Source organism: Rutidosis leptorrhynchoides, chromosome 8 (assembly GCF_046630445.1).
Source record: "Rutidosis leptorrhynchoides isolate AG116_Rl617_1_P2 chromosome 8, CSIRO_AGI_Rlap_v1, whole genome shotgun sequence".
Taxonomy (NCBI): Eukaryota; Viridiplantae; Streptophyta; class Magnoliopsida; order Asterales; family Asteraceae; genus Rutidosis; species Rutidosis leptorrhynchoides.
This window is the reverse complement of record NC_092340.1, coordinates 296,536,813-296,608,901: the sequence shown is the minus strand read 5'-3', so window position 1 is coordinate 296,608,901 and position 72,089 is coordinate 296,536,813. Positions and strand designations below refer to the sequence as shown.

The window sequence follows — 72,089 nt, the reverse complement described above, 5'->3', positions numbered from 1 at the left end:
TGCAGATTGTGGTTGTTGCATTGCTCTATCAACTGAAAAGGTAACACTCTCATCCTCTATACTTAGGGTCAGTTTCTTACCGAACACGTCTATTATTGCTTTAGCCGTGTTTAAGAATGGTCTTCCTAATATGAGAGGAACTTGAGAATCTTCTTCCATGTCCAAAACAACAAAATCTACTGGAAATACTAAAGTACCAACTTTAACTAGCATGTTCTCCATTATCCCTCTAGGATATTTTATTGATCTATCGGCTAGTTGTATGCTTATTCTGGTTAGTTTCAATTCTCCAAGGTCTAGTTTAGCGTATAGTGAATACGGCATTAGATTTATACTAGCACCTAAGTCTGCCAATGCTTCTATTGAACTAAGACTACCCAGAAAACATGGAATTGTGAAACTTCCTGGATCAGATAGTTTTTCTGGTATCTTATTCAACAGCACTGCTGAACAATTGGCATTCATAGTAACAGCCGAGAGTTCTTCCATTTTCTTTCTATTTGAGATTAGATCTTTCAAGAATTTAGCATATCTTGGCATTCCTGAAATCACATCAATGAAAGGAAGATTTACATTTATCTGTTTAAACATATCCAAGAATTTGGATTGCTCGGCTTCAAGTTTTTCTTTCTTCATTTTACTCGGATAAGGAAGTGGTGGTTGGTATGGTTTAACATAAGGTTTATCCTTAACTGTGTTATCTTCATTAACCTTTTCAACTACCGGTTCTTTTTCCTTATCTTGATCAGGTTGTGGTTCTTGTGGAGTAGGAATAGTTTCATCAGAAGTTACAGGTATTTCAGGTGATTTAAGTGTTGTACCACTTCTTGTGGTAATAGCTTTAGCTGTTTCATTCCGGGGGTTAGCATTTGTATCACTAGGTAGACTTCCCGGTTTTCTTTCACCTATTAACCTTGCTAGGTTACTCACTTCTTGTTCCAGATTTTGAATAGAAGCTTGTTGATTTCTAAATGCTTGAGCATTTTGTTCATTAGTTTGTTTTTGAGATGTGAAAAACTGTGTTTGAGTTTCAACTAGCTTTGTCATCATATCTTCTAAATTTGGCTTTTTATCATCGGTTTGTTGTGGTGAATTGTTTTGAAAATTCGGTCTTTGCTGATTGTAAGTATTGTTGGATACTTGTTGATTGCTAGGACCTTGTTGGTTGTTGTATGGAATATTTCGGTTATAATTCTGGTTTTGATTGTAAATCGGTCTTGGCGGTTGATAATTATTCTGATAATTATTTCCAGGCCTTTGGTTTATGTATGAAATATTCTCTCTTTGTTCCATTGTTAATTCAATACTGAGACAATCTTTTGTCAAATGTGGTCCTCCACACTGCTCACAACTAATTCGTATAGAGTGAATATCCTTAGTCATCTTTTCCATTCGTCTCTCGAAAGCATCTATCTTTGCGGAAATGGAATCTAAGTCATGGCTAGAATCGGCTCTAGCTGCTTTAGATGATCTAATGATGTCTTTTTCTTGGTGCCACTCATGTGAGTGGGAAGCAGTATTATCAATAATTTTGTAAGCATCAGTTTCGGTTTTCTTCATAATCGAACCACCAGCTGCTATATCTATGTCTTTTCTTGTAGTGATGTCGCATCCTCGATAGAATATTTGTACTATTTGACAGGTGTCTAAACCATGTTGCGGACATCCTCTTAATAACTTTCCATATCTTGTCCACGCCTCATATAGAGTTTCATTTGGCTTTTGTGTGAACGTAACAATTTCTGCTTGAAGTCTTACGGCTTTAGATGCAGGAAAGAATTGTTTAAGAAATTTGTCAATTAAAACGTCCCATGTATCGATCGCCCCTTCAGGTAACGATTCCAACCAATCTTTGGCTTCTCCCTTTAAAGTCCAGGGAAATAACATGAGATATATCTGTTCATCCTCCACTTCTCGGATTTTAAATAGTGTGCAGATCCTATTAAAGGTACGTAAATGTTCATTTGGATCTTCCTTCGGCGCACCACTAAATTGGCATTGATTAGTCACCATGTGTAGAATTTGTCCTTTGATTTCATAATCTGGCGCATTAATGTCTGGATGAGTAATTGCGTGACCTTGGCCAGTGCGTTTAGCTCTCATTCGGTCTTCCATACTTAAAGGTTCCAGATTCTCCATAATTGAATTTGTTGAATCGGTATCACTGAATGATTCTGATTTAATAGTTCGTTCCTCAACAATCTCTGTTTGAATGATTTGTGGTTCCGGAGGAAAGTTTAATGGTTCAGGATCTATGAACCGTTCCTGAATATTCTCTGGATTCTCAATTGTGAGGTTGGGTTCAAAAAATGGATTATCGGAAATTTGAACTGAAGTACTTGGTCGACTGGATGACGATTCTAAAGAAAAATCAACGGCGGTTATATTTGTTAAACGATGTCTTGATCGAGTTACAGGTGGTGAACGTACAAAAGGTGATGAACGTCTTGCTCGGTGCATTCACTGAATATCCTATTAGTTTTTAAAAGGAAAGAAAAATTATAATAAGTTATCCAATCAATAGACTTTTCTGATTTTGCCCACGTTTCGAATAGCCAAAAGATGCAGCAGAGGGGCAGGATTCGTTTGGTCTCAATATAATTGAGGACTGTTTGGCTCCAATAACCCGGTCCACGTACAAATCCAACTATTACTACGAACCAGAAAATTTTGATGTCTATTAATTTAACCACTTAAAATAAATTTTCGTAATTTTAAGAAATTTAGATAAGAAGTAGAAAAAAAATTCTAAGTCCTAAAAACTAGAATAGCGAGAAATAAGAGAGAAAAAAAAAGTTCGTCGAAAAAGGTTGAAAAAGAAAACAAAATGGTTGAAAAATAAAAGGTGACGGAAAAATAAAAGAAACTTATAAAAACTTAAAAATACTTAACTAACCTAACCTTATTACTACAACTAACTTAAAATTATAATCGCAAATTGAAATTACTAATTGGAATGATAATTGGTACATAGTAAAAGGTGTCTAAAAATATTAAAGCTTACAAGGAAAAACTAAATCCCAAATGGAAATAACTTAATAAGAAACTAAAACTTAAAAAGGCGTCGCAAAATTCTAAAGCACCTAAATCTTAGTCTAAAGAAAAAGCACTTAAGGAATTCTACGGCAAAGCCTAAAAATCTAGGAGTAAAAATAACTATAGCAAAAACTAAGTTTAAAATTAAATATGAGCGAAAAATATAAATATTACGCTACAACGATTAAAAAGGTACAAAATATAAAAATATACAAAAAGTTGTAAAAAGTACAATTTTTATAAAAATATTATTTTTATATTATTTATTTTATTAAACTATTAATTTTACAATTTTAATAAAACTAATTAAACAAAATACATAAATTAATAAAAAGTAAAAATAAAACTAAAACTAATAATAATAATAGTAATTAGGTTAAATAATAATTATAATTAATAATATCCCGTAATTAATGCAGTTTTAGGGTTTCTGTTCGCGTGTCAGATGGCCTCCGTGAGTTGCGGTGATTAATGAGGAAAACCCCGCGAGTCGCGGGGTTCAGAAATTCAGTTGACAGCTGATAATTTTTACGCGTTTTTCTTTATTTTTTATTTTATTTTATGTTTTCGATTTAAAAGATAAATATATATATAATTAAAATAAAACTTAATTTTAAAAACTAAAAATAAACTTAAAATACTTTATAATTTTGTAAAAATAAAAGAAAAACTTAAAAATATATTTAAAATACTTTTTTTTTTTCGGTTTTAAAAGATTTTTTAATTTTTTATATCTTTTTAAATTTTTATAATTTTTAAACAAAAATATATATAACAAAAACTAATTAAAACTTAAAAATATTTTTTTTATATTGACGTTTCGCTTCGGTGTTTCCCCGGCAGCGGCGCCAAAAATACTTGATGTCAAAGCAGAGGGGTATAAAATACTATTAAATTTTAGCAGAAAAAACTATTAAATACGATACAATTTTACACAAGATATTTATTTATTTATAGAATGGATATACTTAAACCTTGCTACAACACTTATAGGCAGTGTACCTAATCGTACAGTAGTGTAGTTTTTAGTAAGTCCGGTTCGTTCCACAGGGAAATCTTTAAACAAAGCTCAACGCTATATTAGTTTACTTTTATAAAAATACAAATATATATATAGGTAATATTATTATTATTATAAAGGGGGGTTTTTACCGTTTAATGACCGGTTGTCGATTTTAAAACTTTAGTCGCAGTTAAAACCTAATGTAAAATATAAAATAAATACAAGACTTAAATTAAAGCGTAAAGTAAATAACGATAATGAAATTGCGAATAATAAAAGTGCGATAAAATAAACTTGCGATAATTAAAGAGTACGATAATTAAAAGTGCGATAAAATAAATTAACAATAAAAATGCGATAATTAGAAGTGCAATTAAATATAAAATAAAGGAAATTAAATATGAAATAAAAGAATTATGCTTATTTAAACTTACGTAATCATGATGTTTGACGTGTTGATTTTAGTTTTATGCCCATGGGTTAATTGTCCTTTGTCCTGGATTATTTAATATGTCCGTCTGGTTTTTGTCCATAACAGTCCATCAGTCATAAATATAAATTGCAAGTGTCCTTGTCAAATTATTATTATACCCGAAGTTAAATATTCCAACTAATTGGGGATTCGAATTGTAACAAGGTTTTAATACTTTATTTAATGAATACACCAGGTTATCGACTGCGTGTAAACCAAGGTTTTACTACTTTGTTAACAATTACACCAATTACCCTTGAATGTAATTTCACCCCTGTTTTAATTATTCTAGTGGCTATTAATCCATTCCCGTGTCCGGTTAAATGAACGATTATTCGTACATATAAATACCCCGCCCATCGTGTCCGATCGAGTGTATATGGTAATTTATAGGGACGCCCAATTGTAAATCTTTATATTAACATTAACAAACTTTCATTTAGTTAAACAAATATAAAGCCCATTAATAGCCCATAGTCTAATTTCCACAAGTGTCGTTCTTTTGTCCAAACCCCAATTATGGTACAAAGCCCAATTACCCAATTTTAGTAATTAGCCCAACATCATGATTACTTCGTTTTAAATAAACATAATAATAACTTAGCTACGAGACATTAATATAAAAAGGTTGAACATAACTTACAATGATTAAAAATAGCGTAGCGTTACACGGACAGAATTTCGACTTACACCCTTACAACATTTGCTAACATACCCTTATTATTAGGATTTAAAATTAAAATTAAAATTAAAATATAAATTATATATATATATATATATATCGTATATATTGAGAGAGATAGAGAAATAAGATATGAAATTTGATCAGAATTCGGTTTGCTTTATAGCCAGAGTTGAAAATTGGGGCTCCGCGACTCGCGGCAAAAACCCCTTCAATCTCCGCGAGTCGCGGAGATAGTATTTACAGCTCAGTCCTTGGAGTTTTCTCTGCCGACGGTTTTATATATATATAAATATAATATATATATAATTAATATAATTAATTATATATTATATTATATTTATATACATAGTTAACTTGTAATTTTTAGTCCGTTGCGTCGAGCGTTAAGAGTTGACTCTGGTCCCGGTTCCGGATTTTCGAACGTCCTCGCGTACAATTTAATATTTTGTACTTTGCGTTTTGAATCTTGTACTTTTGTAATTTCGAGACGTTTCTTATCAATAATTGGAACCTTTTTGATTGTCTTTTGTACTTTTGAGCTTTTTGGTCGTTTGCGTCTTCAATTCGTCGAATCTGTCTTTTGTCTTCACCTTTTATTATTTAAACGAATATCACTTGTAAATAGAACAATTGCAACTAAAAGCTTGTCTTTCTTGAGGAATAATGCTATGAAATATATGTTCGTTTTTAGCATTATCACTATGCAGAACTACTATGGGATTTGGTTCAGGCTCAAGTTGATAAGCCAAGGGGTTCATACATCCCTTGCAAAAGGTTTTTCTGTATCTTTATCCATGATGCTATAAATGCTTGCAGAAATGCAAATATATTTGTACCAGGTACACATGGATTACAGATGAAATGATTTGGGGAGCTGAAGATGAATACCCCGATGGTATCTGATAATCAATTCACTGCGCCGATTCCAAATTGGCTAGTAAGGTTAGCTGAACCCCAAGACGCTCGAATGCGTGCTTACTTTGAGGCTGTAGGAATACCTCTTCCGAACCCGGTACAACAAGAACAAGTTGAACTCGTCGCGGTTCCAGCCCCAGAGGTTGTAGAGGAACCTGTAGTACAATCAACCGGGCCAGCTAATCCTCCACCTAGGGTGAACCTTAAACGATCTAGGGCAGCACACCAAGCTCAACCCGTGAGGATCAGGGAACCTAGTCCAACTAGGATTGAACCAACCCTTTCCACAACACCCGAAGTGAGCAGTGACACCGACACATCAGCAACTGAATCATCTTCTGAACATTCTTTTAAGAGAACTCAATATATGCCTGATGAGATGATTCAGACTCCAACAACCCAACGAGTAACTAGATCTAGGACTTCGACACCTATCGTCTGCCAAACAGTTACTACAACTGTTGGTGATACGAACCAAGACCTAGAACCAATTAGTTCACCCTCACCCATCTCCGTATCACATCCAATAATAACAGTAAGCCCTATGCTAAATGAAGCGCAAGCTTTGGTAGGCAAGAGATTTAAACGCACGGATGGTAAAAAGACCACTAAGCCCATCCAATCTAAACAGGACTTAATAATAAATCCTACAAAGCAAGATGCTTTGGCATCTAAGGAAGTAAAGTCTTCCTATACAGTAAAGTCTGCGTTGACTCAATCGATTGAGGAAACTCAATCATTGAAGTCCAGAACGACCGAAGGGGAGCCGAAAAATCTTGAAAAGGCACCCTGCGTATCGGCTGAAAATCCTCTTGTGCCTCAACATACAACAGGGTCTGGAGGTCTGGCTTATCTTGATGAGGGAGATCTGCCGCGTCCCATGGAAACGAGTCAACATGACAATCCTTCAGGATATTTATCAGACTTCCAGCAGACTGTTCCTTTGGTTCAAGAAATTGATCCTCTGGTTCAAACCACTTCTCTTCCGGATTCTGAAACTCAGAGTCTGGGGGTAAAGTCTTTAACTAAAAGAGATGTGCCACCTCATGGTATATCAATGATTTTAGGAGTCGGAGATAGCAATATCTCTGCGAGAGCTAAACCGACGGGTAGTTCTACTACTCTGTCAGAGTCCCATGAGACTAAAGTCATGGAGGCAGATGCTTCGAAAGAAACTTCGCTGGTGATAACTCCGGTTGTTGCCCAACCTCCATCAGAAGGGGATATCACGAATCTGACTAGTAGTATGTACAGTCCTACATATAAGAATAATACCGCGCAATCATCCTTACCTGCCCTCACAGCAAATCAAACACTTCCACCGACATCGCCTTCAACATATGCTGCTGCTCATGGTTACACTGTTGTTTCACCAACTGGGTCACCTACCCGGATTTCGAATAAATATAGTTTTAGATATCTCTCTGATAATGCGATTGAGGAGCTCTATCTTGCTGAATTTTCACGAAGAATGAATCTTGACGAAATTCATGAAACAATGCTGCTTTATCTCGAACAAGCAAGGGTAGTGTATCCTCTTTCTCCTTGTAAATCACCTGAAACACTTTATATGCCTGAACATGATGATTTCGATCCCGACAATCTTCATGAGGGGGAGAATAGACATGGTTCACGTTCACAGTCAGGTGCTTTTCATCAATCAACTTATGAAGCTGGTGGTTCGTCTAGTCAACATATGGGAAAGATGATATAGTTGATATCTCCGAATCTAAAAGTGATGAAATTGAGGAGATTCAATGTGAAAGTTTTCTAGATGGATCAGAAGAATAGAGAGAGGGTAACTCATGGATGTTAATGATTATGGATTCAGCTGATCAAACAGAGAACAAGTCAACTCAAGCGGACAATCAAAACTTTGACAATATTGAAGATATTTTAAAGGGGTCGTTGAGTGTCGCCAATGAATTCAATGATCATCAATTTGTCAACTTGTCATCTCCAACTGATGAATTTGGAATACACTTCGAAAAGGAGATTTTCTCTAATGGCAAGGAAGATACTACGACTCCTCCTGATTTGAATGTTCCATTTCAAACTGCAGAGATTATTCTTGAGCATGATGCTGATTTCCAACTAAGTGAGGATGAAGAGAAGATGATTCTTCGTTCACCATTCATTGAACAACAAGCGTATAGAATCTATGGTGATTCTGATCGCGTTCTTTCTGCATCAATGAGTATTCTGGGTGCTTGGAAATATCATAAGAAACCAGAATATCTTAAAGCTTATCTGAATGTTCGCAACAAATTCAAATTGAAGAATGAAGAGAAACTTCAAATACAGCGGAATTCAGGAATCAAAAGTATTAACAGAATTTTGATGATCAATAAGGATAGAGTGAAGATGCCATTGTTTCAAGTTACAAGAATGGATGATGAGGATTATCAGTTCTCATAAGCGGATTTTGATAGACTAAAGATGGACGACATTATCTTCATCTATAATTACCTGATAGACATGAATGAATCTACAACAACTTATCATGCTAGTGCAATGAAGGCAGTATACAGATTTATTCTTGATTCGATGAGATGGATGTCCGTTCATGATTTTCAGATGGGATTGGAATCTGGACATAAAAAGCTCGGAATCAAACCACCAAATCAAGTGATTGAAGAGCTAAGATACATGTCCTTACTTGAAGTGAGCGACTGTCCATATGGGTTTTAATTTGTCAATTCTTACTATACAAAGGTCTTTATCAGAGTTTCAGACTTCAGAAGATATTCAGACGGAACGTTGATGTATGCTTTCAAGTACTTAAGATGGAGACTGATCAACAACTGTTATTCAACTGAAGATAATGGGATTGTCAAATACATTCTCACAAGATTGAAAAGTCGTCTCAAAACAAAAGTGAACAAACGAAGATATGAGAATCTTAAAGGATTCAAATCCAAAGTTCACTTCAGAGGAACAAAGTTCCTTTAGATTTCACAATAGGATTATATTGTAAATTTCACAATTAACACTAAGGGGGAGATTGTTAGGACCCCGAAGTTGTATAGTGTTAATGTGAAACATGCTTAAATGAAGGTTCCTTAGAAGAGAGCTATATAAGGAACCTAAGTAGTCCTAATTAGATAGCCATTGTATTGTAACTGAGTTCTGGAAGCCGTGGAATGTAAATTGTACCGATTCTCTCTCATACCGAATCTCCTTCTTACTTAACGAATCTCATTCTATCTTATCATTTATCTCAATCTCAACATGATCTGACCTATCAGTTCCCGTAGATCTACCTTTAGGATTCGCGTCAATTAGGGGCCAGTTCCCTAATTCTTAGGTTACCAAGCTAAAAGGGGCATATTCAATTTCGATCATTCAACCATAAAATGTAGTTTCACGTACTTGTGTCTATTTTGTAAAACATTTATAAAACTGCATGTATTCTCATCCCAAAATTATTAGATTTTAAAAGTGGGACTATAACTCACTTTCACAGATTTTTCCTTCGTCAGAAATAAGACTTAGCCACGGGTCGATTCACGAACCTATAACAAATATGTACATATATATCAAAATATAATCGAAATATATTCACAACATTTTTTATTACGTTTTAATGATTTAAGTTTGTTAAGTTAGCAGTCCAACGTTAGTAATCTACAACTAGTTGTCCACAGTTAGATGTACAGAAATAAATCAATATATGTTATCTTGAATCAATCCATGACCCAGTGCCTACAAGTCTCAGACTCAATCACAACTCAAAGTATATATATTATTTTGGAATCAACCTCAACCCTGTATAGCTAACTCAAGCATTACTGCATATAGAGTCTATATGGTTATTCCAAATAATATATATAGATGGGTCGATATGATATGTCAAAACATTGTATACGTGTCTATGGTATCCCAAGATTACATAATATATGTTAGAATAAATGTATAATACAATATAAGTTAGTTAAGTTATGATTTGTATAGATTTGTTACAAATTTCACGTAGCTACAACAAGCAAAATTATGCAATCTTGTTTTACCCATAACTTCTTCGTTTTAAATCCCTTTTGAGTGATTTAAGTTGCTATGGTTTCATAATGAACTGAAATTTATGAAACTAAACAGGAAAAGTATAAGTTTATAGTCAGAAATACAGGTTACAAGTCAATATTGTAAGAGGTAGTCATTTCAGTCGAAAGAACGACGTCTTGATGACCATATTGAAAAACATACTTCAACTTTGAGTTTAACCATGATTTTTGTATATAGTTTCATGTTCATAAGAAAATCATTTTCCTAGAAGTACAACTTTTAAATCAAAGTTTATTATAGTTTTTTTAATTATCTAACCCAAAACAGCCCGCGGTGTTACTACGACGGCGTATGTCCGGTTTTATGGTGTTCTTCGTGTTTCCAGGTTTTAAATCATTAAGTTAGAATATCATATAGATATATAATATGTGTTTAGTTGATTTTAAAAGTTAAGTTAGAAGGATTAACTTTGTTTGCGAACAAGTTTAGAATTAACTAAACTATGTTCTAGTGATTACATGTTATATCTTCGAATAAGATAGTTTTATATATATGAATCGAATGATGTTATGAACATCATTACTACCTCAAGTTTAGTAGGTAAACCTACTGGAAGTGACAAAAATTGATCTAGCTTTAAAGGATTCTTGGATGGCTTGAAAGTTCTTGAAGTAGAATCATGACACGAAAACAAGTTCAAGTAAGATTATCACTCGAAATAAGATTATTATAGTTATAGAAATTGAACTAAATTTTGAATATGAGTATTACCTTGAATTAGAGAGATAACCTACTGTAAATAACAAAGATTTCTTGATCCTAAATGATTGCTTGGAATGGATTAGAAAGCTTGGAAGTAGACTTGCAAACTTGAAAGTATTCTTGATTTTATGAAACTGGAACTTATAGAATTTATGAAGAACACTTAGAACTTGAAGATAGAACTTGAGAGAGATCAATTAGATGAAGAAAATTGAAGAATGAAAGTGTTTGTAGGTGTTTTTGGTCGTTGGTATATGGATTAGATATAAAGGATGTGTAAGTTTGTTTTTTTATAAATAATTCATGAATGATTTATAATATTTTTTGTAATTTTGTGAGATATTTCATGCTAGTTGCCAAATGATGGTTCCCATATATTTAGTTGACTCACAAGGGATGCTAAGAGCTGATCATTGAAGTATATATACCAATAGTAAATACATCTAGAAGTTGTGTATTGTACGAGTACGAATACGGGTGCATACGAGTAGAATTATTGATGAAAATGAATGAGGATGTAATTGTAAGCATTTTTGATAAGTAGAAGTACTTTGATATGTGTCTTGAAGTCTTTCAAAAGTGTTTGAATACATCTTAAAACACTACATGTATATTCATTTTAACTGAGTCGTTAAGTCATCGTTAGTCGTTACATGTAAGTGTTGTTTTGAAACCTTTAAGTTAACAATCTTGTTAAATGTAATTAATTCATTGTTATTATACTTAAATGAGATGTTCAATTGTTTTGTTAACATGATAATATGATGTATAAATATATCTTAATATCATATATATATATATATATATATATATATATATATATATATATATATATATATATATATATATATATATATATATATATATGTTAAAATACTATTACAACGATAATCGTTATATATATATATATATATATATATATATATATATATATATATATATATATATATATATATATATATATTGTTTTGAAATCCTTAAGTTGGTAGTCTCATCTTACTTGTGTAGTTCATTGTTAATACACTTAATACACTTAATGATATAATTAATTATCATTTTATCATGTTAAATATAGTGTAACAATCTCTTAACATGATATATATGTATTTAGTAAGACGTTGTTATAACGATAATCGTTATATGTATCGTTTCGGGTTTCTTAACTTAGTAGTCTCATTTTTATGTATATAACTCATTGTTAATATACCTAGTGAGATACTTACTTATCATAATATCATGTTAACTATATATATATATATATATATATATATATATATATATATATATATATATATATATATATATATATATCATATAGTTTTTACAAGTTTTAACGTTCGTGAATCGCCGATCAACTTGGGTGGTCAATTGTATATATGAAACCTATTTCAATTAATCAAGTCTTAACAAGTTTGATTGCTTAACATGTTGGAAACATATAATCATGTAAATAACAATTTCATTTAATATATATAAACATGGAAAAGTTTGGGTCACTACACGGGTGGCATCTTAACACCTCGATACTTCACCCCGGGTGGTGTCTTAACACCTCGACACTTCACCCGTCATATTCTTAGAGTGGCATCTTAACACCTCGATGCTTCACTACTTCATAATTACCGGAGTGGTGTCTTAGCACCTCAACACTTCACTCATCACGTGAAACGTGGTGTCTTAGCACCTCGACACTTCACATTTCACGCTACACAAATAAATACATTATATACATATACATATAATTATTCCACTTGAAGCGACCCATCCTAATCCATCCGGACAAAGTCCATATCGATTATAAACGATTCACAATAGTTGATTTTATTGCGAGGTACTAGACCTCTATATGATACATTTTACAAACATTGCATTCATTTTTAAAAGACAAACTTTCATTTCTTCGAAAGTTGATGGCATGCATACCATTTCATAATATATCCAACTATAATTGACTTAACAATAATCTTGATGAACTCAACAACTCGAATGCAACGTCTTTTGAAATATGTCATGAATGACTCCAAGTAATATCTTTAAAATGAGCAAATGCACAGCGAAAGATTTCTTTCATACCTGAGAATAAACATGCTTTAAAGTGTCAACCAAAAGGTTGGTGAGTTCATTAGTTTATCATAATCAATCATTTCCATAATTTTAATAGACCACAAGATTTCGTATTCCCATTCCCCATAAACATCATGCATAAAATTCATTCATATGGATTGAACACCTGGTAATCGACCTTAACAGGATGCATATAGAATATCCCCATCATTCCGGGACTCACATCGGACAAGATAAATCGAAGTACTAAAGCAGTTCAAATTCTCTGACTGGGGCTTGTTAGTGCCCATAGATCTATCTTTAGGATTCGCGTCAATTGGTGGCAATTATCATAAACACCAATTCTTAGGCTACCAAGCTTAAAAGGGGCATATTCGGTTTGATAATCCAACCATAGAATGTAGTTTTGATTACTTGTGTCTATTTCGTAAAACATTTATAAAAGCAGCGTATGTATTCTCAGTCCCAAAAATATATATTGCAAAAGCATTTAAAAAGGGAGCAAATGAAACTAACCATACTGTATTTTGTAGTAAAAATACATATGACGATAATGAACAAGTGTATGGTTGGCCTTGGATTCACGAACCTATATTATTTGTATGTATATATTAAAGTATATAATCGTAACTGCACAAATTTATTCATTATATCATTAATTTATATATTATGTATATTTAATTTGTGTATATATTCAAAAATGGTTAATATTTATATAGTTATGTTAATATATCCATATTTATATACATAATTGTTTAATGTTATATTTAAAAATCGATAGTTTGTTATTTGTAAATAATATTAATAGGTTTAATAAATATAGTTATGTGAAAATATTAATATAATTATATAATAAGTATATTTTATGTACAAGGTATTTATTTGTTTAAAAAGATAGTTTTGATAATAATAATGATTTACTAATAATAATAATAATAATAACTTTATTAATAACAATACAAATAATGATATTGCTAATACTGATACTTATAATAATATTAATAATAGAAATCTTATTAAAAATGATAATATTAATAACCATATTACTTAATAATAATACTTATTTTGATAATAAGATTAGTAATAACAATAATAATAATAATAATAATAATAATAATAATAATAATAATAATAATAATAATAATAATAATAATAATAATAATAATAATAATAATAATAATAATAATAATAATAATAGTATTCATAATTGTAACTAGGGTTATGATAAAAATGATAATAAATGATAACTCATACTTATATTAGTAATCGTTTGTGTTATTTTCATAATTACAATAATAATAATAATCATATTCATAATAAATATAATAATAATAATACTTATGTTAATATTATTAATAATAGTACTAATAATATTTAATGGTATTACTTAATAATTCTAAAATAATAATAATAATAATCACATTATAAATTTTAACCTAATAATAACAACAACCAATAATAATAATAATAATAATAATAATAATAATAATAATAATAATAATAATAATAATAATAATAATAATAATAATAATAATAATAATAATAATAATAATAATAATAATAGTAATAACAACAACAATAATAATAAATACGTAAACTACCTTTAAGGACTTAAAAAGAATAAACTGTTAGAGTAGGGACTCGAACCCACAACCTCCCGCTAACTAACACCACACCTTAACCATCAGACCATTCTTGTTTTTCTGAAATTAATATCATTCCAAAGATATAAAACCTGAGTCCCTTTCAGTTTCGTTTCCTTCTTGCTTTTTCTACAAAAATAAAAATGCCGAAAACCAGGATTGAACATGCGACCCTTCATTTACACTCTCTATACCCAACCATCTCTTCTATTCTGTTTTTTCTTGATGTAATCAGGATTTTAAACATACTAAAGTCGATTTCAGTTTTTCCTAAAAACCCAATTAATTAACATCATCATGGCTACTGTTGTAACATCATTGTGATTATCATCATCGTTTAATCATTATATAACAAATCATCATCTATAATATTTATTAATCTCATCATCAATCAAACTGTCATCATCTCTCTATCATCGTCGACACTTCGACCCAGTTGAGAATTGGGTCATCTTGGCCCAACCTAATCTAATTATAACTCCACCTAGTAAGCCCAATAACAACTCAATCTAACCCATCTGAGTTCGTTTTGTTACCTGACTAAAAAATGAGTTCCAATAAAAAATGATACAGCTCAAAAGAATAATCAAGTGGGTATTTTTGATTAAAGGTTGTTGGCTATAGAGGAAAAAGAAAAAGAATGCCTTTATCTTCAACTCATCATTGTTGTCATCGTCTCCATAGTCACTGTAGCGAGTATTAGCAATGGAGGAAATATGATGTGATCGTGCTCAGTTCGCAGAAGAAACAAGGAATAGAAATATTAACGGCAGGAAACAAAGTAGTAGCATCATCATCATCTTTATTTAATAGAAACCGAGGACAACATAAATACTAACGATGATGATGGTGGCGTTTGGTGTTGTTTTATGGCATTAACAGAAGCATAAACTGCAGCAATTATCGATGATAGATGGAGTAACATGCAGTTTATAGCAGCTGCAATATGCAACTTTTACTTGTATTTACTTCGTATAGAAACAGTAAACGTGTAGTAGTGATGTTACAGTGGTGGGTGTTCTAATATGGTGGTTTGTGATGATCGAAATAGAAGCAAATAAAACGCAGCAGTTGTCTTTTGTTAATGGTGATGGTTAGTTGATTGAAGCAAACAAGTGGGTTTTGTTTAGTAATTAAGAGTGTAACAATGATGTTGTTGGAGGTTTGGTGATCGAGTTCCTTGATGTTTTTGAGGTGGTAATGTTAGGTGGCGGCCATGGTGGAGGTGGTGATCGTGATGATTAAGTAAATGAGTGTTCAAAATATATCCCATAATCTCTCTAAATGTATATGTATAACTATGTATATAAATAAAGAGTCTGGTGGGTCTTCGAATGATTATACCATAAATCAAGGGATGTTAAGTTGATTTGTATGTATGATAGTATTGATTGATTCACGAGTGTATAGAAGGAGAGGGAAGGAAATAAAGTTAAAGTAGATGTCTAACATACTTGGGGACGGATAGTACATGAATTATTAATCAACTTATAAAAAAAATAAACAGATAGGTACCTCTAACGATTTTTGTATATATATGACATTTTTATATGTAATTTAATTTAATGGATAATAATAACAACATTATTAAAAAATATCCTAATAATATTAATATTAATAGAATTAATATTAATAATATCAAAATAACATTAAAAATAATAAAAGTTATTATAAAAGTAATAAAAGTAATGATAACAATAATTTTAAATAAAAATGATAATTTTTAGTAATAATAATAATAATAATCATAATAACTAAAATTAAAATTTTACTACTAACTATATTAATAATGATATTAATAATGATAACAATAATATTAGTAATATTAATAATAATATAACAAATTAAATATTACAAATTATTGTATATATTTATATATATGCATCTATTTACAAATAGTTGTTCGTGAATCGTTGAGAACAGTCAAAGGGTGATTGATTACATAAATAAAATTCAAAAATTTTGAGATTCAACATTACAGACTTTGCTTATCGTGTCTGAAACATATAAAGATTAAGTTTAAATTTGGTCGGAAATTCCCGGGTCGTCACAGTACCTACCCGTTAAAGAAATTTCATCCCGAAATTTGAGTGAGGTGGTCTTGATTAACAATAAAAATGTTTTCATGACGAATATGAGTTGATAAATAGAGTTTTATCATCATTGAATAATGTAGATAAAACAATTCGATTATTCGGAGAGCACGAGTGAAGCTATCACAAAAGAATGAAATGAGTAAATGCAAATTCATCTTAACCGGTGACGTAGTCAAGGTTGATTTCCGGAATTCAAGGAATTTAATGAAAATCTTCAAAATCTATATAAGATTTGATTCTTCGGGATTTAAGAAAATTAGGATCCTCTTTGGTTAAATACAATAATCCATTTTGATTTCTCTGTCGGATATTTCACTATAAATCCACCCTCTTCATTTCCTTTATATTTTGGAGTTCTATACTTTTGTTTTCTCTTCCTGACTTTAAGTCAAGCGAATTATGGTCCATAATTCGTAGGTATGGAGTTTCGAATGAACATGACTATTGTTCTAAGGAAGAAACGGTAACAGCACATTGTCAAATTACCAGAATTCAAGGGAGAAGATAGGACTATTAAGAAAATATGTTCTTGATATATTTGGAGGTGAGGTAGAATGTAAGAGTCATGTTACATGGCACATGATGACGGTAGAGTCTGTGAATCATCACATTTCATTAGAAATTCAGCATGACTTACTGTAATATAATCACATTGATCAAGTGTCATTATATTATACTAACTCATGCTTCAATTCCCAACACTACTTCAAAAACATTCATATTTTAAATTTGAATTTTTCAGAATTTAGAAACTAAAACAGTTTCTTTTAAGATATAACACAGATAGAGCGGAGAGATAATTAATATCGGACAAGAATATTTATGAAGATATCTTTATAAATATTGAGGATATTAATAAAGATAGATACGATGATATCGTAGGATTTCAGAATCAAATTGTGATGAAGAAATTCATTCACAATTATTTAAAGCAGTTAAGGAGTAAGGTATTCGCTAAAGATTTCATCATAATCATCAGGATTCTTTATATACAAGTTTAGTCCTTGTGATTTGTTCAGAGTCTCCTTCATGGTTTACTCAATCCATTTTTCCAGTAATTTTTTTTTTTTCATTGAGTGTTTCCATCACTCCATTCTTTATAATCAACTTTTGACTGTTAAGATAGTCTTCAGTTTTCACTGCTTCATCAGCTTTTTACAAACTTAGAAAACTGATTCATAGACTAAAGCACTTTTTAGGAATTCAGATTGGAATATCATAATTCTAAGAGATAATTGTTATATGTATACATGTAACTATTGATGCAAAAATGTTGCGAGATTCAAAATACTGATTGCTAATTCCCGGTATTTGGTATGGCAATTATTGTTACAAGATGCGGATGAGTGTATGATAGGGTTTTAATGAACAGATATAATGGTTTTCCGAAAAGACTTAAGTCAATGAGTAATGAAGTTGCTGGTAAGTTTTCGCTGATGTGATGGGGTGTAAACGGTTCCTCGGTAATGATGTTGAAAGGCAACTTATATACCAAAGTTATAGTAGAGCTCATTCGAATGAAAAGTCAAAATTGATTTGTTGAAGCTGTGATAAAATTGACTACTTTGGAAAGGGATTGCAAAGTTATTTTGGGTAATAACAACGGCAAAAGAGCTAGCACGGATACGTGTTAAACATTTACTCGGGTTCTGAGAGTTGTCAGGTGCATAACTATATGCATCGATCTTTTCTTCCGTAGATGAAGTCCGGTTAGTTCATTCTCTCGATTGAGGTGTTTTCAAGAATCATGAAAGGTTTGAACGCATATTGTAATCGTCAAGATACAAATGCGGTTTAAGATGAAATCAAGTGGCAAACTTGAAGAACTGTTTAGTTTCATATGTTATAATCAATATTTTAATTCATTTTAATTGTCTAATATTGGTAGTCCACAGTTAGTAGTCCACAGTTACTAATTCAATAATTCATATATAGTTTATAATATTCGAATTAATTAATATGTATCGTGACCCGTGTACATGTCTCGGACTCGATCACTACTCAAAGTATATATATTATTATAGAATTAACCTTAACCCTGTATAGCTAACTCGAGCATTACCGCATATAGAGTGTCTATGATGATTCCAAATAATATATATAGATGCGTCGATATGATATGTCAAAACTTTGTATACATGTCCCGATATTTAAAGTGCGTAAAATAAATAACAAAAATTAAATGACGATAAATAAAATTGTGATAAATAAAATGTAATCAGTTATCTAGGAATAGTTAGCTAGGATTTTGTTAGTATGGATTCTTAATAAAATTTCTCATAGTTAATTTGTTTGTTTCTAACAAATTTTATTTTGTCCAATGTTTTCTTCATTATGCCACTTGTTGGATTCTGATAGATCAAAATCCAAATATGAAATTGAATGAAAATGGTTATTATGTGGTGAACGGATTCGTATATCTGTGGATGTAAGTAGGATAGTAAATGACCGTTGAATCAGATTCGCAGAATGTACCGTGTAACTGATTAATGTGCAATCTAAATATTCCTCGGGTATTACCTACCCGTTAAAATATTTTCACCATTAACAGTTTGTACAAAAGAATTTTTAATTACAATCTTTATGAAAATACACTTGCATATATATTTTCTTCAGATGTAATCATGTATTTAATGCGTTAATATGATATTAATCTCATTTGCTTTTCGGTTGAGCTAGAATAGGTAATCTCTAAAACTATTAGGAACCACATATTCTTCGCAGAATATTAGTGAAGTTATGGATCAATACTTCATCGTTAATTATTAGGAACCACATATTCTTCGCAGAATATTAGTGAAGTTATGGATCAATACTTCATCGTTAATTATTAAGAACCATATATTCTTCGCAGAATAGTAGTGAAGTTATGGATCAATACTTCATCGTTCATTATTTTTGGTACTCCTTGGTATCTATGGTGTGTATGATGTTGCTATTCGTGGGACGAATTATGATGTTGAGGTGTGGGATGCGGATGTTGTTGTTAGTGGTACTATTGGTGCCAGTGATGTTGCTGAAGCTGGTACGTTTTGCACCATATTTTTCAAGACCACTACCCGAGCGCGAAGCTCGTTGACTTCTTCTATTACACCGGGGTGATTGTCGGTGCGGACGACCGAGTGAATAAGGTTTTGAATTTGAGATAGTATATAATCATGGCTAGATACTCGGGAAATGAGGGTGAAAATGGTGATTCGGACAGGTTCGCCGGTAAGTGCTTCAGGTTCATTGCCCAGAGGGCAATGTGGTGGATGGAAAGGATCGCCTTCTTCGTGTCTCCATTGATTAAGTCGACTATGAACTCATCGAATGAATTAGGGATGGCTGATTGGTTGATCCATTCTGGTAATACTATTTTCGGAGCTCGAGCGAGAATCCATATCGGGATAGCTGTCGGGATTCGAGGGACTTGAACTAGTTGTGAGTTCCATAACGTATGGTTAGATAAAGGGTTTTTGATATGAAATGTGTTTCGGATATCGGATGATATTCTAATTACATAGAATACTTATGTTCAGTACAGAAGATCCCGTAGATTACGGAGAAAATTAAGGAAACATGTCAGATAAAATTTAATGTGATGAGATATGAATTTGTCTGTACACCATCTATGCAATAATTGCAATAAGACATGTCGAGACTGAAAATGATAAGTAGATAATTTTCGACAAATGGTGGTAAGCAAAAACATTTGACATGCAGACCAGGTTCAAGTCCAGACTTATTAATATAACCTAACAACTACTAGGTCGAAGTTCAGACTCATTAATGCATCCTAACAACTCCTAATTAGACATACTAATGCAAGACCTGGTTCGTTACGACCACCGCTCTGATACCAACTGAAGCGACCCGTCCTAATCTATCCGGACAAAGTCCATATCGATTATAAACGATTCACAATAGTTGATTTCATTGCAAGGTACTAGACCTCTATATGATACATTTTATAAACATTGCATTCATTTTTAAAAGACAAACTTTCATTTCTTCGAAAGTTGACGGCATGCATACCATTTCATAATATATCCAACTATAATTGACTTAACAATAATCTTGATGAACTCAAATACTCGAATGCAACGTCGTTTGAAATATGTCATGAATGACTCCAAGTAATATCTTTAAAATGAGCAAATGCACAGCGGAAGATTTCTTTCATACTTGAGAATAAACATGCTTTAAAGTGTCAACCAAAAGGTTGGTGAGTTCATTAGTTTATCATAATCAATCATTTCTATAATTTTAATAGACCACAAGATTTCGTATTCCCATTTCCCATAAACATCATGCATAAAATTCATTCATATGGATTGAACACCTGGTAACCGACCTTAACAGGATGCATATAGAATATCCCCATCATTCCGGGACTCACATCGGACAAGATAAATCGAAGTACTAAAGCAGTTCAAATTCTCTGACTGGGGCTTGTTAGTGCCCATAGATCTATCTTTAGGATTCGCGTCAATTGGTGGAAATTATCATAAACACCAATTCTTAGGCTACCAAGCTTAAAAGGGCATATTCGGTTTGATAATCCAACCATAGAATGTAGTTTCGATTACTTGTGTCTATTTCATAAAACATTTATAAAAGCAGCGCATGTATTCTCAGTCCCAAAAATATATATTGCAAAAGCATTTAAAAAGGGAGCAAATGAAACTCACCATACTGTATTTTGTAGTAAAAATACATATGATGACAATGAACAAGTGTATGGTTGGCCTTGGATTCACGAACCTATATTATTTGTATGTATATATTAAAGTATATAATCGTAACTGCACAAATTTATTCATTATATCATTAATTTATATATTATGTATATTTGTGTATATATTCAAAAATGGTTAATATTTATATAGTTATGTTAATATATCCATATTTATATACATAATTGTTTAATGTTATATTTAAAAATCGATAGTTTATTATTTGTAAATAATATTAATAGGTTTAATAAATATAGTTATGTGAAAATATTAATATAATTATATAATAAGTATATTTTATGTACAAGGTATTTATTTGTTTAAAAAGATAGTTTTGATAATAATAATGATTTACTAATAATAATAATAATAATAATAATAATAATAATAATAATAATAATAATAATAATAATAATAATAATAACTTTATTAATAACAATACAAATAATGATATTGCTAATACTGATACTTATAATAATAATAATAGAAATCTTATTAAAAATGATAATATTAATAACCATATTACTTAATAATATTACTTATTTTGATAATAAGATTAGTAATAATAATAATAATAATAATAATAATAATAATAATAATAATAATAATAATAATAATAGAATTCATAATTGTAACTAGGGTTATGATAAAAATGATAATAAATGATAACTCATACTTATATTAGTAATCGTTTGTGTTATTTTCATAATTACAACAATAATAATAATCATATTCATAATAAATATAATAATAATAATACTTATGTTAATATTATTAATAATAGTACTAATAATATTTAATGGTATTACTTAATAATTCTAAAATAATAATAATAATAATCACATTAAAATTTTAACCTAATAATAACAACAACCAATAATAATAATAATAATAATAATAATAATAATAATAATAATAATAATAATAATAATAATAATAATAATAATAATAATAATAATAATAATAATAATAATAGTAATAACAACAACAATAATAATAAATATGAAAACTACCTTTAAGGACTTAAAAAGAATAAACTGTTAGAGTAGGGACTCGAACCCACAACCTCCCGCTAACCAACACCACTCCTTAACCATCAGACCATTCTTGTTTTTCTGAAATTAATATCATTCCAAAGATATAAAACCCGAGTCCCTTTCAGTTTCCTTTCCTTCTTGCTTTTTCTACAAAAATAAAAATGCCGCCAGCCCGGATTGAAAATGCGACCCTTCGTTTACACTCTCTATACCCAACCATCTCTTCTATTCTGTTTTTTCTTGATGTAATCAGGATTTTAAACATACTAAAGTCGATTTCAGTTTTTCCTAAAAACCCAATTAATTAACATCATCATGGCTACTGTTGTAACATCATTGTGATTATCATCATCGTTTAATCATTATATAACAAATCATCATCTATAATATTTATTAATCTCGTCATCAATCAAACTGTCATCGTCTCTCTATCATCATCGACACTTCGACCCAGTTGAGAATTGGGTCATCTTAGCCCAACCTAATCTAATTATAACTCCACCTAGTAAGCCCAATAACAACTCAATTTAACCTATCTGAGTTCGTTTTGTTACCTGACTAAAAAATGAGTTCAAAAAAAAAATGATACAGCTCAAAAGAATAATCAAGTGGGTATTTTTGATTAAAGGTTGTCGGCTATAGAGGAAAAAGAAAAAGAATGCCTTTATCTTCAACTCATCATTGTTGTCATCATCTCCATAGTCACTGTAGTGAGTATTAGCAATGGAGGAAATATGATGTGATCGTGCTCAGTTCGCAGAAGAAACAAGGAATAGAAATATTAACGGCAGGAAACAAAGTAGTAGCATCATCATCATCTTTATTTAATAGAAACCGAGGACAACAGAAATACTAACGATGATGATGGTGGCGTTTGGTGTTGTTTTATGGCATTAACAGAAGCATAAACTGCAGCAATTATCTATGATAGATGGAGTAACATGCAGTTTATAGCAGCTGAAATATGCAACTTTTACTTGTATTTACTTCGTATAGAAACAGTAAACGTGTAGTAGTGATGTTACAGTGGTGGGTGTTCTAATATGGTGGTTCGTGATGATCGAAATAGAAGCAAATAAAACGCAGCAGTTGTCTTTTGTTAATGGTGATGGTTAGTTGATTGAAGCAAACAAGTGGGTTTTGTTTAGTAATTAAGAGTGTAACAATGATGTTGTTGGAGGTTTGGTGATCGAGTTCCTTGATGTTTTTAAGGTGGTAATGTTAGGTGGCGGCCATGGTGGAGGTGGTGATCGTGATGATTAAGTAAATGAGTGTTCAAAATATATCCCATAATCTCTCTAAATGTATATGTATAACTATGTATATAAATAAAGAGTCTGGTGGGTCTTCGAATGATTATACCATAAATCAAGGGATGTTAAGTTGATTTTTATGGATGATAGTATTGATTGATTCACGAGTGTATAGAAGGAGAGGGAAGGAAATAAAGTTGAAGTAGATGTCTAACAGACTTGGGGACAGATAGTACACTAATTATTAATCAACTTATAAAAAAAATAAACAGATAGGTACCTCTAACGATTTTTGTATATATATGACATTTTTATATGTAATTTAATTTAATGGATAATAATAACAACATTATTAAAAAAATATCCTAATAATAATAATATTAATAGAATTAATATTAATAATATCAAAATAACATTAAAAATAATAAAAGTTATTATAAAAGTAATAAAAGTAATGATAACAATAATTTTAAATAAAAATGATAATTTTTAGTAATAATAATAATAATCATAATAACTAAAATTAAAATTTTACTACTAACTATATTAATAATGATATTAATAATGATAACAATAATATTAGTAATATTAATAATAATATAACAAATTAAATATTTCAAATTATTGTATATATTTATATATATGCATCTATTTACAAATAGTTGTTCGTGAATCATTGAGAACAGTCAAAGGGTGATTGATTACATAAATAAAATTCAAAAATTTTGAGATTCAACATTATAGACTTTGCTTATCGTGTCTGAAACATATAAAGATTAAGTTTAAATTTGGTCGGAAATTCCCGGGTCGTCACAGTACCTACCCGTTAAAGAAATTTCGTCCCAAAATTTGAGTGAGGTGGTCATGATTAACAATAAAAATGTTTTCATGACGAATATGAGTTGATAAATAGAGTTTTATCATCATTGAATAATGTAGATAAAATAATTCGATTTTTCGGAGAGCACGAGTGAAGCTATCACAAAAGAATGAAATGAGTAAATGCAAATTCATCTTAACCGGTGACGTAGTCACGGTTGATTTTCGGAATTCAAGGAATTTAATGAAAATCTTCAAAATCTATATAAGATTTGATTCTTCGGGATTTAAGAAAATTAGGATCCTCTTTGGTTAAATACAATAATCCATTTTGATTTCTCTGTAGGATATTTCACTATAAATCCACCTTCTTCATTTCCTTTATATTTTGGAGTTCTATACTTTTGTTTTCTCTTCCCGACTTTAAGTCAAGCGAATTATGGTCCAGAATTCGTAGGTATGGAGTTTCGAATGAACATGACTATTGTTCTAAGGAAGAAACGGTAACAGCACATTGTCAAATTACCAGAATTCAAGGGAAAAGATAGGACTATTAAGAAAATATGTTCTTGATATATTTGGAGGTGAGGTAGAATGTAAGAGTCATGTTACATGGCACATGATGATGGTAGAGTCTGTGAATCATCACATTTCATTAGAAATTCAGCATGACTTACTGTAATATAATCACATTGATCAAGTGTCATTATATTATACTAACTCATGCTTCAATTCTCAACACTACTTCAAAAACATTCATATTTTAAATTTAAATTTTTCAGAATTTAGAAACTAAAACAGTTTCTTTTAAGATATAACACAGATAGAGCGGAGAGATAATTAATATCGGACAAGAATATTTATGAAGATATCTTTAGAAATATTGAGGATATTAATAAAGATAGATACGATGATATCGTAGGATTTCAGAATCAAATTGTGATGAAGAATTTCATTCACAGTGATTTAAAATAGTTAAGGAGTAAGGTATTCGCTAAAGATTTTACCATAATCATCAGGATTCTTTATGTACAAGTTTAGTCCTTGTGATTTGTTCAGAGTCTCCTTCATGGTTTGCTCAATCCATTTTTCCAGTAAATTTTTTTTTTCATTGAGTGTTTCCATCACTCCATTCTTTATCATTAACTTTTGACTGTTAAGACAGTCTTCAGTTTTCACTGCTTCATCGGCTTTTTTAAAACTTAGAAAACTGATTCATAGACTAAAGCGCTTTTTAGGAATTCAGATTGGAAGATCATAATTCTAAGAGATAATTGTTATATGTATACATGTAACTATTGATGCAAAAATATTGCGAGATTCAAAATACTGATTGCTAATTCTAGGTATTTGGTATGGCAATTATTGTTACAAGATGCGGATGAGTGTATGATAGGGTTTTAATGAACAGATATAATGGTTTTGCAAAAAGACTTAAGTCAATGAGTAATGAAGTTGCTGGTAAATTTTCGCTGATGTGATGGGGTGTAAACGGTTCCTCGGTAATGATGTTGAAAGGCAACTTATATACCAAAGTTATAGTAGAGCTCATTCGAATGAAAAGTCGAAATTGATTTGTTGAAGCTGTGACAAAATTTACTACTTTGGAAAGGGATTGCAAAGTTATTTTCGGTAATAACAGCGGCAAAAGAGCTAGCACGGATACGTGTTAAACATTTACTCAGGTTCTGAGAGTTGTCAGGTGCATAACTATATGCATCGATCTTTTCTTCCGTAGATGAAGTGCGGTTAGTTCATTCTCTCGATTGAGGTGTTTTCAAGAATCATGAAAGGTTTGAACGCATATTGTAATCGTCAAGATACAAATGCGGTTTAAGATGAAATCAAGTGGCAAACTTGAAGAACTGTTTAGTTTCATATGTTATAATCAATATTTTAATTCATTTTAATTGTCCAATATTGGTAGTCCACAGTTAGCAGTCCACAGTTACTAATTCAATAATTCATATATAGTTTATAATATTCGAATTAATTAATACGTATCATGATCCGTGTACATGTCTCAGACTCGATCACTACTCAAAGTATATATATTATTATAGAATTAACCTTAACCCTGTATAGCTAACTCAAGCATTACCGCATATAGAGTGTCTATGATGATTCCAAATAATATATATAGATGCGTCAATATGATATGTCAAAACTTTGTATACATGTCCCGATATTTAAAGTGCGTAAAATAAATAACAAAAATTAAATGATGATAAATAAAATTGCGATAAATAAAATGTAATCAATTAGCTAGGAATAGTTAGCTAGGATTTTGTTAGCATGGATTGTTAATAAAATTTCTCATAGTTAATTTGTTTGTTTCTAACAAATTTTATTTTGTCCAATGTTTTCTTCATTATGCCACTTGTTGGATTCTGATAGGTCAAAATTCAAATATGAAATTGAATGAAAATGGTTATTATGTGGTGAACGGATTCGTATATCTGTGGATGTAAGTAGGATAGTAAATGACTGTTGAATCAGATTCGCAGAATGTACCGTGTAACTGATTAATGTGCAATCTAAATATTCCTCGGGTATTACCTACCCGTTAAAATATTTTCACCATTAACAGTTTGTACAAAAGAATTTTTAATTACAATCTTCATGAAAATACACTTGCATATATATTTTCTTCAGATGTAATCATGTATTTAATGCGTTAATATGATATTAATCTCATTTGCTTTTCGGTTGAGCTAGAATAGGTAATCTCTAAAACTATTAGGAACCACATATTCTTCGCAGAATATTAGTGAAGTTATGGATCAATACTTCATCGTTAATTATTAGGAACCACATATTGTTCGCAGAATATTAGTGAAGTTATGGATCAATACTTCATCGTTAATTATTAGGAACCACATATTCTTCGCAGAATATTAGTGAAGTTATGGATCAATACTTCATCGTTCATTGTTTTTGGTACTCTTTGGTATCTATGGTGTGTATGATGTTGCTATTCGTGGGACGGATTGTGATGTTGAGGTGTGGGATGCGGATGTTGTTGTTGGTGGTACTGTTGGTGCCAGTGATGTTGCTGAAGCTGATACGTTTTGCACCATATTTTTCAAGACCACTACCCGAACGCGAAGCTCGTTGACTTCTTCTATTACACCGGGGTGATTGTTGGTTCGAACGACCGAGTGAATAAGGTTTTGAATTTGAGATAGTATATAATCATGGCTAGATACTCGGGAAATGAGGGTGAAAATGGTGATTCGGACAGGTTCGCCGGTAAGTGCTTCAGGTTCATTGCCCAGAGGGCAATGTGGTGGATGGAAAGGATCGCCTTCTTCGTGTCTCCATTGATTAAGTCGACTATGAACTCATCGGATGAATTAGGGATGGCTGATTGGTTGATCCATTCCGGTAATACTATTTTCGGAGCTCGAGCGAGAATCCATATCGGGATAGCTATCGGGATTCGAGGGACTTGAACTAGTTGTGAGTTCCATAACGTATGGTTAGATAAAGGGTTTTCGATATGAAATGTGTTTCGGATATCGGATGATATTCTAATTACATAGAATACTTATGTTCAGTACAGAAGATCCCGTAGATTACGGAGAAAATTAAGGAAACATGTCAGATAAAATTTAATGTGATGAGATATGAATTTGTCTGTACACCATCTATGCAATAATTGCAATAAGACATGTCGAGACTGAAAATGATAAGTAGATAATTTTCGACAAATGGTGGTAAGCAAAAACATTTGACATGCAGACCAGGTTCAAGTCCAGACTTATTAATATAACCAAACAACTACTAGGTCGAAGTTCAGACTCATTAATGCATCCTAACAACTCCTAGTTAGACATACTAATGCAAGACCTGGTTCGATATGACCACCGCTCTGATACTAACTGAAGCGACCCGTCCTAATCCATCCGGACAAAGTCCATATTGATTATAAATGATTCACAATAGTTGATTTCATTGCAAGGTACTAGACCTCTATATGATACATTTTACAAACATTGCATTCATTTTTAAAAGACAAACTTTCATTTCTTCAAAAGTTGACGGCATGCATACCATTTCATAATATATCCAACTATAATTGACTTAACAATAATCTTGATGAACTCAAAGACTCGAATGCAACGTCGTTTGAAATATGTCATGAATGACTCCAAGTAATATCTTTAAAATGAGCAAATGCACAGCGGAAGATTTCTTTCATACTTGAGAATAAACATGCTTTAAAGTGTCAACCAAAAGGTTGGTGAGTTCATTAGTTTATCATAATCAATCATTTCTATAATTTTAATAGACCACAAGATTTCGTATTCCCATTTCCCATAAACATCATGCATAAAATTCATTCATATGGATTGAACACCTGGTAACCGACCTTAACAGGATGCATATAGAATATCCCCATCATTACGGGACTCACATCGGACATGATAAATCAAAGTACTAAAGCAGTTCAAATTCTCTGACTGGGGCTTGTTAGTGCCCATAGATCTATCTTTAGGATTCGCGTCAATTGGTGGCAATTATCATAAACACCAATTCTTAGGCTACCAAGCTAAAAAGTGGCATATTCGGTTTGATAATCTAACCATAGAATGTAGTTTCGATTACTTGTGTCTATTTTGTAAAACATTTATAAAAGCAGCGCATGTATTCTCAGTCCCAAAAATATATATTGCAAAAACATTTAAAAAGGGAGCAAATGAAACTCACCATACTGTATTTTGTAGTAAAAATACATATTAGGACAATGAACAAGTGTATGGTGGGCCTTGGATTCACGAACCTATATTATTTGTATGTATATATTAAAATATATAATCGTAACTGCACAAATTTATTCATTATATCATTAATTTATATATTATGTATATTTAATTTGTGTATATATTCAAAATGGTTAATATTTATATAGTTATATTAATATATCCATATTTATATATATAATTGTTTAATGTTATATTTAAAAATCGATAGTTTGTTATTTGTAAATAATATTAATAGGTTTAATATATATAGTTATGTGAAAATATTAATATAATTATATAATAAGTATATTTTATGTACAAGGTATTTATTTGTTTAAAAAGATAGTTTTGATAATAATTATGATTTACTAATAATAATAATAATAATAACTTTATTAATAACAATACAAATAATGATATTGCTAATACTGATACTTATAATAATAATTATAGAAATCTTATTAAAAATGATAATATTAATAACCATATTACTTAATAATAATACTTATTTTGATAATAAGATTAGTAATAACAATAATAATAATAATAATAATAATAGTATTCATAATTGTAACTAGGGTTATGATAAAAATAATAATAAATGATAACTCATACTTATATTAGTAATCGTTTGTGTTATTTTCATAATTACAACAATAATAATAATCATATTCATAATAAATATAATAATAATAATTATGTTAATATTATTAATAATAGTACTAATAATATTTAATGGTATTACTTAATAATTCTAAAATAATAATAATAATCACATTATAAATTTTAACCTAATAATAACAACAACCAATAATAATAATAATAATAATAATAATAATAATAATAATAATAATAATAATAATAATAATAATAATAATAATAATAATAATAATAATAATAATAATAATAATAATAATAATAATAATAATAATAACAATAATAATAAATATGTAAACTACCTTTAAGGACTTAAAAAGAATAAACTACTAGAGTAGGGACTCGAACCCACAACCTCCCGCTAACCAACACCACTCCTTAACCATCAGACCATTCTTGTTTTTCTGAAATTAATATCATTCCAAAGACATAAAACCCGAGTCCCTTTCAGTTTTGTTTCCTTCTTGCTTTTTCTAAAAAAATAAAAATGCCGCCAGCCAGGATTGAACATGCGACCCTTCGTTTACACTCTCTATACCCAACCATCTCTTCTATTCTGTTTTTTCTTGATGTAATCAGGATTTTAAACATACTAAAGTCAATTTCATTTTTTCCTAAAACCCCAATTCATTAACATCATCATGGCTACTGTTGTAACATCATTGTGATTATCATCATCGTTTAATCATTATATAACAAATCATCATCTATAATATTTATTAATCTCATCATCAATCAAACTGTCATCGTCTCTCTATCATCATCGACACTTCGACCCAGTTGAGAATTGGGTCATCTTGGCCCAACCTAATCTAATTATAAGTCCACCTAGTAAGCCCAATAACAAATCAATCTAACCTATCTGAGTTTGTTTTGTTACCTGACTAAAAAAGGAGTTTCAATAAAAAATGATACAGCTCAAAAGAATAATCAAGTGGGTATTTTTGATTAAAGGTTGTCGGCTATAGAGGAAAAAGAAAAAGAATGCCTTTATCTTCAACTCATCATTGTTGTCATCATCTCCATAGTCACTGTAGTGAGTATTAGCAATGGAGGAAATATGATGTGATCGTGCTCAGTTCGTAGAAGAAACAAGGAACGAAAATATTAACGGCAGGAAACAAAGCAGTAGCATCATCATCATCTTTATTTAATAGAAATCGAGGACAACAGAAATACTAACGATGATGATGGTGGCGTTTGGTGATGTTTTATGGCATTAACAGAAGCATAAACTGCAGCAATTATCGATGATAGATGGAGTAACATGCAGTTTATAGCGGCTGCAATATGCAACTTTTACTTGTATTTGCTTCGTATAGAAACAGTAAACGTGTAGTGGTGGGTGTTCTAATATGGTGGTTCGTGATGATCGAAATAGAAGCAAATAAAACGCAGCAGTTGTCTTTTGTTAATGGTGATGGTTAGTTGATTGAAGCAAACAAGTGCGTTTTGTTTAGTAATTAAGAGTGTAACAATGATGTTGTTGGAGGTTTGGTGATCGAGTTCCTTGATGTTTTTGAGGTGGCAGCCGTAGTGGAGGTGGTGATCGTGATGATTAAGTAAATGAGTGTTCAAAATATATCCCATAATCTCTCTAAATGTATATGTATAACTATGTATATAAATAAAGAGTCTAGTGGGTCTTCGAATGATTGTACCATAAATCAAGGGATGTTAAGTTGATTTGTATGGATGATAGTATTGATTGATTCACGAGTGTACATAAAGAGAGGGAAGGAAATAAAGTTGAAGTGGATGTCTAACAGACTTGGGGACAGATAGTACACGAATTATTAATCAACTAATAAAAAAATAAACAGATAGGTACCTCCAACGATTTTTGTATATATATGACATTTTTATATGTAATTTAATTTAATGGATAATAATAATAACATTATTAAAAAAATATCCTAATAATAATAATAATAATAATAGAATTAATATTAATAATATCAAAATAACATTAAAAATAATAAAAGTTATGATAAAAGTAATAAAAGTAATGATAACAATAATTTTAAATAAAAATGATAATTTTTAGTAATAATAATAATAATCATAATAATAACTAAAATTAAGATTTTACTACTAACTATATTAATAATGATATTAATAATGATAACAATAATATTATTAATATTAATAATAATATAACAAATTAAATATTTCAAATTATTGTATATATTTATATATATGCATCTATTTATAAATAGTTGTTCGTGAATCGTCAAGAACAGTCAAAGGGTGATTGATTACATAAATAAAATTCCAAAATTTTGAGATTCAACATTACAGACTTTGCTTATCGTGTCGGAAACATATAAAGATTAAGTTTAAATTTGGTCAAAAATTCCCAGGTCATCACACCACTCACCTTGTATCTAAAACAAAGGTAAGCCAACAAGCTCTTCAACCATCAATGAAATCACCTATTACATTAACGTAAATCAACACTTATCCAAATAGAGCTTCCGACCCGCCCAAATAGACACCTAGTGCAAATGTTCACCACTTGCACCCACAATGCCAAACGTAGGCCTAAATCACCAATTATCACCAAAGTTAGTGACCATGGTATTAAATCACCCAACTACACACCACTAGGTTATTAAATTTTTGCTAGTGCACTTTTTGACCCAAAAACCCATTTTGACCTAATAATGGATCAAACCCTAAACTTGTAAGTGTCATTCCCCAAATCACTAGTAAATCAAATTCATTAGTGAACCTTAACCAAGATTTACTCATATAATTATTAATTTCCTCAACTAACACAAATCACCAAGTTTTAGGTTAGTTACACTTTCACCAAAACCATAAACCCCCAATTTCACAACCATCTAGGGTTTGGTCACTAGCAAGAATCAAATATGAACACTAACACAATTAACTTAAAAAAAATTCGGTTTAGAGACTTACCACAACACTCAATAGGATGCTAGGAGGTAAAAACACGAAGAATTTGACCCGATCTAGCAAAAACCCGCTTCAAAGCTTCACAAACCCACTTTATCTCACTACTCTCTCTCTACTTTAATGAGGAAGATGATAAGGTTGGTGAATGAGGTTAATGAGCCTCATCCACCCTTTTGATTGTCTTAAAATGGCCTTGAGTGAAAAGACCAAACTATCCCTCCTTTAAATTTAAATAAAACAAAGGATCCTCCATCAGACCGAAGTCGTGTCACGCCCCGTCCCAATGGGCCGCGCCGCGCCCTAAAGCAGGAAAGTGAGTCCGCTAACTTTATATATATACAATATGTACATTGGAAACTTGGGTCTTACATGGATATAATCCACAGTTATCGTTTACAAGGGGGCCTAATCAAAAGCAATGGCCTTATGGGCATTGGGCTTGGCAAAATTCACCTTGGTCTCCTACACTACCATGTACGTATATTACACTGCATTATGTGGGTCCCCATTGGAAATTTCTTCATAGTAAAACCAAATGACTCAAATTCAAGTAGGATACAATTACCAATGGACAGACGACGGATAGAAATTAAGTTTTTGATTAATTGAGGAGCATACAGGACATTGGAATGAAATAAAGGTCGGATAGGGTTGATAGGGAAGGTAGTGTCACTAAAATCACAAATTGGAATTACGTTACCATTTTCAACAATAATACTTTTAGAAGCATTTGAAGGATAAAAAGAGATGATATTGCCTTGGTTACCCATCATGTGGGATGTGGCGCCCTTGTTAAGATACCAGTTCTCGTCCAAAGGGTGTAAACTCATGGTATGCATTGTGTCTTCAATATCTGTGGGTGTTGAAGATGAAGCAACTGAGTGCACATAATTATGATTGGGCTTGGGGCCCAAAATACCAGGCTGGATAGCAGACGAGTGTGGACCGGTGATCTATTGCCAATCCATACATCCAAGCTCCAACAACTCAAGTTTCCTTATGCTTTTTATTCTTTATCACATGATTTTTGGCATCAACGCCTGGGCCATCTGAGCGTTAATGTGCTTTGACTACTTAGAAACAAAAATTACATTCAATGTAAATCATTAAATAAAACCGTAGTGTGTCAATCGTGTATTTTCGGCAAAAATGTTCCTTTACTTTTTTATTCGTCTACTACTTTTTTATTCGTCTACTACTTCTACATTTATGCCTTTTGATATAATTCATAGTGATCTGTGGACTTCGGCCGTACTTAGTAATGGTGGACATAAATATTATATTCTATTTCTAGATGACTACATAAACTTTCTTTGGACTATACCTTTAAGTAACAAATTACAAGTGAATAGTATCTTTCTTAACTTTTAAACATTAATTCGAACACAATTCGGTGAACAAGTCAAAACATTTCAATGAGACAATGGTACCAAATATAATAACTCATCCTTTCACCAATTCTGTACTTAACATGGAATGGTCTTTTGTTTCTCATGCCCATACACTTCGTCTGAAAACCAAAAGGCTGAGAGAAAAATTCGCGCCATGGAAAATATCATGCCCACCATAATGACACACTATTCACTATTTGCCACATTATTGCCAAATGCAATAAAAATGGCCACATACTTACTGAATATTCTTTCAAGCAAACTTCTTAATAACCTCTCACCTACAGAAATATAGTACCATCGTATTCATGATTAGAATCATTAACGCATCTTCGGATGTCTTTGTTATCCCCTTATTCCATCCACTACCATCAATAAACTCCGATCACGTTCCACGCCTTGTGTCTATTTGAGCTTTTTGAAAAATCATAGAGGTTACAAATGCTACGATCTCTCAACTAAGAAAATTATTTGTCTCACGCCATGTCGTTTTTAGTGAATCCATTTTTCCTTTCTCATCACCTACAAAAACGAAACCATCAGAATATTAATTTTTTCAAGAACCTACTCAGCCTATATTTTTCCAGAAACCTAGTCCACCTGAGCCCAATACAAATCATAGGTATTCTCCTATCCACTCCACAAATATTCTACATGCCTCTAGCAATGGGCAATCTTCTGAGCCCATCTCTGATGCCATCCTTCATTTGGTCCAAAATCCAACAGAGCCCACTAACTCCACACCCACTTCAGCCCAATCTCATGAAACACAATATGGGCCGACGAGTCCTACTCCATTTGAACAATCCCTAAATACCGTACAACACTCACCTTTTTCTACTTATGTTGCACCCAGTTCTATGAACTCACCGCCAACTATACATGTGCCTCCCACTCGTTCCATGACTAAATCCGGAATCTATAAACCAAAATTACAATTCAATCTATCCACTTCTACTACTACTTCTCCGCTATCTATTCGTATATCATCAATTCCATCAAACAACAAAAATAGCCTTGGCCGACACTAATTGGAGATGTGCCATGATTTAAAAATATGAAGCTTTGATTAATAGGGGCATGGGAACTTGTTCCTCGTAAATCACACATGCACTTCATAAGGTATATGTGGACCTTTCACCATAAGAAAAAATCTGCTGGTACTTTTGAGCGGTATAAAGCTCGGCTTGTAGTTGATGGGCGTGCACAACAGTTGGGCATTGATTGTCACGAGACTTTTAGCTCGGTTGTTAAATCAGCAACTATCCGAACCGATCTCAGTATTTTCGTTTCAAAATCTTGGCGAAATCCATCAACTCGATGTTAAAAATACTTTTCTACATGGAAATTTAAATGAAACGGTTTATATATATCAACCCATTGGTTTTAAAGATAAGTCCCGACTAATCATGCATGCCTCTTAAAATGGCCACTTTATGGGTTAAAACAAGCACCACGTGCATGGTATCAATGGTTTACGGATTTCGTGTCTACTATCCATTTTACACATAGAAAGTGTGACCACTCATTATTCATTTATCATGATGGCATGAATATTGCTTATTTGTTACTTATTATTGATGCGATTTTGTTGTGTTAAAAGTTCGAAATACCTCTAGTGTAATTTTAACTAGTTTACCCTTAATTCACTTGAATGTACATGGTAAGTATGAGGTATAAATACCTACCATATCCTCCCTAAGCTAGGTAAGTCATTCACAATCACCCTCACCCTTACACCTTGAAACACATACATGCTCTCAAACTCACACCTTGTAACCAACTCATTCTCACAAGTAATTGTAACACTTTGTACTTAATTCATATCATCATCTTCATCCTAATCCTAATAAAATTACAACAGAATCATTATCATCTTCATCATGTACATATACATACATACGGCGTATACTTATACATATACACAATCACAAACACGAATTTGAGCTGAAATGATACCTTTTAATTGGTATCAAAGTAGAAGAAGCTCTCCTTCATCGATCCATATCAGTTTCAGAGTTCAATTCATCAAGTATTATTCGTGTTCTTCAATGTTTGACTATTGTTGACTTTTTGTGCAACAATTCATTTCAAGTGTTCATAGATTGAACTAAGAGGTGTTTGAAATGTCCCGTTCTTATTGATTAAAAACGTTCCATATTAATTGATTTCGTTGCGAGGTTTTGACCTCTATATGAGACGTTTTTCAAAGACTGCATTCATTTTAAAACAAACCATAACCTTTATTTCATAAATAAAGGTTTAAAAAGCTTTATGTAGATTATCAAATAATGATAATCTAAAATATCCTGTTTACACACGACCATTACATAATGGTTTACAATACAAATATGTTACATTGAAATCAGTTTCTTGAATGCAGTTTTTACACAATATCATACAAACATGGACTCCAAATCTTGTCCTTATTTTAGTATGCAACAGCGGAAGCTCTTAGTATTCACCTGAGAATAAACATGCTTTAAACGTCAACAAAAATGTTGGTGAGTTATAGGTTTAACCTATATATATCAAATCGTAACAATAGACCACAAGATTTCATATTTCAATACACATCCCATACATAGAGATAAAAATCATTCATATGGTGAACACCTGGTAACCGACATTAACAAGATGCATATATATATAAGAATATCCCCATCATTCCGGGACACCCTTCGGATATGATATAATTTCGAAGTACTAAAGCATCCGGTACTTTGGATGGGGTTTGTTAGGCCCAATAGATCTATCTTTAGAGTTCGCGTCAATTAGGGTGTCTGTTCCCTAATTCTTAGATTACCAGACTTAATAAAAAGGGCATATTCAATTTCGATAATTCAACCATATAATGTAGTTTCGATTACTTGTGTCTATTTCGTAAAATAGTTATAAAAGATGCGCATGTATTCTCAGTCCCTAAAATATATATTGCAAAAGCATTTAAAAAGGGAATAATGAAACTCACACGTATAAATATTGTATAACAGTTAATAAAGCATTTGCATGTATTCTCAGCCTAAAAACGTAAAGAATAAAAAGGGAGTAAATGAAACTCACTTTCACAGATTTTTACTTCGTCGGGAAGTAAGACTTGGCCACTGGTTGATTCACGAACCTATAACAATATATACATATATATCAAAGTATGTTTAAAATATATTTACAACACTTTTAATATATTTTGATGTTTTAAGTTTATTAAGTCAGCTGTCCTCGTTAGTAACCTACAACTAGTTGTCCACAGTTAGATGTACAGAAATAAATCGATAAATATTATCTTGAATCAATCCACGACCCAGTGTATACGTATCTCAGTATTGATCACAACTCAAACTATATATATTTTGGAATCAACCTCAACCCTGTATAGCTAACTCCAACATTCACATATAGAGTGTCTATGGTTGTTCCGAAATATATATAGATGTGTCGACATGATAGGTCGAAACATTGTATACGTGTCTATGGTATCTCAAGATTACATAATATACAATACAAGTTGATTAAGTTATGGTTGGAATAGATTTGTTACCAATTTTCACGTAGCTAAAATGAGAAAAATTATCCAATCTTGTTTTACCCATAACTTCTTCATTTTAAATCCGTTTTGAGTGAATCAAATTGCTATGGTTTCATATTGAACTCTATTTTATGAATCTAAACAGAAATAGTATAGGTTTATAGTCGGAAAAATAAGTTACAAGTCGTTTTTGTAAAGGTAGTCATTTCAGTCGAAAGAACGACGTCTAGATGACCATTTTAGAAAACATACTTCCACTTTGAGTTTAACCATAATTTTTGGATATAGTTTCATGTTCATAATAAAAATCATTTTCTCAGAATAACAACTTTTAAAACAAAGTTTATCATAGTTTTTAATTAACTAACCCAAAACAGCCCGCGGTGTTACTACGACGGCGTAAATCCGGTTTTACGGTGTTTTTCGTGTTTCCAGGTTTTAAATCATTAAGTTAGCATATCATATAGATATAGAACATGTGTGTAGTTAATTTTAAAAGTCAAGTTAGAAGGATTAACTTTTGTTTGCGAACAAGTTTAGAATTAACTAAACTATGTTCTAATGATTACGAGTTTAAACCTTCGAATAAGATAGTTTTATTTATATGAATCGAGTGATGTTATGAACATCATTACTACCTCAAGTTTAGTAGGTAAACTTACTGGAAGTGACAAGAAATGATCTAGCTTCAAAGGATCTTGGATGGCTTGAAAGTTCTTGAAGTAGGATCATGACACAAAAACAAGTTCAAGTAAGATTTTTACTCGAATTAAGATAGTTTATAGTTATAGAAATTGAATCAAAGTTTGAATATGAATATTACCTTGAATAAGAAAGATAACCTACTGTATATAACAAAGGTTTCTTGATCTTAGATGATTACTTGGAATGAATTAGAAAGCTTGGAAGTAAATTAGTAAACTTGAAGGGATTTTTGAAGTGTTCTTGAAGTGTTCTTCCTATGATGATTATAGCTTGATTCTTGAAGTGATTTTTGATGAAGATGATGATTAACTACTGGAAAAATACGTTCATAATAGTGTGTGTGTGTGTGTGTGTGTGTGTGTGTGTTGAGAGAGAATTAGAAAGAGAATTGGAAGTGAAATGGAGTGAATGATGAGTGGTAATTGGTGAGTGGTGAGTGGGGTTAAAAGGAGTTCTAGTTAGTTGACTAACTCATGGTAGAAGTTAAAATTGATTAGTCATATATGACATAATCAAGAGTGGAATCCCATGCTAGTTCCTATTGGTATATACTCATAGTAAGTACGTTTTGAAGCTGTGTATAATACGGATAAGAATACGACTAGAATTCTTGATGAAAGAAAAGAATGGAAAAGTAACTGTAACCATTTTCGTTAAGTATGAGTGTTTTGATATATGTCTTGAAGTCTTCTAAAAGTATTTTAATACATCTAAATACACTACATGTATATACATTTTAACTGAGTCGTTAAGTCATCGTTAGTCGTTACATGTAAGTGTTGTTTTGAAACCTTTAAGTTAACGATCTCAATTAATGTTGTTAACCCATTGTTTATTATATCTAATGAGATGTTAAATTATTATATTATCATGATATTATGATATATTAATATATCTTAATATGATATATATACATTTAAATGTCGTTACAACGATAATCGTTACATATATGTCTCGTTTCGAAATCCTTAAGTTAGTAGTCTTGTTTATATGTATATAACTCATTGTTAATATACTTATGGAGATACTTACTTATCATAATCTCATGTTACCCATATGTATATCCATATATATATCGTCATGTCGTTTTTACAAGTTTTAACGTTCGTGAATCGCCGGTCAACTTGGGTGGTCAATTGTCTATATGAAACATATTTCAATTAATCAAGTCTTAACAAGTTTGATTGCTTAACATGTTGGAAACATTTATTCATGTAAATATCAATCTCAATTAATATATATAAACATGGAAAAGTTCGGGTCACTACAGTGTTCTAGGTTCACAATCATCACAAAACTTCGCAAATCATAAAATCACAGCTGCAAATCATAATCTATCCGGAATCTGAAATTTTTGATCGAAAGTGAAACTGAAGCAGGTAGAATTCAACAGCTAATTTTAGTTATTACATATTGTGTAAATGCAGAAGTACTCTAAATTGTCTCAGGAAGCTGTTTGCATCGTCAATTTTACCTCGGAACGCATCTAGATCGAATTCAAATTCTTGAGTTCGTATTGTGATAACCGCCATTTTAATCGAGTGACAGTACTCGATCGATTGAAAATACCATTCGATCACATAAGAACAAAATTTGATCAGTTAACATCACTAGTCGATCGATTGATAACCAAATTTCCATTCGACTGACAATGATTCCCAGTTGATCGATTGAACACCCATTTGTTGAGCAACGACCAGGAAAAAGAGAGTTGATCAATACAAAAGCTTGATTGTCGATCGATGTTGTGAAATACCAAATATCTTCAATATACCGTTACCCTGCCCAAATTTTCAATGATATACCCTTGTCTATCGCATCAATTTTACAGATTTAAGAGTTCGGTTTCATCGAGTTTGAAACTAGAAAAAGAAAACTAATCGATTAATTTAGGGAAGAAGAATACGAAACTGCAAGAAAGGTCTTAGAGTGATACGATTTAAAGGATTTAATTCATAGATGAATTGATTTAAAGGTCGAGCATATTTGTTGTTGAAATGTTGAAATGATGTGAAGAAATTAAGGTCGTGATTGTTGAAACTGTTCATGATTTCTTATTAAAGGATACAACAAAGTTCAGTTTTAAAAAGATTTAATTTGGTTAATATTTCAGAAAAACACAAGCAACTCAAGTTGATGTAGCTTGTTTAGCTAACTAAATGGTCCTATGCTAGTCGATTCCACGCACTATCACAATTTTTTTAAGGATGTTGTTGCAGCTCATTTAATTCACAAGCCCAACATACCTTAGGGCCCAATAACCTAGCCTAAGTATCTGAATACAACTCATATCAGGAGTTAACTGTCAGTTAACTTTTCCCGTTAAATTTTCTGACGAAGGACTAACAGAGTTGTGAAAGTTAACAATTTTTGTGAAAATTTCTAACGAAATTTTTAAAAGTTCAAGCTTCTCAGTAATGTCTCATCTGAGTTCCTCTGTTGCTCGAACAAAAATATTCAAACCTTCAAGAGTAAATCTTTCAAAGATGGCTAACCGAATACATGAGCATGCGAGGAATGAGTTCTAGTTGAAAGAACAAATTTCAAAGTTGCAAGCAGATTTACAAAATTAATAAGATTCTTTCAACAAAGAACGATTCAATTTAGATACACTGAATAATCGACTGAAAGAGAAAATTGTTCATCTCATACAAGAAAATAAGGTAGTTCGGACTCTTCAATCAAAAAATGGCCATCTCAAGTCTAAACATGAGTTTGATTCGAATACCATTCTACAACTTCGTACAAAACTCATAACCAAACATCAACTCATGTATTTGAAAAACACATTTCTTATCTGCAATATGAGTTAGATGTTAAATCGACATAAAAACAAATATGATTTTGTTAAAACGTACCCATGACACGGTGATAATATATCCATAAAAAATTAAAATGCATTTGGACAAACTTGAAAATTTTTAAAATAAAACATGTAATTAATGTGATAATTTATTATTAATATTAATATATTATATGATAAAAGAGGGTTTGTGTTGAGATCATCGACTGCTTAATAGGGTTGTAACATATGCTTATTAAAGGTTGTACTTCAATTAATTTGATGATGTAATATTTAAAAATTAATAAAATAAAGAAAAAGGCCTTCTTTAGATTTATGCTTTAATTTAATTTTTTTCTGTTGTTATGTGTAAGCGTACCTTTTCTCGATAATTGCTACTCATGTCTGCACGCATAGGTCTTTAATGTTACTTATCTCAATACAAATTCAAATTGGCTACACCTCTTTCCTTCATATCCCATATCATTTCATCATTTTCTATTTTCTATCAAGATGCTCTTCATATCCCATCTGATTTCATTATTTTTTATTTCCTATCAAGATGTTTGATCAAATACTTTGTTCCACTTCATCTTTCGATCATCAGTTCTTTAACATCAGGTATGAAAATCTGATTACTGTGTTAATGTTTGTAGGGTTAGGGTTCATTGGCGCCATCCACAGATTTTCATTCTCCAAACACTATGTAACTTTTTTATACTCCGTAGTTTTCTTTCATTTGTTGGTGATTCCATAAATTCTTCAAGTTATAATTTTGTTTCTTACTACACCTGAATGTTTCCTTCAAAGTATAATTTTGTTTCAGATTCAATCAGGAGGCGACGATTAAATCGACGTCATCAGATTCAACAGTTAGTGTTTTAAATGTTTCGATTTTTGGTTTTTATCTATTGTTTTTTAACAATGACTTGATTCTTTGATTTTTAGGGTTTAAGTCGATGAATTTTAAAAGTATTTTTATACATGTGTATGTGTTATGCTACCAATGGTCTATGATAGTTAACATTGTGGTGATTGTGAATACATGAGTTTCACAAAAACAACAATATTGTGGTGATAGCTTTCTATGATTTGTTTGGTGGTTTAGAAAACAAATAATACCACGATTTATAATTTGTATAAAACTTACCTTTTTAAATATCATGCTGCATAAATATGGTGTTCTTTCATGCTACTGACATTATTTCTGTGTTTAATAAAAGTTTGAAGCTGTTCAAAAAAAAAAAAAAAAAACAAAATTGTATCCTTGATGCATACACTGGATATTGTACTTTTTTGTTCAAAAAATATTCTTTTGAGTAAATTGTATATATAGCTTTCTATGGCAAAATTACCATGTCAATTGTGATTTGGTTTTTTTTATTACAGGTCAATTACCATAACAATACTTATGATTTGGTTTTTTTGACTTACAGGTCAATTGTGTTGAAGTTTATATTGGCGTCTTTAAGCGTCGTGATTGTAGCAGCAAAGTTTGGGTTAAAATGGGCTAATGTGAGATTGTGGTATGAATCCATGTGAATTATTACAAGGATCACTCATCTTACTATAATAATATATTATTTGTGGAGTAACAAACCAATATAGAAGTAGAGGTGAATTAATGATTTCAGTTTATTAATCTCTTACTTCTTCCCTGCTGACTTTTTCAGCATTTGGCAACTCACAGCCTACAAAAGCAAATAGCATCAAATGCTTTAAACAGTTTCACTTTACCTTAAACATATAGGTTGGACACAAATCCATTTATCAAAAATTGTGTCACTACCTTAAATGTAAAGATTGACCATATTTCTGTGACCCATTTCTGTTTTGACCCATTTGCTTGATACAGCTAAAAATTATACTATTGTTCCCACATAATTGTCTTTTTATATTTTATTTATAATTTATATTTATGTGTGTGTGTGTGTGTGTGTGTGTGTGTGTGTGTTTGCGAGTTAAATCGGGCTTAAGGAATGAACAAAAAAACAGTTGATTATGGTAACTATAGTTATATGTAACGGGTTGCTGCAAATTGAAAATAGTTCGGGAAGTGAAAGAGAGAGTAAATTGGGCATTCAAGGTAAAGTAAATGGATGCTTAGAATAGTAGAGTTCAAAAATGGTACAAACTAGTTATCCAACCCTCGCTTCGCGTCGGGGGTTCGATTTTCAATGTATGTTATTGCGTTTAGTAAAATTATTTTGTGGCTAACGATGATGTCGTTGAAGCGCAACTCGAGTTGAACTAAAAGGTATAACCCGTGAGAGATTTGAATGTTATTTTAATTTAACAATATATGTGCATCTCCGCGTTTCGCTATGAAATTGTCGACTTTTAAAAATTTAACGTAAAATCAACGTGTATGAAAAGTACCCCAAATATTTAGCGTTTTTTAAAAAGCGTCCGTTTTGCGTATAGGTAGTGACATTGTGTTCCTAAAATTATTTCGAGTTTAACGATGGTGTCGGAAAAATTTAACTCGTTGCGAGCGAGAAGATATGACCCGTTGAATATTTGGGTAGAGTTTATTTAAGATTTTTTATGAAAATGATTATTTGACACTTTACCCCCCTGTTTGGGGGGTCGATTTGAATTTTTCAAAAAAGTTTGGGGACTTTGTTTGTAAAATGAAATTTAGTTAAAATTTAAAATAAAAAAAGGTTAAAGTCGAAAATGCCCCTAATTACTGTTCATAACTTTTGTCTAAATTTGGCTAATGAGTACATAGAGATAGAAAAGTTGGCTAATGAGTATTTAAATGGCTTTGCAACAAACCCGTGAATTTTTAGAATGGCTTTTCTTAATTATGTATTGTAGAAATGAATATTATGATATATTTCTTTTGTCAAACCCGTAAATTCACGGGTAGGGATGGCAATGGACGGGAAAAAATCCGTGACCCGCGGATACCCGATCCGTGATGGGCGGGTAAAATCATTAAATCTTACCCGCGGGCACGGGTACGGGTAAAAATTTATTCTCGCCAATCGGTCGCGGGTGGGTCGCGGGTATATACTAACCGTCGCGGGTAAAAACCGACCCGTGAATACATGAGACTTTTCTTAATTTACCCACGAATTAATACTTATAATTATTAAATTTAAAAGCTATATTACTAGTTTTCGAATAATGATTAAAAATATTAAAAATATAATATTATATACAAGTAAAAAACTTAATTTTCACGTCATTATACATATACCTTGTACATATAGTTTTATAATTAATAAAATTATTTGAATTTTCTAATAAAAAGTTGTATATTATTATTACCCGTGGGTTACCCGCGGGACACGGGTATCCGCGGGTCACGGGTATGGGCGAAAATTTTTTACCCGTGAGCGGGTAACGGGTCTCAACATGCAAAAAACAAACCCGGCGGGCGGGTTGCGGGTATGTAGAACCCGTGCCCGTTATCCGCGGGGCGCCATCCCTATTCACGGGTCCTTAAACTAGTGCTCTTTATATGTGTCATAGGTAACATGTTAGCCCAATTAAATATTTAACACGAGTAAATTGCATATCCTTTTTGAGAGTTGATACAGAGGCGGCTGGATCCATATATAGCGATCATAAACTTTAATGAATTATGTGAACTTTAAAGAATAATGGATCCACATCATTCTGCTTATTTTCTTAGGACTTTCACAACCAAATTAAGAAGGCTATATGCATCTGATTTTATGTCTAGTTTTTTTTCTTTTCCCGTACAATTTACTTCTATTTCTTTTTTATTACTAAAAATGACAGTTTCAATCTCTTCTCTTGATCTGTTAAACGACTGTTTTGGGTTTTGTTGATACTTAGATAGTGAGGTAGTGAGATAATTGTAAGCAAACGGGTATGAAAACAGATAATCGGATTGATATTTGACTCGTGAAATACTTTCCTAATTAAGTATTTCGTCCCTCACAAGCCTCTGGTTAACACGAAATCTTAATTGGGAAAAGACAAGAACAATTGTGTTTCCAGACAAAAAGAAATCAAAATCACGAATTAGAGAATTTGTGTGCGTTTCATGTGTTTTAATAAATGCAAAAACTGTTAGAGGTAAAACGGATATAACAGTTTCCTTTTTTTTTTGGCAAAATAACGATAACGTTCATACGGATCCGAAGATCAAACAAGTACAGTTTCCTAATAGTTATAATAATGAAGAGTCACAATGAAGAGTAGGGGGGAAATCGGTTGACAATGTTTCATTAAAACGAATAGTGTCTTTTCGGTTGAGGTTTCGGGGCGTTACCCCTTGGACCCCGCCAGGGGCGCTTCCCCTTGGACCCCGCAAGGGGACGCAGCCCCCTTGACCCCGCATTTTGCGCGACAATTAGTAGCCAACTTCTACGGGCGTGTACTACACACTCTCCGAACCCGTTATTAAGTATAACTAGCTAACATTTGCATTCAAGTAAATCACAGTTCACTAAAATGAATGTTGGATGATACTAAAATCACCAACAAAAATAAGATAAACCGATCAAATACAATCATGGACATAACTGAATTTGTGGCACAAGTAAATAGGAAAATTTGACAATAATGTTAGAATCGAAAATATTAAAATACGGGCTACTAATAATTGATGTTTTCATTATTATTTTTCATTATTATTATTATTTTTATTTTATTTAAATCATTATATTATATAGTACAATTATTTATACGTATAATATAATTAATCATGTACTCCGTATTTTAGACTATTGGTGAATTTTATTAAAAACAATAATAACAATATTTTTTTAACAATAGTTCGGGATCACTCAGGAAGACTAAACCACTCACGCGTTCATCTACGCAGTTGCATAACTCGGCCCCAACTGTTGTCCAGGAGCAAACCTGGCCCAGTTCAAAAGCATGAACGGTAAAACCTCCTCACCCACTGACCCCGTAAAGCGATGTGCGGAAGTCACTGTTAGATATAGGGTATGTAAACAGATAATCCGAATATTTCTATAATCGTGAAACACTTTCCTAATTGAATATTCCGACCCTCCTTGTTTCGGGTTACACGAAATTTCAATTGGGATAAGACTAGAAATGCAAATCGTTTCCAGACAAGAAGAACACGATTTAGTGTATAGATTTTTGTGTATGTTTCTGTGTGAAATTGAAAGAGTATATGAAAGCAGTTTTCAAACTGATGATATAAAACAGTTTAAACGGCGGTTATTATTTGAATGGTTATGACTGTTGAAACGAGCGGGAAAAACGTTCTCTTTAAACGTTTTCTTGGACCCCGCCAGGGGCGCTGCCCCTTGGACCCCGCAAGGGGGCGCAGCCCCCTTGACCCCCGCCATTACTGTGCGCCACTGTTTGGTTCACTCTTATGGGCGTGTACTCCGCACTCACCGAACCCATGTTAAGTATCACTAGTCAACTCCTGCTTTCTAGTAAATCACAATCAGCTAAAATGATAGTTGGATGACACTAAAATTACCAAGAGCACCTTCTCGAAGGAAGACATCACAAAAGAGATAAATACAAAAATATGTTTGAAACATGCATACATGTTAAATATGGCATTTGTTTGCACACATTGATTGTATATTCAACCAACACCAAAACAATGATTGAAACATCATGAACATATTGGATAACAATGAATTTGGTAACAGCACACTTTTGTTGATTCATTCTTCAAATAATTTTTTATCTACTTCAATCTCTTTCAAGGTACCATCTCTCTCTATCTCACTTTGAAACTTTCGTTCTAGATATTAGAATTTACTGCTCATTAGGTCAATTTCTCAACTTTGACTTGTGTAAATCAATTTCTTTATTTTAATATTTGTTACTTTGTTTGAAGCTGTCATCTTTAATTGGCCTTAGTTTTCTTCTTCTTCTTCATCATCTTGCCGAAATCTTATTTTATTGAGAAAGGTATGCAATCTCTCTTGTAGGTTTTGCTTGTAGTATTTGTTTGTACTTCCATAAGCATATGGATGGATAGAAGGACTTTACTTATTTTTGGTAACTTTGATTCATTTTCCCACTTAAACTTCTGATTACAATTATTAATTCATTTATTTTTTTCAAATTTGATTGGTATGATCATTATTTCTTGGTATTACCTTAAATCCCTTTCTTGATTAACGTTGTACCATTTTCTCATATAATATGTTTAGCTTTTTTCTTGATGTTACCTCAAATCTTTCTTAAACTTTTCTCAAATTTGATTGGGATGATCATCTTCTCATTAAAGTAACACTTAAATACAAAAACTTTTTATCTTTTGGCGGTTTATCGCGCTTTTATAGCGATTCACTACTCCAAAGCAAGATATAGGAAAAAAAACTGCCAACTTTTCTTGATATATTCACACAAATCTTGTAACTCTTTCACTATAACCAATTTCCCACTTAATATTTGCAGATTTCTCATGTGGGTATCTCAACTTCAACCTCCATAACCATTCTTTTAATCATTTAAATCACAAAACAATAATCAAACCTGGTTTCCAAAAGGATTCAAGTGCATATACAAAAGTTTTAAGAACAAGATGAAGTGTTTTCATTACTTTAAAGATAAATCCAAAAGCAGAGGTCAAAGATCAGCACCAATACTAAAAGATGAATCCAATTTGAGCACATCAGAGGATGTTTCATTTAAAGATCGAGTTACCAAGTCCTCGGGATCAGCAAATTCGACACGTAGCATTATAGAATTATACGAGGAAAAGGCGGAAAAATTGCGGGTGTTTACCTACGCAGAACTCAGACAAGCGACTAATGATTTCACAAGGCTAAGAAAGATTGGGGAAGGTGGATTTGGATGTGTTTATAAAGGCTCAATCAAGCCTGTTGATGGCAAAGGCAATCCCATTGTAGTTGCTATTAAAAAACTGAGCAGCGACGGTTTTCAGGTATGAGTCCATATAATTTAGCCTCATTCGGTCATTTTTTTTTATATTAATAAGTTCCATGATCTGTTATGAAAATCATTTACAACAATCAGGTAACCGAGCCAACTTATTTGATTTAATTGTCGACTTGCATTGGTTGACCTAATCGGCAAAAGCACCTTTTGGCAAGGATGGTGATATATCCACTTACAAAATTGATAAATCCACTACAAATTGTACATTATACAGTACAAGTACCTAATGCGCAGTTTAAGTGAAATATCAATTATGCAAGTGAAATATCAATGCCCTTCCGGCAAAGATGCAAAATTGACCAAGAAATTGAAGAACTGAGAAAAAATATGCATCATTTATCAAATTATTGTTAAAGGGATGACTTATACAGTACAATTTCTAGAAGTTTTTATGACTTCTTAGCTAACGTGCAAAAACTTCATTTTAATTTAGAAAATAAAAATAATGAAGTCAACTACCTTGCCTATTGCAAGTATTTGCCTTTTTTTTTTTTTTTTTTTTTTTTTTTTTTTTTTTTTTTTTTTTTAATTTAAATCCAGCTTGTATATACAAAAGGGGTATCAAAACATTTTTTAGTTTTCTTATGTACATATTGTGCTTTGGAACTTGTACATTAGATCACCCGAAATTTCTGATCCTTAGCTTATTTTGCATCTGCTCTTGATTTATAATGCAGGGACACAAACAATGGGTAGCTGAAGTACAATTTCTAGGGATAGTTGACCACCCAAATTTAGTCAAACTAATCGGATACTGTGCGGTGGACGGAGAACGAGGTATCCAACGGCTTTTAGTTTACGAGTTCATGCCAAATAAAAGCTTAGAAGATCATCTCTTTAAGAGTAGGAGTTCGATTGAAGCTCTTCCATGGCAAAAAAGACTACAGATTATGCTTGGAGCCGCACAAGGACTTGCATACCTGCACGAGGAACTAGAAGCTCAGGTTTTACTTTAACTTTTTGAACATAACTTAGTAAACACACACTGAAAACATTAAACAACATACCTAAGATAACATCTGTTGTCTTTATAAATGGTTCCAGGTCATATTTAGAGATTTTAAGACGTCAAATATTTTGTTGGATGAAGATTTTAACCCAAAGCTCTCAGATTTTGGGCTTGCTAGAGAGGGGCCCACAGAGGGTAACACACATGTCTCAACAGCGGTGAGTGCATTCTCTTTTATTGAGGGTTGAACATTCGGTATATCTGATAGCTGTAATAAAACAAGAAAATATAAAATAACTTTAACTGAGTATGTATGTGAGCAAAAAGGTAGTACAATTTTTATCATCCTAATATTGGCATTATGTTTGGTTTCTACTTGTAGGTTATGGGCACACACGGTTATGCAGCTCCAGACTACATTGAGACGGGTCATCTTACAGCAAAAAGTGATGTGTGGAGCTTTGGTATAGTTTTGTATGAGATTTTAACGGGTCGAAGGTCAGTAGAAAGAAACAGACCAAAAGAAGATCAAAAGTTACTAGATTGGGTAAGACGGTATCCAATCGATAGTAAAAAGTTTGGAATAATTATAGACCCACGGCTCGAAGCAAAATATTCACTCACTGCTGCAAGGAAAATTGCAAAGTTAGCAGATACTTGTTTGTTAAAGAGTGCAAAAGACCGACCCAAAATGAGTCAAGTGGTGAAATCCTTGAAACAAATTTTGGAAGTGTCAACAGAAGGAAGCCCATCAAGTAAGAACTTTGAGAGTATTGTTGATGATGATGATGAACCAAGGGAGTTGAATGAAAAGTCAAAGTCAAAGGGTGTATCAGATTCGTCGAAGAGAAGGTTGGCTCAGTTGGCTAAGTTAAGTGAACATGTTGGTGGAGTTAGTAAGAAAGGGTTCATGGTAATGCATAAAGCCAAAGTGTCATGATCAAAAATTGCATTTTAGATATCGACTTAATTTTGTATAACTAGATAAATATCTATCAACAGCCTTACTAATGTTGACAAAATTTATGAGATGTAGACTTCAAGATTCTAGTACATGTTTATATGGCAAGAACTACTTAATGAGTGAATTTCAGTCGCCACTAATGATTAATCTGATTGAACGCTTAAAACAAAAGTAGTCAGTCATCATGTTATATATAGTTTGTATACAAAACATAGTAAAATGAATAATTTAATGTGCCAGGAAAATAAAATTTACAGTCAATGAAGTGTTTTTTAGCTAATATAAGGAAGAGAAGTCGGGTAACTAGGTCTCCACTAGTGACACAAATGAAGAATCTAGACAACCAAAATTAGCAGAAACAACTAAATCTTACTCAAACTAGCTGATAATCCAGTTGAGGTAGAACTAAAGTACAAATAAGTAATATTATTTGAAAGCTCGTTGATAAGAATAATTGCTTCATATTTTACGGTATGTTTGTCTGTTTGAGGAGGGCAGAGCAGAGTTGGCTTTTGTGTTAAAAATGCATGATCAACCAATTTATTGTGCAAACAAAGCAACACACCTGCCTATGATATGAATAACAAGACAGTAAAAAATTGCTACCTCGTGTCAATTTCACATTATCTAAATTAATCATAGCTATCGAAGTTCTGAAAGTAAGATAGTGAATCATACCTTAAGAAGCTTTAAGCTTTACAGCAAGCGATTGATATGGGCCTCAAAGTGAAATGCTTATAATCACTACCTTCCCAATTCCGCTCATAAGCAGCCGATGTAATTGCTTGAGGCAGATGTGATGCACATGCCAACAGAATCTGAAACGTTCAAACAGATCCGGGCAGCAGACCCTGGCTAATCACCTTTCCGGATAAACTTTATGGATGGACTATTATCTTCAAATTATAGTCAACAGCAATCGTTGATTTATTGGCAACTTGACTGACTCTTAGAGCCTAAATTAAATTCCAGCCAGGATTTAAAACCCATGAAAATTTGATTCTATCATTTTCATGACGTCTATTATTATTTTTATTTTATTTTAGTATTTCCCTGCTTCGGCAAAAATGATCGAATGTAAGGTACCTCGTCAAGTTTACAAAAAGGGTATTTTTCTGATGTCCCTCTAGAATTAGCAGCATCTTCTATTTTGCAACGATTAGCTCTTTCCAAAATTCTGTAAGTTATTTCATTAAACTCAAGGCATGTATGACTCAAATCGTGTCCCCAATCCAAAACTCATTCCAGCAATCCTCACTTACGGAGATGTGACAATAACAAATTTGTTGTCACGATATTGGGAACAAACGCCTTTTTAAGCACTTTTGCAGTCAAAATCATAGCACGTTCAAGTATTATATCATCGCAAATGGCACTCAACATTGTGTTATAAGTTATTGTATTTGGAACAATCCCAGATGCAAGAAGCTCACTTAATACCTATATGCCTCGATTCATCCTTCTACAGCGACAAAAACCATGTATCCGAATGTTATAGGGTGATAATATTCGGATGGCACCCACTACTATACATATTATTATATACAAGATTGTTTGCATTGACAGTATCAAGCATTCAAACCCCTTAGAGTATCCACCTATCAGCATCAGCCATGATAACATGTCTTGAGCGATAATCCAAAACCCTTGAACAGCTAAAATTTGACATACAACACAACAAGACCTAACTAATCTATCAGTATCTGTATACGTCTTTAAATCGTCTGAGAAGACGAATTTAAAGAACGAAACCGCACCATGTCGGTTGCTAAACATTTTCATGATATTCACTAACAAAAAAGGACAAAATTTTCGAGAGAACTCATGTAGCATACAACTTTGTTGGTTTTTTTTATCATAAACCCTAACCCTAACACGATACCACGTCTCTCATTTGGAGTTATAGCAATGTAATGTGTATCTATAGGTTTATAAGGTGATAAATCACTATGGTAATCGTATTTATAGTTGGATAAGGATGAGGTTTTGAAGCAACTTGAGCATTGATAAACTAGGGTTTTAGGAAACAGAGTAATGGTTGAATTATGAATTGAAAAGTAGCAGACCTTAATGAGTGCAATTCGTGAGCGGTGTATTGCGGCAGCAGACATCCGGCGATCTGCCGGAAGTTTATTTCCCGACGAGCTGCGGCGGTCACCGGAGGAATTCAGAAGAAGAGAAATGGAAACGATGGGAAAAATAAATTTGAAAAATCAGACCTTACATTTTGAAGTTTAAGCAACTACAACCCTTATATTTGAATTCAATCAATCAATATATATATATATATATATATATATATATATATATATATATATATATATATATATATATATATATATATATATATATATATATATATCTATCAAAAAAAGATTATATTAGCTTAGGTGTCAATAAACCCGAATTAGAAGCTTCTACTGCCAACTGGAATTTACAGCTGTCATCTAACTATCCCAATCAAACCCTAAATTCATTATCACGATGTATTATCAAAAAGTCCGTGATCAAAGGATAAGGAATAAGGAAGAATCCAATGGTGTAATCAAATGGCTTACTATCCAGCGCAACAATAGTATAACATCTATTCGATGGTCTTATCTCCAACCCTTTTTTTCTCTCCAGAAATTCAATGGAAAACGTGTATAAGGATTTCGAGTCCTGAAAAGTTTCCAGGTTTATTTCGACTTTTGTTCAATTCATTGATCTTAAAGTATTTTCCATAATATAATTATATGAATTTACTAAAAAAGATATTCGCATTACTATTTTTTAAACATGTTGAAATTTTCCTTATTTATCGATGATTCGTTTGTAATCAGACGAATATCTTATCGATGATGATAACAATTTTGATCTTCATTGAAACGTATATCTTCTACATATCCTATATCCTATGTATACTAACTGTTTAACTTTTTGCACATCAATATGGATCCAGCTATTATTCCGATTCTTGACATCAAGCCGGAGTTGATCAATTCGGGTCAAAGTGTTAAGAATGTGGACCCAAAAGGAGTACGGTTTTGATAATTACAAACTCATCAATGAACTCATCCTTGTCGATAAATTAAGCGTCGATCAGGTTATTAATCTTACGGTTGCGTTCTTTCTAAATCGTTTATAGCATTTGTAAAAAAATTTATTTCGATTTAAATAATAATTTTTTGGTTCGTATTATAACGTGATGATGATGATATTGCTTTTGAAGTACAAGTTTCAATTAGTCATCGATAATATTGAAATATTTGTTGCTTTTTTACGTTTAACAAATTTTCTTGATTTCGTTTCTAATTTTTTCCCGATTTCATTTTACTCTACAATCATATCGACTATGTGATATCAAATATCTGAATGCATAATGCGAATCGGAAACTGAATTTGTCATTCCTACTCTCATGATATTACACTTGTATCGTTTGTTTGTGTATCGGTACAATTGGGAAAACAGTGGGATCATTGGTGCTTCATCTTATCCACGTAATATGTTAATCATCAATTGAGTTTTATCTCTTATAGTTGTCATCAGAAATTACTTTAAGAAGATATTGCTTTTGGTGATTATCAGTTATTTGGACCATGACTCTGCAACATCTATGTGACATCCTTCAAAGTTTTTTTTTTTCTTTTAATTTGGTTGATGATTGTACAATGTGCCAATGTACATCTCACTAAATGCAAAACCCAAGTTTAATAGTTTATTAACCGAATACTTTTTTTGATAGTTTATTGACAATTACACGCTCCATGTAGTTTAATAATGCAGCTTATCTCTGACTTTCTACTGATTGTATTGTATGTAGTGTTTATACTAAAGGTGGTAAATATGACCCATTTACATTTAAAGGATAACAACTTGGGTTAAGTTTTTTGTTACAGTATTTCACGTGAATCAAATACAAAAGTTAGTTAAAATTGGAAGGGCTTTGTTTTGGTGAACTATGGTCCACTGATAATTCATGGAACACCAACAAATTGGTGTTGCCCTACAGACAACTGATCACTAGCAAATTGGTGTGGTATGTTTGAGAGTTATTATAATTTTCTATTTTTAGTTATTAGTTTAGTTTATTCATCTAACTGATTTTTGATTTTTTTTTCGTAATCAAAAGGACATGTTTTTTGTAATCAAGATCACTGTTGATGTCAACTTGGGCGGGTCGGCAAATTTTGTAAAGTCTCATGTCAAAATTGGTTCGAATTCCATCTTTAATAGTACGTGTTAAAATGTCTTGACTCTGTTTTTCATTTCTAAAATTTATTGATAAACAGTTCATGTACAAGTTATGGTTAAATCAAGTTTCACTGTTACAGCATTTAAAATGATATGTGGCTGACTTTTGACTCAAACAGTTTGTATTGCATGATATCCAATTAAGGGAATATGAAGCGACCCGAATACAATAACATATGATTACATCGCGAGGTATTTGACCTTTATATGATACATTTTACAAACATTGCATTCGTTTTAAAAGACAAACTTTCATTACATCAAAAGTTGACAGGCATGCATACCATTTTATAATATCCATCTATAAATGATCTAATCTCTCATTTACTTAATCATAATCTTTACTGAACTCAACGACTCGAATGCAACGTCTTTCGAAATATGCCATGAATGACTCCAAGTAATATCCTTAAAATGAACTAATGCACAGCGGAAGATTTCTTTAATACCTGAGAATAAACATGCTTTCAAGTGTCAACCAAAAGGTTGGTGAGTTCATTAGTTTATCATAAACATTCATTTTCATCATTTTGATAGACCACAAGATTTTCATTTTCATTTTCATTTCTCATAAATATACGTCTCATGCATAGAGACAAAAATCATTCATATGGATTGAACACCTGGTAACCGACATTAACAAGATGCATATAAGAATATCCTCTATCATTCCGGGACATCCATCGGACATGATATAAAACAACATCGAAGTACTAAAGCATCCGCTACAACGGATGGGGTTTGTTGGCCCCAATAGATCTATCTTTAGGATTCGCGTCAATTAGTAGACTGTTTTACTAATTCTTAGGTTACCAAGTAAAAGGGGCATATTCGGCTTCGATCATTCAACCATATAATGTAGTTTCGATTACTTATGTCTATTTCGTAAAACATTTATAAAAGCGCATGTATTCTCAGTCCCAAAAATATATATTGCAAAAGCATTTAAAAAGGGAATAATGAAACTCACAATACTGTATTTTGTAGTAAAAATACATATGATGAAACTGAACAATGCAGGGTTAGCATCGGATTCACGAACCTATATCAATTGTATATCTATTAAAACATATAATGGAAATCACATAATTTTCTTTATTAATTATATATTATTTATGTGTTTGTAGTTTATATAATTTAGACAAAATCGCTGAAATGATCTCTGTGGTTTGTATCAAAATGCTGATTTAGTCCCTATGCTTTTTTTTGACTGATTTCATCCTCATGGTATGTCAATGTTGCTAATTTAGTCCCTATTTCTGACGGACGTTAAAAAATTCCGTTAACTCCAATCACATGTCACGCACATGAGGGTAAAAATGTCCTTTTATCTTTTCATTTGTAAAAAATTGCTGATATAGTCCTTGTGGTTTGTCTTTCCTCAAAAAAAAACTTCATCCTTCATCTACTTCACCTGCTTCATAAACCCTCAACCAAATATTAATCAAAACTATAAAAATAAATCTAAATAAATCCAGTCCAAATCTAATTCAAATCGTTATCTCAAATCAAAGCAAATCAAATCAAAACAACTAAATAGGTTTATATTCACATAGTCAAATCTTGAATCAAACCATAAGTCAACAGATCAAACAAATTTCATAAATTCATGGGGAGTTAAAATCCTTTTGAGTTCACACTCTGTATTCAACAAGACAAATTAGTTAGTTCCAGGAAACACACGAAATCAAGATTCAACGCATTACTAGGCTGACTTAGTGACTTTACAGATCAAAACTTCAAAACACCACAATTATACATATACACAAAATTAAAACCAAATTAAAATTACTACGTACTAGTCTATCACTTCAATCAAAATACCTCATATGCCCAATCACAAAATCAAACCATTTACTTACAAAATCAAACCATTTCCTTTGTTAATGTTTACTACTAACAAAGTTTCTATAAATTTTTACATACACTAATATATCTATGTTTATGAATTAAAAAAAAAGTAAATAAAAAAAAAAGAATCATTACATTTTCACTAATTGTAAGTGTATTTCCATATCTCTAATCTTTGTTGTACATAAATCCTTACTTTGCAACTCACGAGCTGAAAATCGTTCAGATTTACAGGTTTTTGATTTCGATTCTACCCACAAAATCGTTCAAATAATCAGATCTACCGTTGTTCAATTGGGTGGCGACGACGGTGGCTGAGACCCATGGCAAACCACCGCCCATTCCAACGAGGCTTCATCTTCTGATTTTGAAGGTGTAAAGAAGCCATGAAGCTACCATTGTTTAGTGTTTGAACAATCGTCGATCGAGAACAAGAGGTTAATTACTCTTTTAATTTTTGAGCTAATGATAAAGAAGGTTAATTGATTGTTGTTGCTGACATATAAACAAGCACACCCTTCATATCCGATTGTTGGTGCTCCTGAGATAAAAATGAACGCACAAGCCTTGTCAATTTTGATTTATTGTCAAAATTTATAATTTTAGATCTATATTTAGGTGAGATGATTAGAAATAGGGTTTATATTTTTTAGATGATGATGAAGATGAAGGTGAAATGATATGGATAACAGATAACAGATATGAAATAGATAAAAAGATAAAAAAAAAAAAAAATTAGGGAATGTTCTTTCTTTTTAGGGATAAATATGAAGATGATATGATATAAAAGATAAAAAAGAAGAGAAAAAAAGGGAGAAAATTTAAAAGACGAATTTACCCTCGTGTGCGTAGCATGTGACATGAGTTAACGGGGTATTTTCACGGCCGTTAGCCGGAGGGATGAAATTAGCAACATTTGCAAACCACGAGGATGAACTCGGTCAAAAAAAAAGCATGGGGACTAAATCAGCATTTTGGTACAAACCACAGGGACCATTTCAGCGATTTTGTCTATAATTTATATTAAATTTCATTTAAAAATATATACTTATATTATATTTTAAAGTATATGTTATATATATTTATTTTATATATATTTATAATGATTAGAATCTATACATTTAGTTATATTAATATATCCATATATATATTTAGTATTATATTAAAAATATCGAATTTGTTGTATGTCGGTATTTATATAAGAAATGTTAATATGTCTTGTATATAGTTATATAGATTATTAATATAGTTGTATATATAATAGGTAGGTTTTATGTACCAAATATCTATTTGTTAAAAATGATAGTTTTGATATTAATGATTTTACTAATAATAGTCATACTAATAATAACTTTATTAATAATGATAATACTAATAATAAAAATGATAATGATAATAATGATAATACATATGTTAATAATGATTCTAATAATACTAATAAGTACGTAATGATACTAATACTAATATGAATAATAATAATAATAACAGTTTGTGTTATTCTGATAATAATAATAATCCTAATCATAATAATAGTAATAATACACATATTAGTAATAATAATAATGATAAAAATTATAATTTTAGTAACAATAACAATAATAATAATAATAATAATAATTTTGGTAATGAAATCTACCTTCCAAAGCTTTTCTAAAAAAAACATGTCCGAAACAGGGCTTGAACCCGAGACCTCTCGCTCACCCGCAAACACCCTTAACCATTCCCTCTGTCTTGTTTATCTAATTTATAATACAACCCAAAGTATTTATCTAGTACATGTTTCAACCCACTTCATCTTCTTCACCAAAATCCAAACGATCATACAACTTCATTCTTAATAGTTAATCATCAAAATGGTTTTAGGACTTTTAAACAAACATGAAACAAAAAATAAAAGTGTTCTTGTAATTAAGAAAATTAAAAAAAAAAACTGAAAAACAACCTACTGCTGAAGCTAGTAGCTTCCTTAAAAAAAAATTGTTTTCAATTTTGAGTTCGTTTTGGACAATCTTTACAACATGAAATATGTTTCAAATCATTCCTAAAAACTATTGGAATCGTCAATTGAACTTAAAACATCAAAACAAGCTCTAATTTCTCGATGAACAAATTAGTTGACTTTTGACAAAATAACTTTGACTCGCAAATTCGAATTCGTTATTAAGAATTGGAACTTGAGATTTTACAGAAAGTTTAAGTAAATGATTCCTAACAACTCTGCATTTTTAGTTTTTGAAATTTGTTTCGAATTCAAGTTTGTGTATCTCACTGTCAAGAATACATAAGCTCAAAATTTGGTTTTGAGATTAAGAATGTTATAGGTTATGATTACAACATGAATTGTGTTGCAAATCATTCCTATAATCTTTATGGATCATCAAATTAACTGGAAACATCAAGACAAACTCGAATTTGATTCAAGAACACTTAGTTGACTTTTAAAACCCAAAACTTTGACTCTCAAATTAGAGATTAATAGAAAGAATTGAGGATTGAAAACTTACAGATAGTTTTGATAGACGATTCCTAACAAGACTGTATTATTACATTTTAAAAATTCATTCGAAATCAAAATATGGTTAAAAGGATGAATGTACAGAGTGTCGAGCTTATTTAGTGATTTTCTCAGTTTGATTCATTCACTGGATGCAAGAGACAATATATAGCACAAGATTTATGTCTTGAATTATGATTGAGAATGACTGGTAACAAATTGGAGGCAGAAACAAAATTCAATTACAGTGTTGATAGATACCTGCAACTGATTTTGATTCTTTGTAATTCAATTTAATAAATATTAATAGTAATTGTACTAATAATATTAATAATAATTATATTAATAATAATAATAATAATAATAATAATAATAATAATTCTTTAAAATAACTAAATACTAGTAATAATATTATGAAAATGATAATAAAAATATAAGAATTCATTTAAATTATAAATAAATTTTAATCTTAATTATCTTCATCATTCTTATAATATTGATAACAATAGTACTATTAGTGTTGTATTATTTTCTATTAATAATAATTACTATAATAATAATAATGCTTTTTTTAAAACAATAATAACACATTAATATCCTAAATTACATGTATTAACTTTTATATGTAATAATAGTAATATTCATAATACTGAGATTAATAATAACACTTATTTTTAATGAAAGTAATAATAACCTTATTAATATAATAATTTTTATTGATTATTTATTATTTCTAATATTTCTATATATTACAATATACACATAATAATAATTATGCATAGAAATCATATGTATTTATATATAGATTCATTTTAAATTGTACTTACTTATTTTGTATCTCATTTTACATATTTATTTCTAATGTTAATATTATATTTTATAATTTCAAATTATAATATAAACTTATATTTATATATATACATATTTATTTACAAACAATTGTTCGTGAATCGTCGAGCACAGTCAAAGGGTAATTGATTACATAAATATAATTCCAAAATTTTTTTGAGACTTAACATTACAGACTTTGCTTATCGTGTCGGAATTATATAAAGATTAAGTTTAAATTTGGTCGAAAATTTTCGGGTCGTCACAGAATGCTGACAATTTTACTGTGTGGTGATACTTGATACTTCACAAAATCATCAAATCTTTTTCAATACAAAGTGAGTTAAATGTTTTTTATCAGTCGTGCAACGCACGGGCTCAAAACCTAGTATTATATATATATACTAGTTTTATGAGCCCGTGCGTTGCACGACAAATCTATAAATTAATATTCGTTAACGTTGGTATTGATATTTTATCAAATATATAATACAATTATCATAATGAAAATGAAAATTCATTTATTAATATTTTATCAAATGTATAACACAATTACAATGAAAAACTCATTTTATTATTAATAATATTTGTATCGAAAGTATTAATATTGAATAGTAACGTGAGCCCGTACATTGCACAAAAATTCTATAACTTAGTATAGTATTGATATTTAGCCAATATATAATATAATTATAATAAAAAAACGTTCATTATTAATAACATTTGTATTGAAAATATTGTTATTGAAAATATGAATATTGTAGCCTTTATTTATGAAAGCAAGATAGCTATAGTTATACGGAGTATTTATATATATATAAATTAGATGGAGGTCCGGAGTAGCCCACTTCGTTGGGCCAGATAATCGAGAGGAAAAATCGTAAAAAAAAAAAAACGAAATAGGTGATGTCATGATGACATCACCTGAGTACTATTCATTGATGGTGCTAATATACTTATTGTAAATGTAAATTGTGGTAATTAGTGTCAAAATTTGATTGGTAAATATGGTGCGTTAACAGTAACTAAAATTAGTACCCAGAACCTCCCCTTACCCGACCCATTTTCTTTTATTTCATTCATTCACCTACCTCCCCTGATGTTCTCTCGCGCTGTCATCAGCGATGGTTACGATTGCTTGTCATCGCCGCTCCTCGGTGGTCGTCTCCTAACGTCCCGACGGTTGATTTCTAGCGGTGGTCATGGTATTGGTGTGGTTTCTGCCCCCGTATTTTGGTTTTGCGATGTTATCAGTGACGGTTTTTAACTCTGTTATTAACACCTCCGATGGGTAATTTCTACCTTCCTTTGTGGCTTTATGTATTATTATATCTTGCTAATTAATGGTTATAATACTTGATTTTGACCCTTTTACGACAATCGTTGGTCTTGATTTTGGCCGTCGGGATGGTTGTCGTGGTTGTCGTTCGGATGGCTGTTGTCCTAGGTTTATTAAGGTAACTCTCTATTCTTGATGATGTTTAAGTTTTACTCTTCAAAATGAATTCTTAAAACATAATGAAAATTGATTTAAGGTTATTGTTGATGTTTATTTGATGAAAAAAAAATCAACAATTATGGGTTGCTATCTGTATTGCTGTTGCTATGGTGTTGTACTTTTTCCAATGAGAATTGTAGACGCTTTCATACTGTTGCTATGTTGTTATGCTGTTGTTATGTTGTTGCTATGTTGTTGCTATGGTGTTCTGTATGTTTTGTTGTTGCCTATAAAAAATAATGAGATTTTAGTAAGTTATGTAGCATATCTATGATATTAAAATGATATGTATTCTCTCCTGACAGGATTATGTTTGGCACGACAACATACGTGTTGCAGCTTTGGTGATCTAACATATGTGCTGTGAGTATGGCTAATCATAGTCATTGTCGTTGAAACACATGTTTGCAGGATATAAATTGCAGACATGATGATGCTTGGACCATGATGATGAACATGTAGGAGCTAACCATTACATTCATAATAAATGGGTTTGCAACTTGGCGGGGCAACATATGTTGCAGCCATGGCAACTCATTATTTGTCTATTAGCTTCTGTACATGCCTGAGTCCAAATTATTTCCTCTACATACTAATTGTGAAAGTTGCCTACTTGATGTTGTGGGAATTACTGTTCCCTTTGGACTGACCTGTCATTTCACTTAATTTTTTGAAGTTATTTTGGTCATTTTGTGTGCTTTTTCCACTTACCTATTTATACCTCTTAGGGTTTTTGGAACCCCATTTCATTTTGTCATATAAACGAAAGGGCTATGATGATAAACATCTCATGCACTTTGAATATTGGCGGGGCAGCCTATAGGTAGCATCCATATATTGGCAAGGCAACCTACAGGGTGCAGCCATGTTGTGGCGAGGCAACCTATAGGTTGCAGCCATGGTGGACCGTGTTCTGTTGATAGAACTTACCGACATAACTGAGCCCGAGTTTTTAGTACACATGTTTGTCTAAAATTGTTGTTATAAGAAGTTTGTTTATCAACTAGAGTTATTATTGGTACAAAACTGAGCCTGCAATTTTATTACCATGGTTTTTGCGTTTTATCATTTATGTATTCATCGTATAGTCCAGAAAAAATTCATCATAAGGTTGTCATAGTTTTCCAGGTATACTATTTTTTTACTCAAAAATATGTATTGAAGTATTTATATTTATATGTTTTCTAAAAAATAATGATTTAAATAAGTTGCTCACGGAATTTGCAGACCAGATGCAGACGCTTTAAGTCCGTTGATAAAGACGCCTAAGGTGGTACGATTTATTTGTTTCTTTTCTGTTTCATTCAAAGGTATTTTGCTTTTGGAGTTTTTGACCAACGTTGTAGAATGAAGTTAATGTTATGAAGTTAATGATTTTGAACACCAAAATATTTTCTAATGTGTATTACCTTAAATAAAAGATACGACAAATATTAGTTGCACAATCTTCATCCATTCATGTAATACTATTAATATGCATCTTATTAAACACCATAAGACGATACATGGATGGAATACAATCTATTGACGGATTTGGTATGATATTTGACATAATGCTATTTTATCGCTGCCATTATTTTTTTGCTGGGAAAACATATTCATGATATTTGATAATGTGGTACAGAACAGACATTGGTACTTCGGATTATTTTGCTCTTGATGTGCTGCTCAAATGCCTCACTATATTGAGTTCAGAGTAAGCATCTATCCCTCCTATATTTAAGTCAACAATATGTATCTCGGATGCTTACAACCTGTTTTAACATGATATCAATCTTTTAATGTATGATTGGGTTAAAAAACCTGTAGGAGGTAAATTAGGCAGGTAAAGGTACTAAGAGTTATTGTATTGAGTATAGAATATTTGAGAATGATTTCAATATGTGATTAGTGTGATTAAATGTCATTTTGTCATTGTTTTGCTTCAAGTTTTTTTTTTTGTTGGAAGTGTATTTTCCAAATAAATTTGTTTGAATGTAATGTTTTTTCTCTATGCTACACCAATTTGTTTATTGTCATAAGATTACAGTAAAAAATGTTATATGTGTTGTGTTTTTATGATAGTTCACTTGAATGCAATTTGTGTTATCATATATGAATGCTGCAACAGTGTCACACAGCCTAATGGCAGCTTCAAAATGTCAAAGAAAGTCTTCTCTGAGTTACAATGGATCTTTTGATTTGCTGCTACAAAGACGGTCCGAGATTGTAATCGTGCAGAGTCTCCGGTTTCGCACCCTTTTACTGCTGCTGCAGACAGACCTGATGTATTGACCCGTATATTTCATATGAAAGACAAGCATTTCATTGCATTTTTGAAGGACAAATATCCATATGAATGGTTCATACCAGGTCAGTTATATGGTTACTGTAATTTTCTATTAGTAACTACATGTTATTAATTTGTTGCACCTCTTTATACAATTGAGTTTCAGCTGGTGAATGCATTCTATTTGGTGTCTTTTTCTGTGTGAAGGTACTAAGAATTGAGTTTAAGTTATGATGTTTGTTATCGCAGTTAGCTTTTATGAGTTGATGTTCTTTTGGCAGTTGTAGTTGTTCAACTGATTTTTTACTAGTAGTGTCATTGTCGAGTGAAGGATAGTTGCTTATTTGTTTATGTTCTAATGCTTCCTAAAAAAGGGTAAACCATATTATAGAGGGTTCTTTGCCATCTACTAAGAAATTTCACATTAGGGTTTGTTCTTTATACATACCATGTTGTGCATTGCGATTCTGTGTTTAACTGTATGTTTGCTTAGGGTTTGAATGGGTGTGTGTATAAAAAAAAAACTTGCTACGCAAATTGCCAAGAAGAAACATTTGCAATCATAGTAGCCTTTTACATGCGTAGCGTTTAAAGTATTTCAAACTCTTGGAAGGCCTCAAAGGGATTCAGATTGTCGTACTCAAAATTGGAAATAAGTCTCGGTCTCTTTTAAATAAGCTGTACATAAAGGATTACTATAGTGTGGCCATTGCTGACAGTTATTATTGATGTTTGATTAATTGTATCCTATTAACACACACCTAACTTACTGCTAGAATATACCAAACACAACACAACCGCTCCACGTGATTTATAAGATTGATTTGTATGCAGGTCAAGATATGCTGCTTCTTTACATAAAAAGGCATGACCTAAATTACAAGTTGCATATAAGTACAACGCATGCTACTTTCAGATATTTTCCGCTACGATCTTTGGTGGAAAGTATGGCTGCAAGAAGATATTTATGTTATTATTATTGAACTTCAGTTGCTCTTTCTGCTACACAATTCCCACCGTTTTGTGGGTCGCGTTCTATTATTCCGAAAGGTAAGTCAAGCATACATTCATTTGCATCTTGATCTATTTTAATACCATTTAGCAAGATTTTTGTATATATATATAGTAAACTATTTAGTTGATTCTTTATTTTGTTTCTATTTTTTTGTAGTGTGATTGTTGAAGTTCTTAAGATGGATAGCTAATATGCATTATAAATGTTATCAAAATCGTAAATAGTCAACAAAGCACATAAAAAACGCAAAAACAAAGCCGCGGCAACGCGCGGCTGCCATCACCTAGAAATGGTGTCAACATGTGATTGGTAGGGTTAGAAGTTTAGTTATAAGTTTAATTACTTTAATAATAAGTTACTATTAATCTTAAATTTTTGATTTTCGATAGTGTTGGTAATTTGAATTAATGTTTAGTTTACATGTTGATTATTTTAACTGTATGCAACAGTCCGAAGCAACAAACTGAGAATAGTTACGATTCGTCCTCACAACGGTTGCCAAAAACCGCGGCAACGCGCGGATCACAACACTAGTTAATTTTAAAATATAGTACATAAGGCCTCATGCATTTACATACTCCGTATATGAGTGATAGCGTGAGGGGAACACAATAACTTTTATACACGTACTACATGAAAATTATAAATTGGACTATCACGCGATCTAAAGACTATCACGAGTTAAATTAACTTCAAATTATTAAAATATTAAATTTAATAAATAATAACTAAAACTTGAAGTCATATCATATTAATATTAATAGATAAAATATGAGTTATTATTAGATTTAAATTATGATTGTGATTCTATAAATAAATTAAACAGAATATTAAAAAAATTACATACCTTTGATTTAGCAGGTTATTTTGGAAAGTTATTATTATTTAATTCAGTTTAATTAAGAAAATACACGTGTGCATATCTAATTCAGTTTAATTGAGAAATTAACACGTATGCAAATTTAACTAAGATTAATTAAAAAATTGACATGTAGAATTATTGCCACGCGCTTTATAATAATGTGTATATATATATATACACACACACACACACACACACACACACACACACACCAGGGATCAAATGAGAATCAATTTTGCATTGAGAACCCTGAGAACTAAGAAGGGCGAACAAAAAAAATGAAATTCGAGCAAAAAAAAGAAGGGGGAGCATTTTTTTGTATTAGAACAAAAATTGTTGAATTAGAACAAAAAAGTTTGAATTAGAACCAAAAAAAAAAAAAAGAAAAAAAAAGAAGGGCGAACAATTTTTGAGCTATTAGAACAATTCTACAATTTTAGATGCATTTGCTTTGTTTCTACAATTTTGTAGAACGGCATGTTCTACACTAGTTCTACACTCGTTTCTGCATCGATTTTCTTCGAATTAAGTTTAGGGTTTAGATTTTAGGGTTTAGGGTTTAGATTGAGTTTTTTACACGAACGTTTAGAGTTTAGGGTTTAGGGTTTACGGAGTAAACCCGAAATTCCTAAACTCTAAACCCTAAATCCTAAATCAGGCTAAATTTAAAAATAAAAAAAGTTGATTTTGATGTAGAACAGGTGCAATTCGAACAAATTTGGAGAAATTCGAACATGTTCTACATTTTTCTGTTCTACAAATTCGGTTCTACAATTTCCGTTCTACATTTTCAGCAGCTCCCATTTTTGCTCGAATTTCACCATTTTTGCTCGCCCGCCATTTTTTTTGCTCGAATTTCACCAATATTGCTCGAATTTCGATTTTTGCTCGCCCGCCAATTTTTTTGCTCGAATTTCACCAAAATTGCTCGAATTTCACTAAAATTGCTCGAATTTCACCAAATATTGCTCGAATTTCACCAAAATTGTTCTAATTGGAGTTCTCAGGTTCTCACACATGCTGAGTTCTCACCGGATCCTCATATATATATATATATATATATATATATATATATATATATATATATATATATATATATATATATATATATATATATATATATATATATATATATATATATATATATATATATATATATATATAAATTTTAAAATAAAAGCAATAATAGAGTTATGAATTGAAAGATATCAAAAGGTGTTACAAAATAATCGAATCATTAAATCAAGATTTCACAAAACTCATAAAGATTTGTGGCTAGAGGAGTTATATTGGCCCAAAAAGATTCTAATGTACATAAATATCATTTTACATTAAAAAAAAATATCAAAATAGTATTTAAATATGCATAGGTATTCAAAGACATAGTTAATAATTATCGTATATTCTAAAAGTTTAAAATTCACCTTTAAAAATAGCAAAACGACTTTTTCGGCTTCGAAAAAACTTCAAAAGACAGCAAGTCTTTCTCATAACGTCATTCTCAAGTCATCGTGCGAAAATGGGTCCATTATTCAACCAAAATATTATTAGCACGTTCTCCACATAATTCAGCACGATTATGTGACAAATGTAAGCATCAAAATTGTGTTTTGTGGCCATAAATTATTATCAAAACGATACTATAGTAAAATATATTTATATTCATTATGAAATTTTAAAACAAATACAATAATATAATTATGAACTGAGAGACATCAAAACGTGCCACAAAATAATCGAACTATTAAATCAAGATGTCACAAAACGCGTAAGGATTTGTGATTGGTGGGGTGATATTAACCCCATAAATATTCTCAATGCATGCACCTAAATACAATGTTACATAAAAAAATAAGTATCAAATTGGTATTTAAATATGCATTGTAATTCAAATGCAAAGAATATAATTATCGTAAAATCTGAAAGATGAAAATTCACTTTTAAAAATAGCAAAACGTCTTTTGCAGCGTCGTTACTTTGAATGTCAGCAAACCTTCAGGAAGTCTTGCTCGTCGCGCTATTATCTAGTCATCCTGGGAAAATGAGTACAATTTTCATCCAAAATTATTTTTAACACGTTCGCCACATAATTGAGCACGATTATGTGACAAATGTAATGTGTTCAAATATGTGTTTTGCGACAATGAATTATTATCGAAACGATACTATATTCATATATATATTTGCATTCAGTATAAAATTTAAAAAAAAAAAACAGTTATAGAGTTATGTCATACCCCCAAATATGGCCTGGGGTAAATATGACTTTTCCAATATCATCACACAGTTATATAAACGAGAACGACTCTAAATGAGACGTTTAATAAATTCAATAATTCAATTGCAGCGGAAAGCAAAATGTTTTATATGGTAAACCCAAATGTAATAAATGTTTAACAAATGATCAGATATATTAAATGCGGGCTTCAATGCAACAGCAGGCAAGCAACATAGGGCAGCACATAAACTATTCTTCACCTGAGACAAACATGCTTAAAATGTCAACACAATGGTTGAGTGAACATCATAGGTTTAATAATTAATAAGTTTTAGACCACAAGATTTATTTCAAAACATCAAAATATTCAATATGCCATGAGTTATAATATCGAGCTAAACATTAACCTCTGACAATGTACGGGTGTCGGCAATCATTATTATGTACCCCTTGACGATCACGCCAATGGGTAGAGACGTCACTCTCAATAGGCCTACTCACAATAATTAAGCTTGCAAAATTCTAATTCCAGCAATTAACGATATTATGGTGGGGATTTGCATGTAAGAATACAAGTTAACAATAATCTCATGAAGTTGCATATCAAAAAGTTTAGGCACTTGTGTCTAAATTGTAATTCATTTAAAGCAAGCATGTGTCTCACCCCAAGATTTATAAAATACATTAAAATATGTAAAAGCGGGGCTATGAGTTCACCTTAGTAGCACAGAAGAATTATTCCACAAGATTAATGAATTGGACGAAAGAATATGATCAGAATCTCAACCTAGAGATAGAATGTACGATCAGAGATATAGCCTAAAAGACTTAAGTATATTAATTATAATAATGATGATGGTTTTCTAAAATAATTTCTATTTTCGGAAAGTTACCATTTATGAAAAGTTTCCACTTATAGTATCTTTCTAATTATACAAAGTTCGGGTTATAATCTATAACAAGACTCTGTACACCTTTACCCAAATCTCGTTGCTATCATACAAGTCACTCTGATGATCAGTTGTTACCGGGCGTCCAGGATTCTTGACTAGAATCTATGTCATGACATTCGAAATCCACAAGCGGTTCCCATTAGGCAACAAGGACCACCCTAGGCCATATGTAGCGGTGAGGTTCGTATATAGTTCACATTATCTTAATTATAACCTTCACATATTAAAGGTGTATAATCGTTTATTATATAGTAAGTTAATTATATATATAATTATTATTAGTATTGTATAACTATTATTAGTTTAATAATTATATATGTATTATTATTCAAGCTAAGATTACTAACTTGTATCATGGATTAATTAATATTTATAATATACTAATCATTAATCTCATACAATATATAAAATAATTTTGTTATATTATTTATTACTTAATTTACAAGATACTATTAATATAGTACTTTATTAACCCAATATTATCCTTAAATACCTAAATAATTAATTAAATACCTAATAATCATATACATAATTTTTATAGTCTTAGTTAATTATAATAATCAGTAGAAAAATTTAAGAAAATAATTTTATTAAAATTTTGTATTTAAATTCGTTTTTATTCTTAATTTAATCACAAAATAAGTTTAATTCCACATAAAATACCAAATAAACATAACTAATTATTTTTAAAAATTTTATAAGTTTCTTCCAGTAAATAAACCTGTAGAAAAATATTAAATAAAAGATTTCCTTATTTTTATAATTATTTCCTTATTTACTTCCTATTTACATTATAATAGTGTTTAAATATGTAAAAATTATTAATTCGACCCATAAATTAATTTTTATATTTTTTCCAGACTTAGACAAAGTTTAAGAACACATAAAAATTATTTATTATTTTTTATTTACTGTATATATGTTTTTTACGAATTTCTCTTAGTTTCCATAATTAAATAATACAAAATTCGTATTTAATTTTTATAAATTATATTCTGACCTAAATAACTAATTTAAACATCATATTTTACTGGAAAAATATTTATATAGTGTAATTAGTCTTTTTCCTATTTTTTATAAATATATATGTATATCTTATATATATATATATATATATATATATATATATATATATATGTATTAATAAACTGTTTTAATTATATATATATATATATATATATATATATATATATATATATATATATATATATATATATATATATATATATATATATATATATATATATATATATATATATATATATATATATATATATTATATATATGTATTTTTGGCCGAATGAAAACACAAAAAGTTAATATAAAATTGCTAAATCAACTCATAAATGTAAAAATTTAATTTTTATGAAACTTATTAATCATCTAGCTAATTATCATGAGTTTAGAAAAATTTAATAAATTGCAAAACTATTTTTTTTCCTTTGTTGGGGTTTTCGGCCGAAAAAAAGAAAAAAGAAAAAAAAATGAAAAAAGAAAAGAAAGAAAAGAAAAAGAAAATCTTACAAATATTTTAGGGTTTTGAAGAAGCTCCAAATTTTTATGAATGAAAAATAATGAGGGGTTAAGGCCCTATTTATAGATTTTTAATTGCTTGAGCTCCAAGTTAAATACAATTTAATTAATGATTTTTTTTCCTTTTTTAAAACCGGCCGACCTAGGCCTTTTTATTTTTTTTATTTTTTTTTATTAAAAAGAACATTCTAGATTATCTTGTATTTTATTTTCATTTAATTAATTATTATATATTTATTTGTATTTTTCGGCAAATATATATAAATACATATATTTTTATTTTACAAACCTTACATTTATTACCCATTACTTAATCATTTTATATATACACTCACACTTATATTTTATATATATTTTAGTTACATTAATAAAGAGTATATACACTTTAATACATAATATATACATTTAATAATAATAATAATATTAATAATAATAATAATAATAATAATAATAATAATAATTATAATAATTATAATAATAATAATAATAATAATAATAATAATAATAATAATAATAATAATAATAATAATAATAATAATAACATTATTATTAGGGTTAGGGTTACATTAAATAATTAGGGTTTACATTTAATGATTAGGTTTAGGGTTTAGTTCATTAATGACGAGTATTAGGGTTAGGGTTTGGTTTATGATTTCTTTTTGAACGACAATATTATTGATAAACCCGAAAGGTACAAAAAGTCCGCACAAGATGATAGGGTTTGGTTTATGAACATTAATTACTTCATTTATTATGTCCGTATAACAACCTTAATAGTTATAACACAGAAGTACAAAACATTAATGAAACCCTAGGGGTATTATAGTCATTTTAGAGTAGAAAAATGAGGGTTGTTATAGTACCTCCCCGTTAATTTAAACTTTGTCCTGAAGTTTCAGGAAGACTTCTCTGATGTATCAGCAATTGAAAAAAAAATGAGGATATTTTCGCTTCATCTGGTCTTCACGTTCCTAGGTATACTCGGGGCCTCTCCATGAATTCCAACGGATCTTAACAATCGGAGTAGAGCTTTGTTTCAAGCTTTTAACCTCACGATCCATAACCTCTATCGGTTCTTCAACAAAATGCATTTTATCATCAATACGGATATCCTCTAATGGAATAATGAGTGTATCATCAGTAAGACATTTTTTAAGATTCGAGACATGAAATACATCATGCACATTACTAAGCTCAGTGGGTAATTCTAATCGATATTGTGATGACCCGGAGATTTTCGACTAAATTTAAACCTAATCTTGTTATGATTTCGACACGATAAGTGTGACGACCCGGGAATTTCTGACCAAATTTAAACTTAATCTTTACATGATTCCGACAAGTTAAGCAAAGTATGTAATGTTAAGTCTTAAAAATTTTTGGAACTGTTTATATGAATTCATTTGTCCTTCTACTATTTCCGACGATTCACGAACAATTGTGTGTAGATAAGCAAGTAATTAAATATATATATGTAAATATGAATATAAGTGTATATATTAAGTTAAACTAATATAATACCATTTAATCATTTGAATTAAATATGTAGAGTAACATACAAAATCATTAAGATGTTATTTATATATGAATCCTATACACAATAAATATAATATATATGTTGTAATAAATCTATACACATAAATATATAGGAATACTATGTATAAGTATTATTATATGTAATAATTCAATTATATATTGCATAATTAGTAAACATTACATAGGTAGTAAATTGTAAAATTATTATATTAAATATAACTACAAGTTGAAAATATATCTGTGTAATATTATGATTACTTTTATTATTGTTAACATTAATAACTATATCAGTATTATTAATATCTTTATTCTAATATAAAAATAGAATTCATGTAACTTGTTATATATATATATATATATATATATATATATATATATATATATATATATATATATATATATATATATATATATATATATATATATATATATATATTATATATATTTATATATATCACTTGTATTATTAGATATTATTATTATTAGAATTATTATTATTGATATACTTAATTATTTATTAATATTAATTATATTATATGAATTATAAAAGAATCAGATATATATGAATGGAATTTGTTTCTTGTCACAATCACAATGTACTGATTTTGTTTCCCTTGTTTATAAATCGAATAAGAATCACATTTCACGATAAACTGTCGGCAGAGGAGTTCTAAAATTTTCAACTAACATTTGATTTCATATCATTATTTGATACTTTCTAGTTACTTTATATTATTATTATTAATATATATGTACGACATACA

The 72,089-nt window shown here is 30.8% G+C and overlaps 1 protein-coding gene and 1 long non-coding RNA gene across 3 annotated transcripts; both read left to right on the top strand.

Moving 5' to 3' along the window:
* The first annotated feature begins 41,715 nt into the window (after positions 1-41,715).
* Positions 41,716-42,878, top strand: LOC139863090 (uncharacterized). Of its 2 annotated transcripts, XR_011764399.1 has the most exons (3): positions 41,718-41,857; positions 42,063-42,108; positions 42,673-42,878. It is a non-coding gene; the product is annotated as an uncharacterized lncRNA (long non-coding RNA). The 2 variants fall into 2 exon arrangements; XR_011764398.1 differs by having other exon boundaries at positions 41,716-42,108.
* A 4,133-nt stretch (positions 42,879-47,011) lies between these two features.
* LOC139862885 (probable serine/threonine-protein kinase PBL19) lies at positions 47,012-50,158 on the top strand. Its single transcript, XM_071851517.1, has 5 exons — positions 47,012-47,125; positions 47,618-48,107; positions 48,799-49,065; positions 49,166-49,288; positions 49,453-50,158. The coding sequence occupies exons 2-5, from the start codon at positions 47,745-47,747 to the stop codon at positions 50,008-50,010; spliced, it is 1,311 nt and encodes a 436-aa protein (XP_071707618.1). The 5' UTR covers positions 47,012-47,125; positions 47,618-47,744; the 3' UTR covers positions 50,011-50,158.
* The last annotated feature ends 21,931 nt before the right edge of the window (positions 50,159-72,089 follow it).

Bases quoted from the DNA above. Each gene is read 5' to 3' on its own strand.
- LOC139862885 (XM_071851517.1), top strand. From the start codon at position 47,745: ATGAAGTGTTTTCATTACTTTAAAGATAAATCCAAAAGCAGAGGTCAA. The intron at 48,108-48,798 runs GTATGAGTCCAT...TTTATAATGCAG, and splicing joins TGAGCAGCGACGGTTTTCAG to GGACACAAACAATGGGTAGC. The intron at 49,066-49,165 runs GTTTTACTTTAA...AAATGGTTCCAG, and splicing joins ACGAGGAACTAGAAGCTCAG to GTCATATTTAGAGATTTTAA.